This window comes from Dromiciops gliroides, chromosome 2, assembly GCF_019393635.1.
Source record: "Dromiciops gliroides isolate mDroGli1 chromosome 2, mDroGli1.pri, whole genome shotgun sequence".
Taxonomy (NCBI): Eukaryota; Metazoa; Chordata; class Mammalia; order Microbiotheria; family Microbiotheriidae; genus Dromiciops; species Dromiciops gliroides.
The window spans coordinates 621,828,054-621,900,142 of NC_057862.1; the positions used below are offsets into that span (position 1 = coordinate 621,828,054).

The window sequence follows — 72,089 nt, forward strand, 5'->3', positions numbered from 1 at the left end:
GAAACTGCTTTCTCAAAAATGACCAATGATTTCTTTTTGCCAAAACTATGACTCTTTCTTAATACTCATCCTTGACATATCCACAGCCTTTGATATTATCATTTACCCTCTTCTCCTTTATATTTTCTCATATATATATGCAGATGTATATTTCTTGTATATATCCTATATTTATTTATTTATATATTTACATATAAATATATAAAATATATTCACACACACATTGTTGTTGCTCCCTGTTGATTGATTGACTGCAAGATAGCATGTATCAAGGCAAAAGTTTTCCCATTTAACCTGGTTGCCAAAAGCTGGTGCTTTTGGGATGTCTTCAGTGGCTCAATACCAAGAGCTTTTCTTCCTGCTGACGAAATCCAGAAACCAGGGAAAGTCTCACCTTTGTATGTGAAGTCCTACACCTTACTCCTATTCCAGGCAATACTTCTAGGCTCTTTCCACCATTATGTAGCATCAGAGGACCTAACTCTTCTATGAGTTAGGATCACTGATTTAGAATTGGAAGGATCAGAGATTCAGAGTTGGAAAGGGCTCCAGAATCATCTGATCCAAACTTCTCATTTTGCAGATTAGAAAACTGAGGCTCAAAAAGGAAGTAACTTTTATGAGGTCACACAGATAGTAAAATAGCTTATAGGAGATAACCTCGATTCCTGGCCCTTTGTAACAGGATCTGTGGAGACCAAACCTGGGCTGCTCTGTCCAATGAAAATCATGCTTTGAAAGACAATAGAGGGGCAGCTAGGTGGTGCAGTGGATAAAGCACCGACCCTAGATTCAGGAGGACCTGAGTTCAAATCAGGCCTCAGCCACTTGACACTTACTAGCTGTGTGACCCTGGGCAAATCACTTAACCCTCATTGCCCCAGGAAAAAAAGAAAGAAAGACAACAGAGTATGAATAGTGTTCTTTCCCATGTTATAATACATGCCTTGAAGGATCTCAAAATGAGGACCTGGGAAGAGGTTGGGTTGAAGGTATCCCATAGGGATTATTTCAATTAAAGCATCAAGTAACATTTATTGAGGGTCATTCAGCAGGTGGAACTATAGAAAAATGAACATATAAAGCATACCCTAAAGCAGCATCATAATCATTTTGCCCTCAGATTGTCAGGCAAAGCAAGTTATAATTGTTTGTTAGTGCAGTGATTCAAAAACCCTTCTTTAAACCAGTTCAGCTAATGCTTCAGCTTGGATGGAAGGCCTGCTGAACCTTCAGCTGGGTCCACTGATTGCAGAGAAGAGAAGGGAGACTTCTATAGAGCAGTTCATTTACAGAGGGAAAAACAGAGAAATGGATAAGAAATCTATTATGAAACAAGTGGAAAAGTGCATTGCTGCTACACTACCCCCATGGAAGCTAAAATGTCAGGCTTTCCTAATAGGCAGTGCACAACTTACATACACTTGGATTTCGAAGGCTCAGTAGGTTCTTTCGAATTGTTCCTTTTGGCATTAATGGCAGGTGGTACCAAAATTAACTTAGACCTCCCAATTAATTCAGACCTTCTTCCTAGAGTCTTCTCATAGCTTGTATCAGAAATCCTCCTAAAGACATCTTCAAGCTACTGGCTCAAATGCACTACTAAGGGGTCTGACAGTAGAAAGACTTTTGATTTTGAGAACACATAATCAAAGTCAGAGTTTCAGCTTTCAGTAGAGCCTATCAATCAAATAATAAACATTTATTAAATACCTGCCATGTGCCAGGCACTGTGCTAACTGCCAGAGATACAAAAAGAGACAAAAGAAAGTCCCTATCTTCAAGGAGCTTACAATCTAATTGGGGAGACAAAATATATACAAAAAATATAATAGGAGAAGTAGGAAATAATTAACAGAGGGAAGACATTAGAATTAAGAGGAATTGGGAAAGGCTTCCTGTAGAAGAAGAGTTTAGTTGGGACTTAAAGGAAGCCCGGGATGTCAGTAGGTAGAGTTAAGAAGGGAGAGCATTCTAGGCATGAGGGACCGCCAGAGAAAATGCCCGGAGCCAAGAGATGGAATGTCTTGTTCATGGAACAGCTTGGAGGCCAGTGCCCCTGGATGGAAGAGTATATGTCAGGAAGTAAGGTTTAAGAAGATTGAAAGGTAGGAGGGGCTAGGTTATGAAGGGCTTTGATCCTGTATGCAATCGGGAGACATTGGAGTTTATTAAGGAGAGAGGTGACATGATCATATCTGTGTTTTAGGAAAATTGCTTTAGAAGTGGGGAGAAGGGGGCAGCTAGGTGGCGCAGTGGTTAAGCACCGGCCCTGGATTCAGGAGGACCTGAGTTCAAGTCCGGCCTCAGACACTTGACACTTACTAGCTGTGTGACCCTGGGCAAGTCACTTTACCCCCATTGCCTGCAAAAAAAAAAAAAGTGGTGAGAAGCTTGAGGTAGGCAAACCCACCAGCAGGCTATTGCAGTAATTTAGAGGTGAGGTGATGAAGGCCTACACCACAGTAGTGACGGTTGTCACTATTTGAGCTAATGATTTGTGGTTTTCTGATAGTGCAAAACTGCCTGCAAAAGCAGAAGAGACAGAGGAAGGAAATAGAAGTGAAAGAATTGGATTATCATAACTAGGTAGAAAAATGAGTCACATTTTCTTAGCTAACTGGAGGACTAGTTTTGAAGACAATCCTAATTGATGTTCCACAAGTATTCTAAGCAATGAATGACTGCATTAGTGGAATAAATGTATTCTGTCCAAGGTGACTATTTTAAAGGATTTCCTTCATTTCAATGTACAAAGTCTGTTCATGTTTGTTGCAAAACCAAGCTTTATAGTCTTCAGAAGAAGTAAGAAATGGGCCTGAGATTTTACTGGTTTAGGGACATCTGGGTGAGAAAATGCCCTTCAGCAGGGCAGTTTAGCACCTTCTTTGCAAATTAAAGTCTTAGAAAGTTATCTGGATGGATGCATTGAGGTGACCCTGGACAAGTCACTTAACACCAATTGCCTCGAAAAGGAAAGGAGAGGAGAGGAGGGGAGAGGAGAGGAGAGGAGAGGAGAGGAGAGGAGAGGAGAGGAGAGGAGAGGAGAGGAGAGGAGAGGAGAGGAGAGGAGAGGAGAGGAGAGGAGAGGAGAGGAGAGGAGAGGAGAGGAGAGGAGAGGAGAGGAGAGGAGAGGAGAGGAAAGGAAAGGAAAGGAAAGGAAAGGAAAGGAAAGGAAAGGAAAGGAAAGGAAAGGAAAGGAAAGGAAAGGAAAGGAAAGGAAAGGAAAGGAAAGGAAAGGAAAGGAAAGGAAAAAAGAAAGTTGCCTGGAGCACCAAGAAGTTACATGATTTACCCAGGATCATAAAGTTAGTACATCAAAGATAGGACTTGAACCCAGATATTCCTAGTTTCATTGACATGTTCTCTATCCACTATACTATACTGCCTTGCATAGTTCTTATGTTCACACCTTAATGATGGCTGGAAAAAGAGAGAAAACAGTGCTCTGATTGCAATACATGACTGAAAGGCAAAATATAGGAATTAACCTAAGTATACAATCTTTAAATTTTATAGATTTCGAATCAAACTCAAGGTTCTTGCCTCTGAATCTGGCCATTAATCAGGTCAATTGTTTGAGGGTTTTGGTATTATAAAATCACAACACAGAGATGGATCAAAGATTGAAAAGAATCAGTGCCAATAAGAATTAATATATTTTAAAGAGGTCTGTCCTGAAAAACATTAAGGTTTATATTTTCTAGTGAACCTGTGAAGGCTGGTGGTATGGCAACTCTAGAAAGCAGAAAACTCAACAACTTTGCTCTCTAATACTTATTCTTGCTAATAAAGGGAAATCTACAGTGAGACAATTGCAAGAAATTCAGAGCTGGTGACAAACTGTGACATCTTAACTCTGAAATATTTAATTAAACACTCAGTATAAAATACAAAGTTTTTATTTTATCCACATACAAAACATTATTCTCCACTATGAACTCTCTGATGTCTGACAAGGTCTGAACTGTACCTAAAGGCTTTCCCACACTGATTACATTCATAGGGTTTCTCTCCAGTATGAATTCTCTGATGTTTAGTAAGGGAAGATCTGTCACTAAAGGCTGTCCCACATTCTTGACATTCATAAGGCTTCTCTCCTGTATGTATTCTTTGATGTTTAGTAAGGGATGACCTGTTGCTGAAAGTTGTTCCACATTCATTACATTCATAAGGTTTTATACCAGTATGAATTCTCTGGTGTTGCGTAAGATCTGTATTCCGACGGAAGGCTTTCCCACATTCACTACATTCATAAGGTTTCTCTCCAGTATGGATTCTCTGATGTTTAGAAAGGGATGATCTGTCACTGAAGGCCATTCCACATTCATTACATTCATAGGGTTTTACTCCAGTATGGATTCTCTGATGTTGATTAAGGGATGAAATCCGACTAAAGGCTTTTCCACATTCACTGCATTCATATGGTTTCTCTCCAGTATGTATTCTTTGATGTTCAGTAAGGTAAGTGTTCCGACTAAAAGTTGTCCCACATTCTTTACATTCATAGGGTTTAACTCCAGTATGTATTCTCTGATGTCGAATAAGATGTGTACTCCACCAGAAGGCTTTCCCACATTCATTACATTCATAGGGTTTCTCTCCTGTGTGGATTATATGATGTTGAGCAAGGTTTGTGCTCCGATTGAAGATTTTCCCACATTCATTACATTCATAGGGTTCTTCTCCAGTATGAATTCTATGATGCTGTGTAAGTTCTGTACTCCATCTAAAAGTTTTTCCACAATCATTACATGTATAAGGTTTCTCCCCAGTATGAATTCGCCGATGTCGAGAAAGAGATGACTTGTCCCTGAAGGCTTTTCTGCATTCATTACATTCATAAGGTTTTTCTTCAGTATGAATTTTCCTATGTTGATTAAGGTGAGTCCTCCAACTGAAGGCTTTCCCACATTCAATACATTCAAAGGGTTTCTCTCCAGTATGAATTCTTTGATGTCGTGTAAGGGATGAAATCCAGCTGAATACTTTACCACATGTATTACATTCATAGGGGTTTTTGCTAGTATGAATTCTTTTATGCTTAATAAGGGATGATTTATCAATGGAGAATTTCCCATCATCATTACATTCATGGGGTTTCTTCCTTGCACAGATTCTCTGATGCTTAATTATGTCAAAATTATGGTCAAAGTTCTCACCACATGTATCACATTTATTGTGTCTCTGTCCTACAAGAACTCTATGTTGCATAACAAGGATTGAGCTCATATTAAAATTTATTCCAAATGCATTATATTCAGTATCTCTCTTCCCAATGAGATCCTTCTTATCTGTAACATTCACTTGTCTTAAATATCTCTCTTGGATTTCTAATTGCTTACATAATTGCCCATCATATTCCCAGGTTTGGTCTAATTTGGAATACCAGACATTACCGCTTATAAGTTTTTCCACTATCATCTCCTGTTCTGATTTTTCAGAAATGTCCTGTTGAGGAATTGACTCTCTAGTTTCAGGGTCAGCCTCCCGGTCTGAAAGAAATTGAAAATGCAAATGTCTTCTGTTCCACGTTCAGGGGAAAAGGAAATTCTATATTTGGAATAGTAGAACGAAACAGATAACAATGAGATCATGTTATAAGTGGCTTTGATAATTCTTAAATATAACCTTGCAATCTGAAGATATAATAGAAAAGGAGCAGAAGAGCAATAAGAAGGTCTCGTGAGTGGTTATAATGGGGAATGGGAACAGTATGCATAAAGAATAAGAAAAGCCTATTTCAGGAAAATTGGAAGATGAACAGGATAATTAGAAGAATAAGTTATAACAGAGGGCATACAGAAAAGGGGAAGATGAGTCATAATTTGGGGGCAATACTCTTCAACCAGAGTCTAGATACTTATCACTTCATGCCTGCCTTTTTGTAAGTGAACCTTGACTATTCTTGACTCTAGTCTCATAAGTTTAACCCCCAATCAAACTTAAACACCACCAAAGCAATTTTGAATAACAATTTCATTTCTCCAAGAACAACATTCCTCTCCCAAATACCTTCTCTAAAGCCTCATTATGGCATAGCAGTGGCCTTGGTTCTCAAAACTAATGCAGTTGAGGCACAAGCTCTGGGAAGTTTGTGTAGGCTACGTGTCTGTTACATAAGGACCAGTCTAGATAATGATGAAGAGGATCATCATTAAAGGGTTGGCCTTAAGGCGACCATTTTTATTTTTATTTGTGTGTGTATATATTTTTTAAACAGAGCAATTCAAGAAGGCAATCTAATAAAGCATGGTGGCATTATGAACTGTGTTAGTGAAAGAAGTACCCACACTAATGAAATCACAGTTTTGAAGCTGTAACCCTGGCTCTCCAATGTCCATTCCAATCACAATAAAAAACTATAAGCAATAAGGGGCAGCTAGGTGGCACAGTGGATAGAGCACCGGCCCTGGAGTCAGGAGTACCTGAGTTCAAATCCGGCTTCAGACACTTAACACTTACTAGCTGTGTGACCCTGAGCAAGTCACTTAACCCCAACTGCCTCACTAAAAAAAAAATTAAAAAAAAACCTACAAGCAATCACTGTTACTATTTAGATGTTTCTTACATATGCCTGGACTTTTCTTCCCTTATTTCGAATTACTGCCTCCTGCCTCTAAGCATGTAAAAGGCCTTGGAACCCACGCTTTTTTCCCCTTCACCTGTTAAAGTCCTTCTCTTCCTTCAAGGTTTAGCCTTGGTTGCCTTGAACTGTTCCAGCCTAACTGAAAGTGTTCTCTCCCTCCTCTACTTTTTCTGATTTCTCTACTTTCTTGTGTAACATTCTATCTTGTATTATACCTATCAGAGTATGTCAGATCCCCAATCAATCCTATACATTGCCAAAGTAATTGTTCATAAACAAGAGTTACGCAAATTTTCATCTTTATATTACTAGTGCCTAGCACTATCTGGAACATAGCAGGCACTCAATAAATGTTTACTTAATTGCTGAATATACTTGTAGGACCTGGTCTTCCCACAGTCAATAGGAAATAGTGAGAAGACATCCTCATCCCAAGATAAGGCTCAATCCTATAAGCTGATCCCTTGGGCTTTGAGCATCTTCTTCAAAACTTGTTTTAATTGTGGGTCCTCTACTTTCCTAAGCTAGTGAGATCCACTTTGTCTGACCCCTAATACAAGACCTTCTAAAAACTGCTTTGACTTCTTGGTTTCTAGCCACTTGGTAAACAAGGAGGCCTTAAACCCTGGGCCCCTGACCAGCTCTCTCCTATCTCTGACACTCATGTGACCATCACTTCCTGCTGCTAGCTATTCTCTGATGTTTCCATGCCATTTTCCTGTTGTAAACCCTTCAATGACCCCCTAGAGACTACAGGATGACATCTGGTTTTCTGTCTGGCAATCAAAGCCCTATACAATATGTCCCCAACCTACTTACATTCTATGACTCTCTCCAAATACCTGCCCTACTCTAGTTAGGCCAATTTCCTAACTGTTCCCCCATGCTCCTCTTAACTCAAAGCATTTATTCATGCTGCTCTCTCCAGTAGGAATATCCTTCAGCCATCTCTCCAATCATTCAATTGCTAAACATCTTTCAGGGACCAGATAAAACTAAATTGGAAGGGATCTCAGAGGCTATCTAATCCAACTCCCTTATTTACAGATGAAGAAACTGAGACTGAGGGATATTAAGTGATTCCCCCAAGGTCCTCCTAGGACCTTGTGCATTTTAGAGGCATTATCTTTTTTTGGGGGGGGGGGGTTGTTGTTTGTTTTTTTAGTGAGGCAATTGGGGTTAAGTGACTTGCCCAGGGTCACACAGCTAGTAAGTATTATGTGTCTGAGGCCAGATTTGAACTCAGGTACTCCTGACTCCAGGGCCGGTGTTCTATCCACTGCGCCACCTAGCTGCCCCTAGAGGCATTATCTTAACCTAGGTCCTGCTCCTGAATCAATGCTCTTTCTATTGCACCGTACTGCCTCCCTCAAAAGAAACATGCTTTAATTGCTACAGCCTTCATCTGTCTCCTCTTCCTATGAACTGTATTGGCCAAGATAAAACTTATGCCTTTAGTTTCCACCACAGGCCATTGTTATTTAGCCAATATTCCTATTATTTTATGTCTTCGTGACCATTTGTTTGGTTCCCACTCACTTACCTGGGCAGATACCCTTTGGGATTGTGCTTTCTACCCTCCAGGGTTCTTCTCCTTGCTCCAACTGGGAGATCATATGTGGTTTGGAAGCTTGCTGACCTGCTTATGGGGAAAGACACAGGGCCTGGGTTTTGTGTTTTGTATCAAGAGCCATACAGTCCCAGTCCCTTGATCTCCAGGATCTCTAAATAGAAGGCACAGCAGCATCACAGTCAACAAAATACAAACCTTTCTCTTGGGAAGAAGAATCAAAAACATGTCTTTGGGAACAAATGGGATGAAGAAACTCTCACCCCTGGACTCCCAGGACAAGCTTAGATGAAGCATCTGATAGGTGTCTGCAAAACAAGGTTTTTCCAGTAGTGAAAGTGATTCACACATAAAACCCTTACCCAATGAGATTAAGTTCCTATAGTTCTCCAACATCACATCCCTGTAAAGATTCCTCTGAGCAGGATCCAGTTGCTTCCATTCCTCCTGGGTGAAGTCCACAGCCACATCATTGAATGTCACTGATTCCTAAAACACAAAACACATTCCTCCTTAACTCAAGACCAACCCATGACCCTGTGAAGAGCTGAATGTGAACAGGATTCTAATAACATTCTGATAAAGCCTAGGGTTTTGAGTGTTCCAAATCAAATTACTCCTATGTGCCTAACACTATGATAAACCTTTTATAACATCATATTGTTCCAAGAAGCACTTTTTGTGGCAGCAAGGACCTGGAAAAAACTAGTTATTCATTAACTGAGGGATGGCTGAAAAATAGTAGCATTGCGCGTATAATGGAATGTTATTGTGCAATAGGAAATTTATTGTTTAGAGTTTTATAAGTCTTTCCAAGTTTTCCTTTACAATACCTAGTCATTGTGTAAATTGTTCTCCTGGTTATGTTCACTTAACTCTGAGTTAGTTTATATAATGCTTCCCAGGTTTCTCTGAATTTGTCCTGTTCATCATTTCTTATGGAATTAATGGAATATTCCATTAAATTTATATACCATAATTTGTTCAACCATTCCCCAATTCATAGACACCAACTTTGTTTAATTTTCTTTGCTAAAATCAAATATGTGGCTATACTTACTTTAACTAATATAGGTCCTTTCTCTCTTTGATTTCTAACACTTCAACTGATCCTATTATATTTAAGATGTTTTTAAAAATTACTTGGATAAAGACATAGAGAAGCATTTTTATGAAATTTTTAGAGAACACATAGCAAAGCTGGGGAAGACAGCCTGACAGGGTGCTTTTAAAATGCTTGTTGAATTGAATTGAATAGCTAACACAATAAATAAAAGAGTCAGGATCCAAAAAGCTTTTCCCAAGTTAGGATATTAGGCTAAACCTAATGAGAAGAAATTTAACAGGGATATATGTAAAGTCTTGGATTGGGGTTAAAAAAGTAAATTCACAAAATTTAAATAGGAGATGGTTAGATATCAGTTTGCCTAGAAAATCTAGGGACTACAAACTGAATATGAGTCAATATTATGATAGAACAATCCAAAAAAACTAATGTAAATTGAGGTTACATGAAGAGAAACATAGCTTCTAGGAACAAGGAGGTGACAGTTCCATTGTACTCAGTCAACATCTAGTATATTCAGTTCTACCCATCACAATTTCGGAAGGACTTTGATAAATTGATGAGTGTCTAGTGGAGAACAACCAGTATGATAAAAGACCTTAAGTTAATGCCACATGAAGATCCATTATGTTTAGCCTGAAAAAAAAAAAAGATCTCAAGGAGTCATAACTACTGTCTTTAAGAACTTGAAGGGCTCTCATGTGGAAGACGGATTGGATCTGTTTCACTTGACCCAAGAGGACAAATTGGCTGAAGTAGCAAAGTAGTATACTTATCTTGCTGTAAGGAAAAAAATCTTAACAATTACAGCTATCCAAAAGTGGAATGACCTGCCTTAGAAGGTCACTGGAGTTTTCTAGCAAAGGGTGGATGATTAATTATTAGGTATTATAGAGGAGGAGCCTTTTTCAAATATGTGTAGGAATAGATAATCTTTAAAGTTCCTTGAAACTTTGAAATTCTGATTCCTCTTATTCCTGTTTTTCCTACAAAATGTTCATATTCTATAATACTCAGTCCTCACCTTTTTGCTCTTCTCTAAATTCTCTCCTTTGGAGAGCTCAATCATTTCCACAGTTGAAACTCTTACCTGTTAAGCTAATTATTCCCAAATCTAGATTCTTAGGTCTGGATCCTTCACTCACCCTGAAGCCCCATATACCTGTCCTGGGCATCTCTGACAGGAATTCCTATTTTTACCTCAAATTTAGCATAATGCAATCCCTGCCCACTAACCCTCCACCTCATCACTACTTTAGATTACAAGGTACCAATTGGAGAATACGGTTAAAATGGCAGGGATTACAAAAGATAGTCCAAAAAAGGAAGGATGCTAAGCTTTATGGACATAGATGAAACCTTTCAAAGCATAAAATGGAAGATTTATGCCTATAACTAGAAGATAAATAAGTTAGGTAAGAATTAGGAGAAACTCACTACAATGACCCAGAGATAGCTGAAGAGTATCAGTAATAACTCCATAGAGTGAGTAAGAGGAGGGAAATTGAATTTCAGGGGCCAGGTGGGAGAGAACTAGGGAGTTAAGGGCAGTGAAAGGAAAGAGCTTGGAAGAGATGATGCCTGAATTCATCATAGGAAAAGGATGCTTAAGAAACATTTAAGCAGTCACTGAGGATGGTAGGGAAATGACCCATAAAGCTCTAAATCACAAAGAGTCAACCACTTCATAGTCTGTTGATGCCTCAATGTAGCATATGAGTAGAGTATTCTGTAGATCTACAGTGGTTTCTACTATGAAATACTGAATTTCTCTAAAGCCAGACTCTTCGAAGAGGAGGAAATATGATGAAAACTATGTTTTATATTATTGAACTTGCATTAATTAACATGACACATTGCAAAATACTGTTGTATTCAGAAATATTCTTATGAATAGAAGTATGAAGCCAACAAAAATGTAGAGAGCACCTCACACCTATTCATTCTGAAGATGCATTTAAAGATATGAGCTCTTTTAATCAAAAAAAAAAATTAATTCCCAAAAGCTGGGACATGTCCAAAACTTGGATTTGCCATTTCACAAAAACTTTTCCTTGAAGCATCCTATAATATATCTTACTAGATTGCCAGACAAAAAAGAGTCCCATACCATTGGAGGGATTTTAGCAGATACATGTACTGGAAATGGTCAAGTTAGCTGGTAAACTGCAATAGAGGAAAATACTGAAAGCAGTTTCATTGTCAAATGATGTGATACATTCTCAAACAATTGTTGTTTTGAAGCAGGTCACTGAGTAATTGGTAGCCTTTCCATTCTCCTTCAGTATGCAATTAGATGGAACTACATTCATCTCTCAATATAACCCAGGTTCTTATTTTTGTTCATTGTGTATTTGATGCCATCAAAAAGAATTTCTATTTTTTTAGTCCTTTGGGGAAACTTTTTGGAAATGGTAAAAGTTGTTTGGGCTTTAATTTGGGGGGGGGGGCGAAGACTTTGACTAGAAAGAAAAGCTCTGTACTCTTTGTACAGACGGTGCTCTTTTTTTTTTTTTTTTTTTTTTTTTTAGTGAGGCAATTGGGATTAAGTGACTTGCCCAGGGTCGCACAGCTAGTAAGTGTTAAGTGTCTGAGGCCCGATTTGAACTCAGGTACTCCTGACTCCAGGGCCGGTGCTCCATCCACTGCGCCACCTAGCTGCCCCAATGGTGCTCTTTCAATGCCTGGTAATCCATCTGGTTTTGCTACTTTAGTTTTAAAAAAAGGAAGCTCCTCACATTCTCATAACTTACTGCTTTTTACAGACATGCACTGACAATGATGACTCTTTCAACAACCCTGAAAGAAGTTTAGTCAACAGCCATAATAGTCATAAACTTTACTAGAAGCAGGTCTCTGAATCATCTCAGTAAGAAATTTTGTTAAATGAGAGCAGAATATGAAGTATTTCTCTATCACATGGGGAAATACATTGCCTTTCAAAAGCACAAGTCTTAAAGCACCTGTCTAAACCTCAGTTGTAGAAGTTTCACTTTTTCTGAAAGAAAAGAATTCACTCTTGGAACATTTTGAAAGAAAGAACTTTATCCTTTGCTTGTATTATGTAAAACCTTTCAATTCAAGGTTCTAAAGGGATCACTATGGATACTACTGAAAATGTATAAGCTTTCTAACATGGAGGAAGAGAGTAAAAGCCAACATCCTTACAAACTCTCAAATGCTGAAGGAAATGTTTTACCAAGATGAAACTGAAGTACAAAATTCTGTTAAAAGTGCTTTCTGTCTTTATGACATTAAAGCTAAACCAAGGATCCCCAATTATTTTCTGATATAAACTACCTGAAAGGTATGGACCTAACCAAAGATCCGTTGATCTTAGGATAAAAAATTTATTCCAAATGGAGTTTAATTCAAAAAGTCTTGGTAAAATTCTGATGTTTCTTGAGAAAAGTTTATCCTCTCTTTGTAAAGCAAGCTATGAAAGCTTTAATTACATTTGCAACAACATATCTTTGGAAACTAAAATCCAATACTTGTAACCATCAAAACAACAAAAAAAATTGCTTTGATGTCCCACATGATATGTTGCCTTGTCAAAGCCTATCCCACAATTTCTATGTTCTACAGCACTGTGATCAAGTTCTGACAGGTCTTATGAAGTTAGAAAGGCCTCAAGTATGGGCCAGGGAGAGTATATCCATTGTCTGAAGGTCCATTCTTGCTAAGTCATGAAGGATCATTATCAGGTTGGCTACAAGAAGATGACTTTTTTTTTTTTTACAATGCTCAAGAGCATCTTCTAAGTTATAAAGGGGCTGGGATGTGCATCAGTGAAGACAGTATCAACACTAATGAAATCATAGATCCTTTGAGTACTGAAGTATGGAGACAAAATTAATTTTTATTTGTTGAACAAATGGGAGGAATCATTCCAGACTAGTCCAGGGCTCAATAAACTTATTTGTAAAATGTAGGTGTTTGCTTAATCTCTAAGGTCCCTTCCAACCCTAGATTCTGCAATCCTATGAAATTATGACAGTAGTTTCTCAGACAGACCAGGTAAACAGCACTAACTCTATGTGTTCCCCCTTAAAATGTGGCATGCACTCCCTCCCATCACCTTAAACATAAAGGAGTGGACAAGTTCTTTGACCTACCCTAAAGGATACCACTTTTACTAACACTTGTGTTAGCCCTGTAGTTGAAAGAATATTGGATTCAGTTGACCAGTTCAAATCCCCACCTTTTTTCTACCCTGCCATATGACCTTGGACAAGTTAGTAAGCTATTCTGAGCCAAAGATGCCCCTTCCATAAAAGAGAGATCATGCTTGTATTACCTACTTCACAGGGTGGTCATGAAGAAAGTGCTGTGTAAATCCTTGTTGCTTTAGAGAAAGGAATTATTGTTACTATTCTGCCTCCATTTTAAGATCCTATTGCTTCCTTGCTGCTGATCTCAGCTACAGTATATGAACATGCCTCTTGCCTTTGAATAAGATCAGCCCATGTTATAAAGACTCACCTTTGCCTTTAACCCTCACCAAGCCCTACCATATGACAAGCCCTTAACCTGCAGCCCAAAGCATGTACCCTCCTGGCATATCCTTCTAGAGCCCAGATCCATCTCCATGCCACATAAAAAACCAACAAAAGTTGTTTAGAATGCAAACTTGCCCCTTTTAACAAGAATTTTTTTAAAGAGAAAAAAAAGCAATTCAACACAAGTAACAAATTCATCAACCAAGTATGGCAGTATAAACAATATTCCACACCTATAGTCCCTTACTTCTGCAATGAAGGGAAAAAGGTACATTTCTTACACTCTTCTCAGAGCCAAGCTTGGTCAGTGTTACACAAACTGCTATCCTACGGGGAGATACAAGATGTAAACAGATAAATAAATAGAAGGTAGTTTGAAAACAGAGAAAGAAAATAAGAAAAGGCTTCCCACAAGAGACAGGACCTGAGCTGAGACCTGAAGAAAGTCAAGGATCCTAAGAGAAGGAGGTGAGACAAGCATATTCAAAGTTTAATGGACAGAGGGAGGAGAGGGAGTAACACCTGCAAGGAGAGAATTTCAGCTGGAACACAAGACTGTATAATAATAGGAGACATTTATATAGCACCTACTATATGCCAAGCACCTTGTGAAGCACTTTACAATTATTATCTCGATCCTCACAACAACCCTGGGAGGGGATGCTTTTATTATCCCCATTTTATAGTGGAAGAAACAGAGGCAGTAAGAGGTTAAATGACTTGCCCAAGGTTACACAGCTAGGAAGCATCTGAGACCAGATTTAAATTCAGGTCTTCTGAACTCCATGTCCAACACCCTATCCACTACATATAAAGGAGTATAATATGCAATAAGTCCAGAAAAGTAAGCTAGAGCTAGTCTGTCATATAAGTGCCAGGCTAAGGAGATTGTATTCTATTCTGGAAGCAATAGGGAGCCACTGAAAAAATTTGATCAGGGAATTGACATGATCTAATAGATGGAATGGGGAGGAGACAAATACTAAGTAGGGAAATCAGTTATAAGGCTAGTACAATTGTCCAGTTGAGAGGTCATAAGGGCCTGAACTGGGATGAAAGGGAAGTGTACAGAGAAGGGGATGCTTACAAAAGTGGATGAAGGGGGCAGCTAGGTGGCGCCGTGGATAAAGCACTGGCCCTGGATTCAGGAGGACCTGAGTTCAAATCCGGCCTTAGACACTTGACACTTACTAGCTATATGACCCTGGGCAAGTCACTTAACCCTCATTGTCTCACCAAAAAAGAAAGAAAGAAAGAAAGAAAGAAAGAAAGAAAGAAAGAAAGAAAGAAAGAAAGGAAGAAAGAAAGAAAGAAAGAAAGAAAAAGAATGAATAAGTGAAAAGATTTGGTGAATCATTAGGTTTATAGAAAGTGAAGAAAAGGAAAAGTTAAAGATAACTCTAAAGTTACAAACCTTTGTAACAAGAGGGAGAGTGGTACCCTAAAACAGAAATAAGAAGTCAGGAGAAGGGAGTGAGTTAAACAGGGAAGACAATCAATTATTTTGGACCTGTTGAGTTAGGGATGCCTATAGGATAGTCAGATGAGCCAATGTGACTCTAGGTGACTCAAAAAAGAGTGTGTCCAGATAAGTAGATCTGAGAATCATCTGCACAGAGATGACATTTGAACCTAAGGAAGTAAATGAGATGACCAAGAGAAAGTGTAGAAAAAATGGAAGAAGACCTGGGCAAAGCCTTGCAGGACATCTAAGCTTAGAATGTGGGAAATGGATGAGGAACTTACAAAGAAAACTGAGAAGACGCAGGTAGGAGAAAAACCAGAGGACAGTGATGGCATGGGTGCTGAAAGAAGAGAAAGAATACAGGTAGATGGGATAGTCATCAATGTCAGAAGCTGCAGAGAAATCAAGGAGGATAAAGACTGTGGGGGGGGAACAAAACACTGAATCTAGCAGTTCAGAGATGTTGATAACCTTGGAGAAAGCAGTTTCAGGAGTAGTGAAGTCAGAAACCAGCTTGCAAAGAGATAAGGAGAGGGAGGTGACGAAGTAGAGTCGAAGAGTGTAGACAATTTTTGTTGGTAAGAGTTTAGCTGTGAAAGTGAGAAGAATTAGAGGACAGCAGGATCAAATGAAGGGATTTTAGGGATGGGAGAGATCTGGCCATTATTGGAAGCAGTAAGAAGGGGCCCAAAGTAGAGATTAAAAGATGAAAAAGAGCTAATAATGGATCACAGGGACAAGCTCCTGTGGGAGTACAAGAAGAAAGTCTAGTCTTGGCAAGAAAAAAAGGTCATCTTTTCTTCAGACTGAAGCAAGAAAGGAGAGAATGGGGGATTTTTATAGAGAGTTTTGGAGCTATGGAATAGAGGAGAAGGAACTCCCAGTGGATGCCCTCATTTTCTCAGTAAAGTAAGAATCTTCTGCTCAGACCAAAAAGGCATTAAAGAGAGAAGAGGTTTGGAACAGCTATAGAGGTAACTGTGAACGTCAACCAGGAAAGAGTAAAAGGATTGTCATGTAGTTGAAATCAGATAACATAAATTTGTACTTGAACTGGTTAGAAGCAGTAAGATTTGACTTCTATGGGCGTTCAGCTACACACCAAGTAGGACCAGAGAATATGGATGATGGGAGCAACCCTGGGTTGAGATTTGGTTAAAAAAGAAAGAAAGAAAGAAAGAAAGAAAGAAAGAAAGAAAGAAAGAAAGAAAGAAAGAAAGAAAGAAAGAAAGAAAGAAAGAAAGAAAGAAAGAAAGAAAGAAAGAAAGAAAGAAAGAAAGAAAGAAAGAAAGAAAAGGAAAGAAAAGAAAAGAAAAAAGAAAAGAAAAAAGAAAAGAAAAGGATAAAGAAAAGAAAGAAAGAAAGACGGGATAATGTAGCAAAAGATGCAAGGATAAAAGGCAATGGAGAGGGGCAGCTAGATGGCGCAGTGGATAGAGCACCGGCCCTGGATTCAGAAGTACCTGAGTTCAAATCCGGCCTCAGACACTTAACACTTACTAGCTGTGTGACCCTGGGCAAGTCACTTAACCCCAATTGCCCCTCAAAAAAAAAAAAAGGCAATGGAGAGTTCAATCTTGCTGGGCAAAGACGCTATAGGACAAGTTAATGAAATATTTTTACCCTCTAAAAACCAGCACTGGGAGAAAGAAAGAGGAAAGCCCCACTCACCTGAGACCAGGCTGTCATGAGCTCTGAGGCCATTATCTCCTGTTTTGTGCTTCCTTCTATAGGAAAATCCAAGTCCTGAGAAGGCAGAACTAGAGAAGAGAAAGAAGCCATAAGGGAGAACATACTTTGAAATCATGGGATTTTAGAGCTAGAAGAAGAACTTAAATCTATCCAATTCCATTTCATGCATGAGGAGGCTGGGTCCCAGAGGGGTTAAGAGACAAAGATGTATACTCTTCTGCACTGCAGTACAAAAAAGCACTAGATCTGGAGTCAGAGGACCTAATTTCAAATCTGTGCTCTGACACTTGCTATTTATGGAACCTACCTAAGGCACTAACACCTCTTGAAGACTCAGTTTCCTCAGCTACAATAGGAGAAGGTCAGAAGGAATTATCCTTATAGTCTCTTATGGCTCTAAATCCATGAGATCAGTGATTTGTCAAAGACCACATAGTAAGTGTCAGAGTAAGGATTTGAACCCAGATCTTTGTACTCTATGCTCATTGCCCTTTCCACTATACCACAAATTCTTCTTTAAAGACTTGACTTACCAAGCTAAGATTCCTTACGAACCAGCTGGATGTGAGAGAGGGAGATGGAAGAGAGCCCAGAGTCATGCCTGGCCTTTCCACAATCAGAGAGAAGGTTCATGAGGACCATTTCCTATTGAGAAAGGGGACCACCAAACAAAAAAAGGAAATACAGGAAAGCTAGGTGCCACCCTGGATATAGCATGAGCCCTGGAATCAAAGAGTATGAGTTCAAATCTGGCCTCAGACACTTATTAGCTATGTGACCCTGGGTAAGTCACTTAATCCTGACTGCCTCCAAAAATAAAAAGGGAAACATTAAGGTAGAATTTCCTAGGCAGTTCTAAGGTGAAGAAATAAAACCAACAACAGGTGTCACTGCATACTGAGCCAAGCATGAGGTTTCCTCCTAAAATATAACTAAGTTCATTTCCAGTCATAAAATTATACTTTGGAAACTCATCTATTCCTCTCCTTTTGACTCGAGGTTCCTTCTATTTTCTTCCTCTCCCACTTTCTTTAAGTTATTAAAAGATCCTTTTCAACCTTATTTTATACTCCTCACTTTTACATACTCTACAGTTCAACCAAAGGGGACTTCTAGATATTGCCCAGTTTTGTGCTCTCTCCCACCTTCCTACTTCAGAGCAGGAAGGAGCCACGGCCCTCCCCATCTGATTGCTGAAATGTTCTTCCTTCAAGGTCATCTCATGTACAAGCTGGTAGGGCTATAGGATTTAAGAGCTAGAAACAACCTTTGAGATCATCTAATCCAAATCCCTCTTTTTAGAGAGGAAGAAGCTAAGTCCCCAAGAGATTAAGTGAATTGTATAAAATCATTTAACTAGTGATAGCAGGCCTGAAAGTCCTCCCTAGATGCTAAACTAAATATCCAATATTCTTTCCACTATACCAGGTTCTTTCTTGATCCTGTCAAAGGCAATCACAACATCATGAGACTTATGTGAAAAACCAGGTTTATTACAAGAGAAATGAATATGGATTTGGAACCCAAAGGGTCCCAGTTTTTACAGAAGTTTCCATTTCTATAATAGTGGGACAAAGGGAGATAGGGTGCCCACAAGGAGCATGATATGGGAGGGGGAACAGATCAGCAAGGTGGGGGAATGAGACCATTCCCCACGGGAAGAAACAAAGTAATGGCAAAAGCCTCATTCTTTTCCCTTGGGAACTACCAGACTATCAATATAGGAAGGTCTGCTTATCTACAAAAGACCCCAGCTGCACAATCATTATCCCAGCCTGGTACAGACTGGCTGGAGAATGTCTTGCCTCCCAGGGACACACAGGGAGTCCGGCTTGGTATACAAACAACAAATTATGTTAGCCGCTGGGGCGGGGTGTCTTTTGCATTTCTTTGTATCCCAAGTGCCCACAGGAATGTCTGGCCATAGTAAGTGCATAATAAATGTTTACTGACTGAATCACTGACTAAATCTGATGCGTTTTTTCTCCTTTCTAATTCTTCTTGACATATCTGCTTCATCTGACTTCAATGACCACTCTCTGCTCCTGGATGCTCTCTCCTTTCTGGGTTTTCATAACACCATCCTCACCTGGTTCACCTCCTACCTGTCTGTCCTGCTCTTTCCTTAGTGTTTTTTTGCTGGCTCACCATTTATCTCAGTCCCTCTAACTGTGGGTATTAACCAAAGTTCTATTGAAGGGCCTTTTGTCTTCTCCCACTCTACTTTCTTAGTAACCTCATCAGCTCCCATTGGTTTAACTATCATCACATATCTCTACATCCAGTTCCCATCTGTACCCTGAGCATCAGTCATACATCATCAATTGCCTACTAGACAACTCAAAATGGACATCCTATAGAAATCTCAAACTCAAAGCAGAACTCATTATCTTTCCCACTACTCTTCCTAATCCAATTTCTGTCCAAGGTACCACCATGATTACAGTCTCTCAGGCTTGTAACTTGGGCATTACTTATAATGGATTCCTCACTCTTCCTCACTCCACATATCCAAATAGTTCTTAAATCCTAAATCCTGCTGTTTTTACCTTCACAATACTTCATATCTTTATTCACACAGTTACTATCTCAGTTCACATCCTCATCACTTCTTAACCACTGTTACAATAGCCTCTTAACTGGTTTCTGTACCACCCCCCAATTCCTTTTTCTTTTTCTTTTTTTTTTTTTTTTGCTGGGAAATGGGGGTTAAGTGACTTGCCCAGGGTCACACAGCTAGTAAGTCAAGTGTCTGAGGACGGATTTGAACTCAGGTCCTCCTGAATCCAGGGCCGGTGCTTTATCCACTGCGCCACCTAGCCGCCCCACACCCCCCAATTCCAATTCATCCTACATACTGCTGCAAAAGTGATTTTCCTAAAATACAGATCTGACCAAGTGACTCCCCTACTCAAATAATTCCAGTAGCTTTCTGTTTCCTCTAGGATACAATATAAACTCTTCCATTTAACTTTTGAAGGCCTACTCAACCTCATCCTAATCAGTCCCTAACTACAGATGTCCCACTGGGCTCTGTCCTGGGGGCCCTCTTCTCCCTCCATACTACTTCATTTGATGAGCTCATAAGTTCATACGGATTTAATTATTATCTCTAAGCTGATACTTTTTAAATTTACCTATCCTGCTCTAACTTCTTTGCTGACCTTCAGTCTCTCATTTCCAACTGCCTTTCAGACATCTCAAACTGGATGTACAGTAGACATCTTAAACTCAACATTTCTAAAACCGAACTCATTATCTTTCCCTTTAAACTTGCTTCACTCCAAACTTTCCTATTAGTGTAGGAGGTACCAACATCTTCCCAGTTCCCCCAGGCTTACAACCTAGGGGTCATCCTCAATGCCTCACTGTCTCTTAACACCACCACCCCTCCCTGTTGACTTCACCTTTGCAAAATCTCTCAAGTACAACCTCTTCTTTCCTCTGATACAGTCACCATTCTAGTGGAAACCCTTAGCACTTCACTCCTGGACTATTGAAATCGCCTTCTTGTGGGCCAGCTTGCCTTGTCTCTCCCCACTCCAATCCATCTTCCATTCAGCCACTAAAGTGATTTTCCTAAAGCGCAGGTCTGACCATGTCACCCTCTACTCAATAAACTCTAGTGATTCCCTATTGCCTCCAAGATAAGATACAGAATACTCTAGAAGGCACACAAAGCACTTCTTAACCTAGGCCTCTCCCACCTTTCCAGGCTTTATAGACCTTATTTTCTGTCCCACTCTTCACTTTCCTCCATACTCTTCAACCCAGTAATGCTGACTTCCTGAAAGTTCCATGAACAAAACACTCCATGTCTCATCTCCAGGCATTTTCTCTGGCTTTCTCCCATGCCTGAAAATCTCTTCTTCCTTATCTCTGACTACCAGTTTCCTTTAAGTCCTAAAGAAAATCCTCTTTTACTATAAGCCTTTCCCAGTCCCTCTTAATTCTAGTGTCTTTCCACTTTTAATGACTTCCTACTTGAGCTGTATATATCTTGTTTGTATGTATTTACTTATCAAAGTCTCTCTTAAAGGGCAAGGACTGTCTGCCTCTTTTTGTATTCCCATCACTTAGCATAGTGCCTGCCATACAGTAGGTATGACAGTAGGTATTCTTACTGTCTGACTGGTCATTCCAGCCTCAGTGGACATTCCCATACTTCTCTCACTCTTCAGCCAAACTGACCTTCTCTTCTGTTCCTCAGACAAAACATTCCATGTTCATCTTGGTGCCTTTCTATTGCCTATCCTCCATGCCTCTATTGCATTCCCTTCTTTCCTCCTTTTCTTCCTTTAAGATGCAACTAAAGCGGGGCGACTAGGTGGCGCAGTGGATAGAGCACCGGCCCTGGAGTCAGGAGTACCTGAGTTCAAATCTGGCCTCAGACACATAACACTTACTAGCTGTGTGACCCTGGGCAAGTCACTTAACCCCAATTGCCTCACTTAAAAAAAAATAATAAAATAAAAAATTTGAAAAAAAAAAGATGCAACTAAAGCACTACATGAAGCCTTTCCTAGTTCCCCAAATCTCAACCTTGTATTTAACAACTGTTTATATTTGCATTTATTCACTTTATTTTTTATATACTTGTTGTTCCCCCAGGAGAAGGTAAGTTCCTTGCCCATATGGAGAAGTATTCATCAGCTTTAGTGACTGATTGATGGTAAGATTCCTTATTATTCTGGTCATGTTCCTCTGGGTGGATGCTGCAGCTTCTTAAGTTGGAGTTCAGCACTCAATGCAAAACTCCAGATCTGTTCTATCCAGGGGTGAATATAATAGGACTTTCATAATAGGGCCATTCTTCTATTAATAAATAAAAATGTGTTGGCTTTTTTCCTTCAACCACATCATACTGATGACTCACATTGATGGAGCTTAAAGGCCAGTATAAAACCAATGTTGGTTTTTTTCACCTGAACTGATATCTAGCTTTATCTCTTCCATCCTGCTCATGTACAATTGGTTTTTTGAATCCAAGTCTGGGATTTTATGGGGAAGCTAGGTGGCACAGAGAACCAGGCCTGGAGTCAGGGAGACCTTAGTTTGAATCCAACCTCAGACATGTAGCTGTGTAACCCTGGGCAAGTAACTTTACCTTGTTTGCCTCAGTTTCCTCATCTATAAAATGGACTGGAGAAGCAAATGGCAAATCACTCCAGTATCTTTGCCAAGAAAATTCCAAATGGAGTCACAAAGAGCTGGACATGACTGATACAACTAAACAACAACTGGTACTTGACACTCTATTATCTCCATCTTAGTAGAGTTGGCCTGTATTTCCAGGTTGTTGAAATAATTTTAATTTTCAATTCTATCATGATATCTTAGTCAGTCAGTCAAGTATTTATTATGGGCCAGGCATGGAGCTAAGTGATGGTTGATCCCTGAATTAGTTTTTCTTACTACCTTTATGTCACCAAAAAAAATTAATAACATGCCATTTATGTCCTCATCCAAGTTTAGACTATTCTCTGATACTCAGAAGAGCCGGTATATAGGTATCCTGTATAACATACAAACAACAAGGTGGGGGTGGCTAGGTGGCTCAATGGATAATGCACCGGCCCTGGAGTCAGGAGTACCTGAGTTCAGATCCAGCCTCAGACACTTGAACACTTACTAGCTGTGTGACCCTGGGCAAGTCACTTAACCCCCACTGCCCCGCAAAAAAAACAAAACAAACAACAAGGTGCTTCTCTGGCACACACAAACTCAGACCTCCTGACAAACACACACATAGTCTCAGAGGGTTCCTCAGTGAAAAACAGAAATATTTATGTGGGGCTCTTCTCTAACACAGTGACATATACGGGGCATAAAGTGATATTCACGCATATCACTTAAATATTTAACTCAATATAGTCTTTCTCTCATTCAGTTATAAGAACAAAGGGCTTTTCTACGAGACATACATATTCTCTACAAAGAGCTCTCTTACATGCACAGACAAGAGGCTCTTTTCTGATACACTTGGCTTATTCTCAGATAGAAACATATACACAGAACTCTACTCTGACATAGAGACACATGATTGTGACCCAGACATATGAACAAAAGTCTCAAAGGTGTATAGGATTTAGAATTAGGTGGGAATTGGAAATCACTTAATCTAGTCTCATTATTTTACAGACAAGGAAACTAAAGCTCAGGGAGGTTAAGTGACGTAACCATGGTTACACGGTTATCAAATGTCAGAGCCAGGATATGAACTCTAAATCCAGCACTATCTCCACTGCATCCATCATGCAGTAATACTCCATGGTGGAGAAGCCTGGAAAAAGAGTCAGAGTATTTCTTTAAGAAAGAGTATCACTGGGGGCAGCTAGGTGGCACAGTGGATAGAGCACTGGCCCTGGAGTCAGGAGTACCTGAGTTCAAAAATGGCCTCAGACACATAACACTTACTAGCTGTGTGACCCTGGGCAAGTCACTTAACCCCAATTGCCTCACTAAAAAAAAAAAGAGTATCACTCCATTTAAAATTGTTCTTAAATATTCAATATAAATTTACAACTGAGGAAAGAATAAGATGATGTTTATTCAATACCATCCCCTTCCTACACCACCCCACCCCCAACTTAGAATCAAGAGAGGTGGAAGGAACTTCAAAGTTTATCAAGTCTGTCATTTTGGAGATGAGAAATAGAGGTGAAGAGAAGTTCGGTGGTTATACAGGGTTAGGATTCAAACTCTGGTCCTCTGACTTCAAATTCTGCAATTTTTCTACTGCAACATGCTATGTTACCCATTCTCTCACACACCAACAAGCTGCGCTTCTTTCTCACACACATAGATACAGTCTCTTCTGACATACATAAACAACACTAGAGAGCTTCCTACGGCCCCTTCTGGCTCTAAACTTACGATCCTACCCCCTCAGGGAAGCAAAGGCTTTCTCTGATGCCCTCAGACAAATGGAGAAAGTATGTCTCCGAAAGAAACGTACAAAACACAAGGTCTCTTCCCTGACTTCCCCAAGGACACAGACACAGACCTCTCCCTTGACACACAAGCACACTGATCCATAGGTCTCTTCTGATAGACACACAGAATCACTACTCACAGCTCTTCTTCAGTGGGACAGAAAAAGGCATGACACAAACAAGCACATCATTGAGGACTACACATAGTCACAGTGATATGGAATACGTTCGCGCGCGAGCGCGCGCGCACACACACACAGAGTCGGTCGAGCTTTGGTTCCTGTCTCCCTGGATCCCTCCACCCTCCCACTCACCGCTGCTTAGCGTCTCAGAACACACAACGCAAGCGGCCACCCAGAATACAGGGCTCCCCCGCCGAACTACGTCTCCCAGAAGACTCCAGGGTTACCTCGACTTCATTTCCCGACGGCCATTGCTAGCAATGGAGACGTTCCATTATCTTTTTTTTTTTTTTTTAAATCTTGCGGGCCTTCTGGGAAACTCCGGAGTCCTCAGTAGGGGGTCTTAGAGAAAAAGACCTCTGGGAAATGTAGTATAATTGCCTCCCTTCTGTGAGCGGAGCCTAAAGAGAAGGAATGGAACATTTTCAGCTCCTGGAAGTGGGGGTGTCTTGAATCTCTGACAGTTCTGAATTCTGAATTATTTGTTGTTGTTCAGTTATATTCCACTTGTGAGCCCATTGGAGATTTTCTTGGCAAAGATACTGGAATGGTTTGCCATTTCCTTCTCCAGCTCATTTTACAGATGAGGAAACTGAGGCAAACAAGGTTAAGTGACTTGCCCAGGGTCACACAGCTACTTAATGTCTGAGGTCAAATTTGAACTCACAAAGATGAATTATCCTTACTCCAGGTCTGAACCCTATCTAATGTGCCACCTAGCTGTTTGATACCATTACCCCCTGGCCCTCCTAAACACTCCATTTCCCCCAGGACTCCCTGAGTCTTCCCCCCTCCCCCATTTCTCTCCCTCACCCCCATACAAACACTCCTGCTGAGGCTCCCTAACCTTCCTGATTGTTCCCATGAGATACCACTCATCCACTGCACTTCCTGCCTCCCCATGCCCCTAGGTCATAAAATGGCCCTCATTCTGAATTCCTTGTTGCTTTAAGCATCACTAGTCCTCCAGAGCTCCAGGTTCCTGAAAATCCCAGGCACCTTTGAGTTCCTGACACATGTAGCCCTCTGGCTCTTACCTACCACAATGGCCCTGAATTCCTGGAACACTCACCCAAGGTTCTTGAATCAGGGTTATAGTGAAATAGTAATAATCCACAAACATGAAGTTAAGCATTTAATGTCAGAAGCACAGTGCTAGGTGCTAAGGAATACAGATGCAAAAAAGAAAAAAAGAAACAATTCCAACTCCCAAAGGGCTTATGAGTCAAGTTACTGGGTAACCCACCATCCAGTACCCTGTTTTCAAGTATTTAAAGACCATTTTTAGGAATATTAGACTTCTGCTATCAGTATATGTTTGAGGAGCAGCTAGCTAGGTAGCATGCTGGAAATGGAGTAAGGAAGACCTATTTCAAACGTGGATTCAGATGCTTATTAGCTGTGTGCCAGGCACTCATGCTAAGTTCTCTACTAATATTATCTCATTTTGTCCTCACAGACTTGTGAAGTAGGTTATATTATTATCTCCATTTTACAGATGAAGAAGCTGAGATACCAAGTGGTTAAATGACTTGCCCAGGGTCACACAGCTAGTGTCTTCCTGACCAAGTTCTGGAATTCACCATCTAGCTGTCTGGTCACACAATTGCTTCCTATTTATTTTTTATATCACTCATTTCTAGCTTCACTATCTCCTAAGATTATCATCTACACCAAGGCAGGTGATTTCTGACCATTTTTAGTCCTTTTCAATCTATTACACAGCTGCCAAAATAATCTTCGTTAGACACAAGTCTGACCATGCCCTCCCCCTATTGCCTCTAGGATAAAATGCAAGTCCCATTTTGTCTTGCTTTCTTCTGGACCTGTGATTTCATTGATGTAGGGAACTACAGATGATAAAACTTCCTCTACAAAAGCAGATCAATAATTCTGCAATTTAGTCTTAACCAGACTTAGTGCACCCAGAGGCAAACTACGTTGCCCAGGGTACCTCAGCCAGATGGTATCAGACGTAGGACTCAGAACTACATCTTCCCAACTCCTATGTTCCCTTTCACATTTCTTAGCTCACTCCGATTTGGTTCAGCTTATCTCTCTAGGCACTATCTGTCCTCTGGTTTAGTTTCTCAAGGAGAAGGTTCCTTGATGTGCCCCCAGAGAACTTCTGGGGTGCTCTGCACCCCATGACATAATCCTTGAGTTTGGTAGATATTTTCCTTTCATCACCACATTCTCAGGGTTCAAATCTCCATTGTGAAGTATATGGTTTCTTTTCTTTTTCTTTCTTTCTTTCTTTCTTTCCTTTTTTTTTTTGCAGGGCAATGAGGGTTAAGTGACTTGCCCAAGGTCACATGGCTAGTAAGATTCAAGTGTCTGAGTCCGGATTTGAACTCAGGTCCTCCTGAATCCAGGGCTGGTGCTTTATCCACTGTGCCACCTAGCTTCCCCAGAAATATATGTTTTCTAACAAAGTTTGAAGTAGAGCTGAAGACTTTCCCGTATTTCTCACATTATTCACTTTACTCCCATATGAAATCTCCATTGTTTAGTTAGAGATCTATGGCTAAAGGCTTTACTAAGTTCATTAAATTCTTAAGGTTTCATTCCAGTACAAACTCTGTAATGTTGAGTAAAATATGAAATCTGACCAGAAGCCTTCCCATATTCATGGCATACGTATGGCTTCTCTACAGTATGAATTGTGTGGTGTTGAATAAAGTATATTCCTTGGTTAAAGGATCTCCCACAGTCATTACATTTATAGGGGTCCTTTTTTCCCAGTATGAATTCTCTTATGTTTAGTAAGTTCTGTACAACACCTGAAGGATTTATCACTTTCATCACATTCATAGGATTTGGTGCCAATATGGATTCTCTGACATTGAATGAGATTCATATTCCAAGGCCTTTTCTCTCTGTTATGAATTCTCTGATGTTTAGTAAGGGATGGCCTTTCACTAAAGGCTATTTTACATTCATTACATTCATAAGGTTTTACTCTAGTTTTCACTCTTTGATGTTGAAAAAGAGATGAAATCCTACTTATGGCTTTTCCATATTCATTATATATGTATGTCTTTTTTTCAGTATGAATTCTCTGATGTTCAGTAAGGTTTCTGCTCTGAATAAAGGCTCTCCAACATTAATTACATTTGTAAAGTTTCTATCAAGGGTGGATTTTCTGATATTGAGTGATGTGTATACTCTGTTATTTTATTTTCTTTTTTTCTTTTTTCTTTTTTTTTTGCAGGGCAATGAGGATTAAGTAACTTGCCCAGAGTCACACAGCTAATAAGTGTCAAGTGTCTGAGGTCTCATTTGAACTAAGGTCCTCCTGAATCCAGGGCCAGTGCTTTATCCACTGCGCCACCCAGCTGCCCCCGATGTATATACTCTATCTGAAGGTTTTCCCACTTTGTTACATTCATGAGATTTTTCTTCCCCAGTATGAATTACTGGGGAAAATTAAAAGTTCTTCACCTGAAGGCTTTTCCATCTTCATTACATACATAAGGTTTTTCTCCAGGATGAATTCTCTGATATTAATCAAGGATAAAATCCAGCTAAAGGTTTTACCACAGTCATTACAGTCATTTGGGGTATATTGGTATAGCACTAAAGATTGGTACAACACTAAATAAGTAACATAACTTAAGTAGCATTATAATTATTATATTGCCTACCCATGAAGAAGTAATGTTTCTCCAATTATTTAGTTCTGTCTTTATTTCTGCAGTGTTTTTTGTTTTTTTTTTTTGGTGGGGCAATGGGGGTTAAGTCACTTGCCCAAGGTCACACAGCTAGTAAGTGTCAAGTGTCTGAGGCCGGATTTGAACTCAGGTACTCCTGAATCCAGGGCCAGCGCTTTATCCACTGCGCCACCTAGCCGCCCCCCTGCAGTGTTTTTAAAAATATTTTAATCATTAAAAGTATTTTATTATTTTCCAGTTACATGTAAAGATAGTTTTCAACATTTGTTTTTATAAGATTTCTAGTTCCAAATTTTTCTCCCTCTCTCCCTTCCCTCCCCCCACTGCAAGACAGAAAGCAATCTGATATAGGTTATATATGTACAATCATGTTAAACATATTTCTGCATTAGTCATCTGCAGTGTTTTATAGTTATATTCATATACTCCCTGGATGAATCTTGGTAGATATCTTCCCAAATATTTTAGAGCTTCTGTAGTTATTTTGAATAGAATTTCTTTCTATCTCTTCTTGTTGAGTTTTATTGGTTATATGTAGGCATGCTAATGATTTGTGTCTATCTTATATCTCACATCTTTGCTAATTTTGCTAAAAGACTTTTCTGCACCTATTTATATTATCATATTTTTTTCCTCATATTACTAGCATTGTGTCTTACAGTATATTTATGTCTTCCTTATGTTGAACCAACCCTGCATTCCTGGTATAAATCCAACTTGGGATGGCAGAGCCAAGATGGTGGAGGAAAGGCAGTGACTTGCCTGAGCTTTCCCCAAGACTCCTCCAAATACCTTCAAATAATGCCATAAGACAATTCCTAGAGCAGCAGAACCCACAAAAGGACAGGGTGAAATCATTTTCCAGTCAAAGACAGCTTAGAAGGTCAGCAGAAAAGGTCTGTTGTACCACAGTGAGAATAGAGTGCAGTCCCAGCTCCAGTGAACCAGGCCTCTGGAACCTTTGAATCATCAGCAGCAGAAATTGCTTCTGGAATTCAGCCCACAGATGGTAAGGAGTTGAATAATTTTCCAGAAGAAGATTACAGGGGTCTCTTTGCTGGCACTGGGGCAGAACTCTGTTGTTTTGCCCATACTTGGATCCACGTCACAGTCTCAGGTGGCAGTCCCAGGCAGAGGGAAGAGCATAAGCACATAAGAGCTTGCAGTCATAGTGGAGCAGGCTTCATAACTTCAGGGCAGAAAAGCAGCCTGTGGTTGCTTGAAGACCAGAGCACGGGGCAGGAGAGTAGTAAACATACCTCTCCTTGAATCATAACGCCTTGGAAGAACTAAGGACTTAAAATTCCTAGAAGTATCTCAGAGAACAGCTGCACAAACCCCCTGAAGCTTGGGACAGTATGCCCTCCACCCTGGAAGGAGTGCCCCACTTTAACAAAGAGTTCAAAGTCAAGAAATAGGCTGGGAGGGGCAGCTAGGTGGCGCAGTGGATAGGGCACTGGCCCTGGAGTCAGGAGTACCTGAGTTCAAATCCAGCCTCAGACACTTAACACTTACTAGCTGTGTGACCCTGGGCAAGTCACTTAACCCCAATTGCCTCACTAAAAAAAAAAAAAAAAAAAGAAGAAAGAAAAGAAAAGAAAAGAAATAGGCTGGGAATGAGCAAACAGAAAAAAATGATGACCCTAGAAAGTTTCTATGGTGTCAAGGAAGATTAAAATACACCCTCAGAAGAAGATTATAACAAAGTTAAAGCTCCTACATCCAAAGTTTCCAAGAAAAATATGAATTGGTCTCAGGCCATAGAAACACTCAAAAAGAACTTTGAAAATAAAGGAAGAGAGGTAAAGAAAAAAATGGAAAGAGAAATAAGAGTGATGCAAGAAAATAATGGAAAAAAGTCAATAGCTTGAAAAGCTAAATTAGCCAAATGGAAAAGGAGGTACAAAAGCTCTCTGAAGAAAATAACTCCTGAAAAATTAGAATTGAGCAAATGGAAGCTAATGACTTTATGAGAAATCAAGACACAATAAAGTAAAACCAAAAGAATGAAAAAATAGAAGGCAATGTGAAATATCTCCTTGGGAAAAAAAAAAACGGACCTAGAAAATAGATCCAGGAGAATAATTTGAAAATGATTGGGGGGCAGCTAGGTGGAGCAGTGGATAAAGCACCGGCCCTGGATTCAGGAGGACCTGAGTTCAAATCTGGCCTCAGACACTTGACACTTCCTAGCTGTGTGACCTTGGGCAAGTCACTTAAAACCTCATTGCCCCACAAAAAAAACAACAAAACAAAACAAAACAAACAAACAAACAAAAACATTTGGGAACAGCTAGGTGGCACAGTGAATAAAGCACCGGCCCTGGAGTCAGGAAGACCTGAGTTCAAATTTGACCTCAGACACTTGACACTTACTATCTGTGTGACCCTGGGCAAGTCACTTAACCCCAACTGCCTCACAAAAAAACCAAAAACAAAAACTGAACAGAAAATGATTGGACTAGGGGCAGCTAGGTGGCACAGTAGATAGAGCACCGGCCCTGAAGTCAGGAGTACCTGAGTTCAAATCCAGCCTCAGACACTTGATACTTACTAGCTGTGTGACCCTGGGCAAGTCACTTAACCCCAATTGCCTCACCAAAAAAACAAACAAAAAAGAAGAAGAAAGAAAATAATTGGACTACCTGAAAGCCATGATCAGAAAAAGAGCCTAGACATCATCTTCCAAGAAATTGTCAGGGAAAATTTCCCTGATATTCTAGAAGCAGGTAAAATAAAAACTGAAAACATCCACCAATCACCTCCTGAAAGAGACCCCAAAATGAAAACTTCCAGGAATATTATAGCCAAATTCAAGAGCTCCCAGGTTAAAGAGAAAATACTGCAGTCAGAAAGAAACAATTCAAGTATTGTGGAACCACAGTAAGGATAAAACAAGATCTAGCAGCTTCCACTTTAAAGGATTGTAAGGCTTGGAATTTATATTCTGGAGGGCAAAGGAACTGGGATTGCAGCCAAGAATCATCTACCCAGCAAAACTGATTATAATCCTTCAGGGTAAAAAATGGGAATTTAATAAAGAGAGGACTTTCAGGCATTCTTGATGAAAGGACCTAAGCTGAATAGAAAATTTGATTTTCAAATATAAGACCTTAGAGAAGCATAAAAAGGTAAACAGGAAAAAGAAATTATAAGGGATATAAAAGGTTAAACTGTTTACATTCCTACATGGTAATACTATACTTGTAAATCCCAAGACCTTTCTCATTATTAGGGCAGCTGGATGGAGTGTGTTTAGACAGAAGGAACAGGTGTGAGTTGAATTTGAAGGGATAATATCTTTAAAAAAATAAAATTAAGGAGTGAGAGGAATGCACTGGGAGAAAGGGAAAGGGAGAGGTGGAATGGGATGAACTACCTCCCATAAAAGAAACAAGAAAAAGCTTATACAGTGGAGGGAAAGATGAGGGAGGTGCTGGGGAGTGAGTGAACCTTACTCTCATCAGAATTGGCTCAAGGAGGGAAAAACATACTGTGATAAAACAATGGAATTTGGCAGATGCCCAGGGGTCCCACCTGATTGATCTAGCATTGTTTGAGAAACCAACTAAGTACCTACTTGGGATGATTAGATATGGACCACACCTGGCCTGCCCTGAGTGACATATACTGCTGATGTCAGCAGGGGAACCACTCTCTGACATCCAGCTTGAAGGACCTCCCTTTTAGGGGAGGGAGAGAAAAGGTAGAAAACGGAGCCCTCTTTCCTCTCAGTGAGCTTCTGAGAGCAGACTGGTGAGGGGCCGAACAGCTGTCTCCTATTGAAACTATGGACCCCAGGTGGTGAGTTAATAGAAACAGGGCCAGCTCTTTTAATTAGCTGAGCTGGAAGCAAGTTTGGGGATTGTGTCAGTCTTTGCTAGAGCCAGGGAGCTTATCCATTTTTCTCTTCATCTATTCCCTTGTCCTTGACTTTATTAATTTCACCTTTGTTATATATTTTATTCCCATGAATAAAACCTGATTTGTTTGTGGAAAAGAGGCTGTTAAGCTCCTTTCTTATTGGCCTGGGAGAAATAACTAAAAAAGGCAGTTTGAAAGGGAGGAAACTTTGGACCAAGAGGTCCCTCATTATTTTCTGAACCCCAATATTATGGTGAGCCACCCAATTAACTCTCCCCATATTAAATTTGGCCCCTACAATACACACTCAATTGGGTATAGTAATCTATCTTAGCCTGCAGGAAAGTAGTAAGGGAAGGGGATAAGGAGGGAGGATGTTTGATTGAAGGGAGGACAGATTGGGGAAGGAAGCAGTCAGAAGCAAAACACTTTTGAAGAGGGACAGGATGAAAGGAAATAGAAAATAGAGTAAATGTCACAGATGTAGAAAAATACAGTTAGCAATAGTAAATATGAAAAAAATTGAAGCAAGTTTGTCCGACAGACTTCATTTCTCAATTACATAGAAAACTGAATCAAATTTGTTAAAATAATAACCATTCCCTAATTGATAGATGTTCAAAAGATATGAAGTTTTCAGATGAAATAACAAAAGCTACCTATAGCCATGTGGAAAAAAATGCTCTCACTATTGATTGGAGAGATGCAGGTCAAAACAATTCATACCTATTGGATTGGATAATAGGACAGCAGAGGAAAATGACAAATGTTGCAGGGGATATGGGGGAAATGAGACATTAATACACTCTTGGTGAAGTTGCAAATTGATTCAAACATTCTGTAGAGCAATTTGGAACTACGGCCAAAGGGCTATAAAACCATGCATGGTCTCTGACCTAGTAATACCACTACTAGGTCGGTATCCAAAAAGAGATGAAAACAAAAAGGTTAATTTGAAATTGAGGAGGTGCCCATTGATTAGGGAATGGCTAAACAAATTGTGGGGTGAGATTATGATGGAACACTATTGAGCTATAAGAAATGATGAGCAGGATGCTCTCAGAAAAACCTGGAAAGACTTACTTGAGCAGATGCAAAGTGAAATGTACTATATACAAAGTAAGAGCAATATTGTAAGATGATCAGCTGTGAATGACTTAGCTGTTTTCATGATTCAAGACAACTCTGAAGGATTTATGAAAAATGAAATCTATCTCCAGAGAAAGAACTGATGGTATCTGAATACAGATTGAAGAACAATTTTTTTAGTTCCTTTTTCTTAAGTTTTTTTTTTGTCTGTTTTCTTTCCCAACCTGACTAATATGGAAATGTTTTGCATGACTACACATGTATAACTTATATTGAATTGCTTAAGTTCTTAAGGGGAGGTGGGGAGGGTAGAAAATTTGGAATACAAAGTTCTAACCAGGGCAACACCACCCTGAGGAGAAAGCATGTGACCAGCGTCTGGAAGTTACATCTATTCATAGAAGTGTCTGTAAGTCATGTCAATCAATGCTACCAGCAAATTAGCTTGGAGCTGTGTGTGGGGACCATGCCTGGGCAGATCCCCAGGGAGCTTCCCCTTGGTGAGTACAGGGCAGAAGGGGATCCTTCTTTCTGCTGGAGGTTGAAATAGGAGCAGCAGGTGCAGGGAGCTAGGCTCTTTCTTTCTCCGTGTTCTCTTTACTAACCCCTAATACACTTTAATAAATGCTTAATGCCCCAAAGACTGGTGCTATGAGTTTCTAATTTAAGGTGACCACACAGATTTTTAGACATCACAATTAGATTTTAAACATCACAATCAAGATCTTAATGAGAAAAGCTAAGTCCATCACAGTTGATCATCACACAATGTTGCTGTTACTGTGTACAATATTTTGGTTCTGCTCACTTCACTTTGTATCAGTTCATGTAAGTCTTTCCAGGTTTTTCTGAAAACTTCCTGCTCATCATTTCTTATTGCACAATAGTATCCCATCACATTCATATACCACAACTTGTTCAGCCATTCCCCAATTGATGGGCATCCCCTCAATTTCCAATTCTTTGCCACCACAGAGAGTTGCACCTATTCTCTAACCAGTCTTACCTGGGTAGAACAAAGAATTCCACCTAGATAAATTTCTCTTTACCCTTTAATCAGGATTAAGCTTTCCCAGTTGGGTGGGATCCTACCCAAGATTGAAGAGAATGTCTCATTGTCAGTCCTGTCTTTCACAAGAACTGGGTTTTGAAAATTGGTTACTAATGTAAGAAACTAAACATTTTTCTCATACCTAAGGAGTTCTGTCTTCATTTCATCACCAATGAGTGGCTCTGGGCAGAGCACTTTATTAGGCACAAGTTAATAGAAACAGAAAGACAAAAAACAATAGTCCTTAACTGGCTTTATCTCTCTTGAGAAATTATGCCTTCTATTTCAAAGGCTTTATTGACCTCAGACAGCATCATTATAATAGGGATGCCTAGAGGTCCTTTCCCCACAATTTCCAGCAACAGAGCTGGTAATAAAGACCTCTAACAAATTAAGTTGGTCAGCCTTCTTTGTAAGGGAGGAAGACTATGATTTAAATGTAGGTCAGAAACCCAGTCAGAGCACCTCTTAATTTTCTTGATTTCAAGCACTGTCTAAAAATCACTCAAGGCTTGTTCTGTGGCTTGAGGTGAGACCATGGTGCCCACTGTGACCAGGGGTCTTTAAGCTTACCACCCACAGACTGAGTGTGGAGGATAAAACCTAGACCTCAACAATTCCACAACAAGATTGGGGGAGGAGGGTAATGGAAGAAAGGAGGGCAATAAAAAATAAATTAAAAGAGTTCCTTGATTTCTTAGTGATAAGAGTGGGCAAACAGGCTTCTCCATTGGTCCCTGTCCAACATCCCTGAAAGCAAAAAATTTCACCCTATTAGCCATATTCTACCACTACCAACTGTCCAATGTCAACTTCATCTACTTGGGAATGAAATGTTCTATCTCTTAACTTGAGAATGGAAATATTTTCAAAGGTGTCACTCTTCTGAGGGATTTAAGAACCCCCCCCCAAAAAATACATGTCCTTTTATGCATATACTACAGATATACTGAAAAAATAAATGTTTAAAGCTGCAGAGGGGAGAATTCACACTCCCATGGAATAGTATGGGTGCCATTCAAACCTACTCTACTCTTTATATCCAGTTGCCCACTGAGCACTTGATCAATATCTCAAGCCCTGGCTATTGCATTTAAATCCCAGTCCATTGAATATAAATAAAAGGAAATTTCACTTTTTTATACATAGTAGCTTGATTTTTTAAATCCCTTATGCCTGAGAATTAATTTTGATGAGAACTAAACTGAGATCGAGAAAAATTTAGATAGATTAATTAATTCATATTCAATATTCAAATGGATCCATGATCTTATTTAAGTGGTTGTTCTAAGTGACGTAGATTGCAACCCATCTATTCTTGTCTGTCCTGTATGACTCCTGTCCACCTTCTCCCATAAGTTATTCACAGAGGGACTACCCAAAGAATTTGGGAGCCTATTTCACTTCCTCTTGACATCTTGAGGATATTAGGATTATTCAACTATTATCTCTCATTTTTGCTGTGTGACCAGCCCATGTTCTTTTTCAATCATATGTTTCTCTAATTATGGCCTTTATTCCAGTTCTTTGTCAAAGGCCCTCATTAATTATTTGTTGCTGCCTACTCACATGAATGATGCATTTCTCCATTTCTTTTGCTTAATAGTACTTTTTCATTTTTGAGACTGGTATTCCATGACTTCCAGCCAAACACAGAGAGAACTGTCTGGTCATAAATACTGTGTTCTCCAGCTATTTCAGTTGTTTTTCATTTCTTAAAAAGGGGCAGGGGGAGTGGTAGAATGAGCATTTATATAGAGTCTACTGCAGTGCCAGCACTGTGCTAAGCACTTTGAAGATATTATTTCATTTTATCCTCAAAACAACCCTAGGAGGTAGGTACTATTATTATCTTCTTTTCAAAGTTGAGGAAACAGGTTAAGTGACTTGCCCAGACAGACAGCTAGTAAGTGTCTGAGGTCAGATTTGAACTCAGGTCTTCTTGACTCCAGGCCCAAGCTTTTTCTATCGTGCCATCTAGACGCCCAGGTAGAAAAGTATTTTGTAATTAAATTCATGTGCAAACACACACACACACACACACACACACACACATACAATCTAAAACAGAATTGAGTTTGCTTTGGTAGATTGACTCCTTTTTTTTTTTTTTTTGGGCGGGGCAATGGGGGTTAAGTAACTTGGCCAGGGTCACACAGCTAGTAAGTGTCAAGTGTCTGAGGCTGGATTTGAACTCAGGTCCTCCTGGATCCATGGTTGGTGCTTTATCCACTGTGCCACCTAGTTGTCCTCAGTAGATTGACTCCCAAACATTTTATCCATTTTGTATTTATTTTGAATGAGATTTCCCTTTCTTTTATTTCCTCTTGAATTTTTGTTATCATTATAAAGAAATTATATTAGTTTTTTTTTATTTGTAACCTGCAACTTTGCTGAAGCTATTAAAAAATAACACCACTACCAAAGCTAATTAACATATTTGATCCTTTATGTATCAATCAAAGGGATGCTTTATTGAATTCAAAAAAATAGAAATAAATCTATTTGGAGGAACATGATAAATATTATCAAGGGAAATAATGGGAAATGGAGGGAAAGCCAGTCCTCAAACTATATTATAAAACAATAATTATCAAAATCATTTGGAATTGGCTAAAAATATAAAAGTAGATCAATTAAACAGACAACATGAGAATAAAAAAATAACAGTACTCAATGTCCCAGTGTTTGATAAACCCCAAAACATAAATTACTTAGGAAAGAAAATCCTATTTTATTAAAACTGCTGAGAAAACTAGAAAGAAATTTGAAAGAAATTAGGCCTTTAACCAACCTATTAAGTATATTACACAATAAATTCAAAATGAATACATGACTTTAATATTAAGGATCTTAGGATTTAAAAAAAATTAAAGCAGATATAGTTTGTTGTTGTTGTTTTTTTGCAGGGCAATGGGGGTTAAGTGACTTGCCCAGGGTCACACAGCTAGTAAGTGTCAAGTGTCTGAGGCCGGATTTGAACTAAGGTACTCCTGAATCCAGGGCCGGTGCTTTATCCACTGCGCCACCTAGCCGCCCCCGCAGATATAGTTTTTATACATATGAGTGAATGTATCCTAAAACAAAGGACATAGGCAATTAGAAATCTGTCAATCAACAAGCATTTATTAAATGCCTACTCTGTATCAGGCACTGTGAAAAGTTCTAGGGATACAAGGAAAGGTAAAAGACAGTCTCTGCTCTCAAGAAGCTTACATTCTAAATAGTGAGACAACATATACGCAACTATTTACAAAAAGAAATATGTAGGATTAATTGGAGATAATCAACAAAGGGAAGGCACTAGCATTAAGGGGTATCAGAAAAAGACATTTTGCAGAAGGAGGTATGTTAGCTTACACTTGATGGAGGCCTGAAAACAGATATGAGAGAGAATTCCAAGGATGAGGGACAGGAGGCAGTTTGAGATGTCAGACTGAAGATCAGGAGACAAGTTAGAGCTAAACAAGTAAATCTGGGAATGAGATGAATAATTGGAATCCTGGGAGGTGATGAAATCAACAAGTGGAATAATATAGAAGTCAAGAGGGTTCAGGACAGAGTCTTGGGAGATACCCAAGCTAAGTAGTTAGTGGGTATGACCTAGATGAAGATTCTACAAAGGAGACTAAGAAGAAATAATCAGACAAATAAGAGAATAACCAGGAGAAAATAATATCAGGAAAAAAGTAGTATCAAGGAAAAGAAGGTAATCAATAATTTCAAAGGAAAAAAGAGAAAATTTTCATAACATGAAATAGAAAAGTTCTGTCACAAACAAAATTAATGTATCTAGTTTAAGAAGAAAAGTAGCTGAATGGGAAAAAAATCTTTGTATCAAATTTATCTAAAAAGGGTTTGGTATCCAAGATAGAAAAACAACCTCTCTCTCTCTCTCTCTCTCTCTCTCTCTCTCTCTCTCTCACACACACACACACACACACACACACACACACACACACACACTTCCCAAAGTGCAGTTTAAACCTCTCTCTCACTCCATATATATGTATACATGTGTGTGTGTTTTGTTCAGTCACATTAAACCCCTCATGACCCCATGGACTATACAACACCAGGCCGTTTTTCCTTTACTATCTCCTATAGTCTGTCCAAGCTCATGGTTGTTGCTTCCATGACACTATCTATCCATCTCATCCACTATACAAATATACACTGAAAAATCTCCACCAATAGACAAGTGGTTAAAGGATAGGAATAGTTCTCAAAAGAAGAACATCGAACTATTAACATCCATATGAAAGAATGTTTCAAATCACTAATAATAGGGAAAATACAAATCAAAACAACTTTGATGTTTCACCTCATACCAAGCAACGCAGCAAAAGATGGGAATAGTCAATGTTGGAAGGGTTATGAAAAGATGGGCACATTAAGGCAGTGTTGGTAGAGCTGTGAATCAGTATAACCATTCAGGAAGGCAATTTAGAATTATGCAAACAAAGTGACTAAACTGTCCATACCCTTTGACCCAGAGATTTTACTATTAAACATACACCCCAAGAAGGTCATTAATAAGAAGAAAGTCCCCACATATATCAAAATATCTATAGCCACTTTTTGTGGCAACAAATCACTAAAAATAAAATAGATGCCAATTAACAGGGGAATATCTAAACAAATTATGGAACATAAATATAATGGAATATTACTATGCAGAGTGAAAAAGGACCAATAAAACATACATACAATGATTTTAACAATGAAAATGGAAAGAACAATCACAGAACACTGAAAATGGACATTGTAAAATTACAAAGAACAAACATGGCCCCAAAGAAGAGATGAGAATACAATCTCCTCTTACTCTTTGGAGGTATGTCAGATATATAACCCCTCTACCTATGCCACTTTACAATTCTTGCTCTGAGCAATAATCAAATCAGTCAGTTAATCAACAAGCATTTATTGAGTACCTACTGTGTGTCAAAAAAACTGTGCTAAGTGCTAGGGATACAAAGATACAAAGCACGGCGGGCCAGGCAAGACCCTGTTCTCAAGGAGCTCTCAGTATAACAGAGAAGACAATATGAAAACAACTATGTACAAACAAGATATAGGTGGGATTAATCGAAGATTGTCTCAAAGGAAAGGCACTAAAATTAAGGAGAACTGGAAGTGCTTCTTGCACCTGGAACTTTAGCTGACACTTGAAGGAAGCTAGGGAATACAAAAGGCAGTAATAAGGGAGAAAGTTCTAGGCATGTGGGACATCCAGTAAAAACATTTGGAGTTGGGAGACAGTGTCATCTCTGAGGATCAGCAAGGAGGCTAGTAACACCTGATTACAGAGTACATGGAGAGAAGTAAAATGCAAGAAGCCTCGAAAAGTCACAAGGAGCCAAAATTATGAAGTATTTTAAAAGCCAGAGAATTTTATAGTTGATCCTGGAGGTAATAGGGAGCCACTAGAGTTTACTGAATATACCCCTGAATATACTGAATAGTGCACACGTGTGTGTGTGTGTGTGTGTGTATGTGTGTGAGAGAGAGAGAGAGAGCGAGTGAGAGAGAAAAAAAGAGCGAGAGCGAGAAAGAAAGAAAGAAAGAGAGAAAGAAAGAAAGAAAGAGAGAGAGAGAGAGAGAAAGAAAGAAAGAAAGAAAGAAAGAAAGAAAGAAAGAAAGAAAGAAAGAAAGAAAGAAAGAAAGAAAGAAAGAAAGAAAGAAAGAAAGAAAGAAAGAAAGAAAGAAAGAAAGAAAGAAAGAAAGAAAGAAAGAAAGGAAAGAGAGAAAGAAATGTGACAGTTGAGTGGTGGATGGACTGGGGAGAATTGAGAGAGGGAGGCCAATTAGGCTCTTGTAATAATCCAGGTGATCTGATAATCGCCTGAACCTGGGTGGTAGCAGTCACAGGAGGCAGCTGGAGATTCAAGAGTGGAGGTAAAGAGCAAGGTTAGGGCTGGATAAGTAGATCTAAGACATCCAGGACAGAACCACTATGGTAAGTGGGCATGATCTAGATGAAGATTCAGTAAAGAAGACTTAGAAGAAGCCATCAGACAGGTAGGAGGGGGTTCAATACTACTATTTCTAATTCTGAAGAGGGAATGACAATTGACACCTTCCTCCTTTCACTTCCCCCTATAGTTCCATGCACCAACACCTATGACTACCTGGGCTGAAACACTGTATCTGGGCCACCAATCCTCCAAATGTTACCTCTGGCATTAGGAGGATGTAAGCTCCTTGAGGGTAGGAACCATCTTACTTTTTATAATTGTATCCTTGTATCCCCAGTGCTAAGCACAGTGCCTAGTCCTTAGCAAACACGTAATACATGCTTTTTCATTCATTCATTCATTCATTCATAACTCTTTCACAAATCAGTGCTTTGACATTATATAGACAGCTGATTCAGAGCAATTCACATTACTCACAAGTCATTTCCTATTCAATAATCAATTTCAATTTTTGTGATGTTAGACTATGCTCACCATGTCCAGGGCCTGAAGTTCTTTAGAAGAGTGTTCGTGTAACACAAGTAGAAGTTTCTATGTTATCTACAAGTCTTTGGCCACTTTCATTCCTTATTTTTAATCTATGTTTTATAATTCTCACCATCTTCACATTTTCCTACCTTTGCTTTAAAGTTACCAAGGACCAAATTGTTGATTTTATTGAGGTCTTTGTAATGTTTGGATACCTCTCCATCTTCTGAAAAGGACGTTGAAGCATGAACTGTAATTATTTTCATGAAAGTAATTTTATAAATACTTATCATGAGCATTGCTTTATGAGGTGGCCAAATAATCCATGAAATGTTTCTTGTTGCCTATGGGCAACAAAATAAAACCAACTCAATAAATTCCTTTATTTGCTTCTCCGAAGATAATATAGTTCTCCCTTTCCAATTAGTGATCAATTTCTTGTTTTCTGGTTTTGCTTATAGCGAGAATGTCAAGATTAACAGGATTCATTTTGTCTAGTAGTATGCTTATTTTGTGGTCCCTGGCAAGAAACTCCTATTTAGAGTACCTAAATAAATTCAATTCAGTAAACATTTATTAAGCACATACAGTGTACTAGAAACTGCTAAATGCTGGGAATACAAATAAGAAAAAGGTAGACAATCCCTGCCCTCAAGGAGTTTACAGTCTAATGGGGGAAGATGACACCCAAAAAATAAGTTGAGAGGGGTGAGGAAGGGGCAGAAACATGATGTTCTGCAGAGTCAAAACTAAGCACAGCTGCTGATAGAAAATGGAGAGTTACTTGGAAAGTTCTGAAAGTCTTGAGCCCTCCATAAAGGAAGGTTTGGGGAAGAGTTTGCTCCACCCTGTAGCCTTCTAATCATGAGGGAGAGGTAACTGAGGGAGTTGAGAAAGTATAAAGTATCAAAAACTGAGTCAATCTACACGGTGATGACACTTTAGAAAAGCTACATGGGAGTGAAGGCCATTTAAAATGTTTATTTTTCATGGGTTGTCAAAAAACTTACCACCAAGTGCCTATCTACTGGTTACTATATAGGCGAGTCCTTGGAAAGCAGACTTGTTCAGTGCCTGGGACTATATTCAAAAGCCTTTCCAGTGTTATAGAACCTTCCAGGGCTTGTGCTTTGCTAGCATAACCTTTGAGACACCGAGGTCACTTTCTTTCACAATAAGCAAAGTAGAACTTTGTGAAAGAATTGATCCATAAATGTTGATAATTATTATAATAGCATTTACATAGTGATAAGGGCCTAACTATGGTAATGGTCAGGTGAATGGAAAAGAGTATATGAGAGTGGTTCCCTAACCTCCAGGATCAAATATAAAATCCTCTATTTGGCAAAGCCCTTCACAACCTAGCCTCCTCTCCTCACCTTGCCAGTTGTTGCACCTTACAGTCTCCTCTCTCCCTTTGATCCATTGCTGCAAAACTCCTGGTTGTCTCTCACACAAAACACTCCATCTCTCATTTTCCCACATCTTGCCCCACCAATTTTGTGCTTAGATCCCAAATAGGATTTAGGTTACTCCACTGAATGATTCAAGAGTTAGGGAGGTATCCTGTCAATTTAGGGCTTATAGGAATCCCTAGTCATGGATTCCCCTATCAAGGAAGGAAAGATGTGCCTAGCCATAGCCAGAGAAACACCAGTGCATTTATGTCACAGCCTTTTCTAGCTTCAGTCCCACTCTGGAAGGAGCCCTAAAAGATCAGGGAATTTTCTTGATACACTAAGAGAATGGTAGTTGGGTTTGTATTTTGTTTTGTTTTGATGAAAGAACTAATTTAGGAGGCAAAGAACACTTTTCATAAAGTCAAAGTTCAATGGAACACCAGAATAAGAAATTTAAGTAGCCAATGATCCATTTATAGAATTTCTCTCCACTACCAATTCACTGATGTTCAATAAGGTGTATAATCCAAATGAAATCTCTTCCAACAGTCAATTCAATTCAATTCAGTATAAGCAATTTATTAAATAAATAGTGTGCAACATTGAGCCAAATCCTGGAAAAAATACAAAAGTTAGATAAGACACAGTATCCGCCCACATGGAGCTTACATTCTAATAAATGAAATATATACACAGATAACTATATTACAAAACAATACATTAGATGGTGCAGTGGATAGAGCACCGGCCCTGGAGTCAGGAGTACCTGAGCTCAAATCTGGCCTCAGACACTTAACACTTACTAGCTGTGTGACCCTAGGCAAGTCACTTAACCCCAATTGCCTCACTAAAAAAAAAAAAAACCAAACAGAAAAAACAATACATTAGTGCAAACATAGTGGTATGTAAGTTCTGCATGGGGAAAGGATCATTACGAACTAAAGTGATTAAAATAATTAACAAGGGAGATTTGAGTTTGGTCTTAAAGAACCTGTAAGGATACAAGTGAAATTGAGTGATGAAGCTATTTTAGACATAAGGAAACCCATGAGCAAAGACAAGAAGGTGAAAAATGACAGGATATGTATGGCAAAGTATGTCTAGTTTTGTTGAACTAGAGTGATGGGCACTAGATTTGAGAGAAATTTAAATGTCTGTCAAAGGGATATGAAAAGTATTCTGTAAGCAATAGGAATCCACAGGAGATTTTTGAACAGAGAAATAAGTATAGCTATATATAACTAAAAAAAGACTTGAATTAGTAGGTAGGATGAATTAGAGGTAGAAGGGGGAAGTATATGAAAGAGGCTGGCTACTGCAGAAGCCTCGAAAGATGATAATGGAAACTTGTACTACAATGGCAGCAGCAAGAATAAGGAGAGTGGACTGACATAAGAAATACTGTCCAAGTAGAATTAGTAAGACTTGGTAGCTTGAAACGAGATGTGATGGAAAGAATTAAAGATAACACCATGGTATACTACAGGCAGTTGGGAAATATTTGTCTGGAGCGGCAAGAACTACATATAATGGGTCAATTGCTTAGACATGTTAATTGAAGCCTTGAGTCATAAAGTTCCCCAAAGAACATATATAAAGAAAATAGATGGGCTGTGTGCTGGACCTAGAGTCAATGAAGAATGAAGATCAAATCTAGTGTTAAGATAACACACTAACTGTGTGACTCTGGACAAGTCACTTAACCTCTGCTTCCTCAGTTTCCTTACCTTAAAGAAGGGATAATAAAAGCACCTATCTCTCAGGGTTGTCGTGAGGATAAAATGGGCTATTTGTAAAACACTTTGCAAACCTTAAAGTGCTATATAAATGCAATTTATTATTAAGTATGAAATCTTGTTGAAAATCTACCTTAATGATAAAAACTGCAGGGAAAACTGGAAGATAGTATGGCAGAAACTAGCCATAGACCAACATCTTACATCTTATACTAAAATAAGGTAAAAATGGGTACATGATTTAGACATAATTATCTAATTTTAATTTACCATAGGTAAATTAGGAGAGGAAGGAATAGTTTACCTCTCAGATTTATGGAAAGGAGAACAGTTTATGACCAAACAAGAGATAGAGAATATTATGAAATGCAAAATGGATGATTTTGATTACATTAAATTAAAAAGGTGGTTTTGTACAAACAGAAGCAATGCATCCAAAATTAGAAGGGAGGCAGAAAGCTGGGAAACAATTTTTAAAGCCAATACTTCTGATAAAGGCCTCATTTCTCAAATATATCGAGAACTAAATCAAATTTATAAGAATCTGTCATTCCTTAATTGAGAAATGGTCAAAGGAAAGGAACTGGCAGTTTTCTGATGAAAAAAATCAAAGCTATCAATTGCCATATGAAAAAATGCTCTAAATCACAATTGATTAGACAAATGCAAATTAAAACAATTCTGAGGTACCACCTGACATCTATCAGATTGGCTAATAGGACAAAAAAAGAATATAATAAATGTTGAAGCTATGGAAATTGGATCACATTGTTGGTGGAGGTGTGAACTGATCCAACTATTCTGAAGAGCAGTTTGGAACTATGTCCAAAGGGCTATAAAGCTTTGCATACCCTTTGACCCAGCAATACCAATATTAGGTCTTTTTCCCAAAGAGACCATAAAAAAGGGAAAAGGACCATATGTACAAAAATATTTATAGCTGCTCTTTTTGTGGTGGCAAGGAATTGGAAATTGAAGGGATGCCCATCAATTGGGGAATGACTGAACAAGCTGTGGTATATGAATGTAATGGAATACTACTGTGCTGTATTAAATGATGATCAGGAAGATATCAGTGAAACCTGGCAGGACTTACACGAACTGATGCTGAGTGAGATGAGAACCAGAAAACATTGTACACAGTATCAACATTGGGTGTTGATCAACTGTGATAGATTTGACTCTTCTCAGCAATACAATGGTCCACGATAGTTCCAAAGGACTCATGATGGAAAATGCTCTCCAAATTCAAAAAAACCCCAAAACTATGGAATCTATATGCAGATTGAACCATACTATTTCTATTTTTTTTTGTTGTTTTTGTTTTTTGAGGTTTTTCCCTTTTGTTCTGATTCTTCTTTCACAGCATGACTAATGCAGAAATATGTTTAATGTGATTGTACATATATAACTTATATCAGATTGCTTGCTGTCCTGGGGAGAGGGGAGGGAGGGAGAAAAATTTGAAACTAGCAATCTTATAAAAACAAATGCTGAAAACTATCTCTACATGTAACTGGAAAACAACAAAATACTTTTATGGAAAAAAAAGAAGAAAATCTACCTTAAAAGGGTGGGGGAAAAGGTCTCTAGTTAATGAGAGCAAAGGAATAGTTAAAAGATGTAAGAGGAAGACATAGAATGTAGTGTTTTTAGAAACAAGATTAGGGTATAAAAAAGAAGGGGATCAACAGTGTTCAATATTTCACCTTTTATCTCTATAAACACTGAAAAAAAAAAGACACTAAATTTGAACATTAGGACAACACTGGTTACTCACGAGACTGCAGTTTTAAGAGTGGTTATTAGGACAGAAACCAGACTACAAGTTGTTGAGGGGGTTATGAATATTAAAGAATTAGAAACAGTAGGCACAAATTATGTTTCTGAGATAATGATGATGATGATCCTAGCTAGCATTTATACACTGTTTTAAGGTTTGTAAAGCACTTTAACAAATGTTATCTCATTTTAGCCTAACAGCAACCCTGGAAAGTAGGTACTATTATATTCTCATTTTATAGATGAAAAAATTGAGGCAGACAGAGATTAAGTGACTCACCTAGAATCATATAGTTGAATTTGAATTCAGGTCTTCTTTATTAATGGTCCAGTGTTCTACCCACTCATGGCACCACCTAGTCACTTTTATATAAATTCTGATAAATTTAATAAAGAGAAAAATGGCATAGTATAAGAATGAAGTAGTGTCAATAGGTTTTGTTTTTATTGGTTTGCTTTTGTTTTTTTGCCAGGGAGACTGGATGTTTGTATATAGTGGGGAAGGAACCAGCAGAAAGGGAAAAACTGAAGGTGCACAAGAGGACAACAGCTGAAGTAAGGCCTCAAAATAGGAAAGACTGAAAGTGCAGAAAAAGGAATTAGATATCACTTCTGGAAAGAAAGAGAAAAGAGTGGGAAATGATTTTGTGAGTTTTTGAGGAAAGAAGCTAAAGAAACTCCTGTGAGATTGTTATGCTTTCTATAAACCAGGAGGCTGGGAGCTGAAGGTGGCCAGGGAGTATAAAAGAGTAAGATGGATGGAACAGATACTATGGGGATTGGCTTAACTTTAACTTTAGAGCTTTTCTTTAGTATAAACTTTCCAATTTTAAGTAAGGTAAGTGCTCAGTTTGAAATCCTTAAATTAATTATATTCATAAGGATTTACCTTAAGGCTTCTCTCCAATATAAACTATCTAATGCTTAATGAATATGTTCCATTTAAACATCTTCCTAAATTCATTACATTTATGTGCTCTCATTCCAGTATGAATTCTATATCGGGAAAGATGAACTGTGAAGTTCTCTCTGATTCATTAATTTATGTTCACTCCAATATAAATTCTGATATTCAGCAATGTTATGTACAGCATCAGTCTGCCTTCCCATCTTATGTTCATGGAGTTTGTCATTAGTATGTATTCTCTGATTTTTAAGTAAAAGTGCATTTTCCCACATTTATCATAGTCACAGAAGTTTCTTTCCAGGATGAACCACTTGATGCAGAGTAAGCTATATTCTCTGATGGAAAACCAACCCCCATATATTACCTAAATGTGATTTCTTTATTAAGAACTGTCTGATGTTGAGTAAGCTGTGCTCTCTGGAAAAAAGCTTGTTCACATTCATTATGCTTAGATGTCTCTGCAATGTGAATTGTTTGATGTTGAGTAAGGTGTGTTTTCTCACAGAAGCCTTTTCCACATCCATAAGGCTTCTGTCCATTATGCATTGTCTGATGCCGAGTGCGTTGAGTACTCCACCGGAAGGCCTTCCCACATTCATTACATTCATAAGGCTTTTCTCCAGTATGACTTATATGATGTTGAGTAAGCTGTGTGCTTAGGCGGAAGGATTTACCACATTCATTACATTCGTAAGGCTTTTCTCCTGTATGAATTGTCTGATGGCGAGTAAGCTGTGTTCTTTGACGAAAGGCCTTCCCACACTTGTTACATTCATAAGGTTTTTCTCCATTATGAATCGTCTGATGTCGAGTACGCTGCGTGTTCCAGCGGAAGGCCTTGCCACATTCATTACATTCATAGGGTTTCTCTCCAGTATGAATTATTTGATGTTCAGTAAGGTGTGTGATCCGGCGGAAGGCCTTTCCGCATTCACTACATTCATAAGGTTTCTCTCCAGTATGAATTATCTGATGCCGACTAAGCTGTGTGCTCTGATGAAAAGCCTTCCCACATTCATTGCATTCAAAAGGTTTCTCTCCCATATGGATTGCCTGATGTCTACTGAGTTGTGTGCTTAAGCGGAAGCATTTCCCACATTCATTACATTCATAAGGTTTCTCTCCAGTATGAATTGTCTGATGTCGAGTAAGTTGTGTTCTCTGACGGAAGGCCTTCCCACATTGATTACATTCATAAGGCTTTTCTCCAGTATGAATTCTGTGATGGTAAGTAAGGGATGATCTATGACTGAAGACTTTCCCACATTCATTACATTCATGGGGTTTCTCTCCAGTATGAATTGTCTGATGTTCAGCAAGGTGTGCACTCCGACGGAAGGCCTTACCACATTTGATACATTCATACGGTTTCTCTCCAGTATGGATTGTCTGGTGTTGAGTAAGTTGTGTGCTCTGGCGGAAGGCCCTTCCACATTCAGTACATTTATAAGGTTTTGCTCCATTATGACTTATCTGATGTCTAGTTAACTGTGTACTCAGAGAGAAGGTTTTGCCACAGTCATTACATTTATGGGGTTTCCTTCCAGTAGAAATCCTTCGATGGCAAGTGGGTTGTGTATTTTGACCTAAGATTTCTCTGTATTCATTATAATTACAGGGTTTCTCTGCAGTATGAATTGTAGGATGGGAAATGATGGGTGAACTGTGACTGACGGCTCTCTCACATTCATTAGGTTTCTCTCCAATATATTTCCTAGAATATTGAATAAAACCTCAATTATAATGGAAAGATTTCTCATATTAATTAAAAACATGAAATACTTTTAAGCATATTCTATTGACTTAAGCTAAGTAATACCTGAGCCTCTTTCTGTTTATATCATATTTATAGAATCTTATAAGAACTCTTGGTTGTAGAAAAGGGAATGACCCTAAACAGAAGTTTCTATTATATTTATTACATTCATGGCTTCTCACTCTTGGGAGTTTTCCTACCTCAGTGGCTTCTCATTACCACTACAATCGAATACAAATTTCTGTTCGTCAATTAAAGCACTCCTCAATCTGGCTCCCACTTGCTTTTCTAGCCTTATTCCCTTTCATTACCCTCTTTCAAATACTCTGTAATCCAACTAAATTGGCTTTCTTGATGTTTCTTACACAACACTCCATCTTTCATCTCTCTGCCTTTGCACAAGCTGTTCCCCATGCCCAGAAGATATTCCCTCCTCACATCTATCTTTTAAACTCTCTAGTTTTCTTCAAAGTTCAGCTCAAGCTCTACTATCTACATGAAACATTTCCAGAGTCCCATTTCTCCCCTTCACAGTTGCTAGTTTTCTGCCACCAAAATTACCTTTTATTTTATAGATACTTACATGCATGTATACTGTTTCCCCAGATGACAGAAAAGTAAGTTCTTTGTGTTTAGGGACTATTTTTCTGGTATCCCCAGTAAACATTTAGTAAATATAACACACAGTAAACATTTAATAAATGTTTGGTGAATGTTTCCTCTGAAAGATTTTTACTTGCCTAGAATGTTTCTCTTCATTGTTCTGTTGTCTCTCTAACATGGCATTGCATTCCAAGACTTCTCCCAATTTGGAAACACTTGGATCATCCCTTCTAAGTCTTCCATGGAATGCTTTTTCTGTGGAAATAACCAGTTTTACAGCTGATTCCTTGGTTTCAGGTTTAGTCTCCCAATCTGAAAGAAATAAAAAATATTAATGTACAGTTTCCTCTGCTAGGAAAAAGGAAACAACTGTACACTTCTCACTTGTCTCCTTTATTGAGAAAAATTGTTGCCAAACACTGAAGTATAAAACAATAGGAATATTTCCACCTCACATATATGTAGTCAAATATAGTGTTCAAAAAGCTTTTCTTTTTTTTTTTCTCATTTGATCCTTACTACAACCTTTGGGAAGGTAGGTAGTAATAGAGTGCCAGACCGTAAGTCAGAAAGACTCATCTTCTTGAGTTCAAATTTGGCCTCAGACACTTACTAGCTGTGTGTTCCTATGCAAGTCACTTAATCCTCTTTGCCTCAATTCTTCATCTGTAAAATGAAATGGAGGAGCTGGCAAACCACTCTGATATCTTTGCCAGGAAAACCCCAAATGGGATCATGAAGAGTTAGAAAAAACTGAAACAACAGCAAGAACAATCTTTGAAGCAGGTGAGGAAGTTGTTATTTTTTTTAAAACTCAGGCTTTGGGGGCAGCTAGATGGAGCAGTGGATAGAGCACCGGCCCTGGAGTCAGGAGTACCTGAGTTCAAATGCGGCCTCAGACACTTAACACTTACTAGCTGTGTGACCCTGGGCAAGTCACTTAACCCCAATTGCCTCACTAAAAAAAACAAAAACAAAAAAACAAAAAAACTCAGGCTTTGAATTATTTAGTGACTTGTAAGAAATCACATCACTAATAAATATAAAAGATAGAAATCAAATGAAAGACTATTGTCTCCAAGTCCATTTCTCTTTTCCTTATACTTATTACCTCCCCACAAAAACATCAGCTCAGTGGCACAGTAGAGAGAGTGCTGGGCTTGGAGTCATGGAGACCTGAGTTCAAAGCCAGCATCAAACATTTTACTAGCTATGTGACCCTGGGTAGATCACTTAATTGCTGTCTGCCTCAGTTTCCTCATCTATAAACAGGGATGAGAGTAACAGTATCTACCTTCCAATATTTATGTTAGGATAAAAATGAGATGATGCTCATAAAGTATTTTGCAAAGTTGAAAGCACTATATAAATGCTAGTCATTAGTATTGCAAAAGCAAGTTACCTCAAAGATATCAATGATATAAGTCCTCATATATACTAAAATATTGCTAGCAGCAACTTTTTTTGATAGGTACTTCCTTTATTTCTAATTCTTTGCTATCAATTGAGGAATGGCTGAGCCAACTATGGTACATGAATAGAACAGAATGATATTACTGTAAATGAAATAATGACAAATATAAGGAATTTAGAAAAACATGTAAAGACATATATAAAATGATACAGAGAGAAGTAAGCAGAACAAGGAAAAAACATGCATAATGACTATAATAATGTAAATGCAAAGAACCCTAAAAAGGTAAATTCAGAATAATTTCAATGATCTGTCTTGGTCTTCAAAAAGAGATAAGAAATATATCCCAGTCCTCTTAGCTAACAGATAGGGAAATGATGAGGATGGAGTATCAGATATAGTCATTGGGAGGGAGAGGGATGGTCTGTATGTGGAAGTGAGTAAAAAAAAAGTATCAACGAAATTTATTTTAAAAGAAATATACTTAATTATGTATTATATACTGTAATCCTATATTGACTGTCAAAGATGTGCATATTATTAATATCTGGGCAATAAACATTCTTCATCCATTTGGTCCTTCTTGTGTATATGGATAGGCTAAATTCCTCTGAGTAATTAATTACAGATCTCATTCAAGAGGTTCTGCAATGTTTTATGTAATCAAAAAGTATCATTCTCAAAAAGGGCCTCCTGTAGCAATATTTAGGTAAGATATGAATGAAATCACATAGGATGGGCAGGAATCAATGGATTGCAATCTGCATTGTTGGAAGGAGCTAAAGAATCAAAAAGATTACAGATGCATTTAAGCAGAGTATGTGTAGTTCCAAATAGCAGAATTGGAAACAAAGGGTGAATAGTTCAAGGGAAGCCACTTTCAGCTAAACAAAAAAGTTTAACATTTTTACAATTAGAACTTTATAATACCAGATAGGCTACCTCACAGAAACATGTTGGGCTAGAAGAAATCTTAGAAATTCTCCAGCCCAACACCCTAACTTTTTTTTTAATATTTTATCACTCTTTCTTTACATCATCACTTCCCAATGACTTTCCCCACCTCCAAAGAACTCTCCCTTGTAATAAGTATTGCCATGTTTTATCATCAATCTTATAAAGTCATAATGACTGCATTAAGCAATGTTCTGAAATTTTTTTTTACATTATTAGAGATATCATATAACATGTGCTCCTGGGTCTGCTCATTTCACTTTGTATCATTTCCTACAAATCTTCCTAAATTTCTCTGAATTCTTCACATTCATCACTTCTCATGGAACAGTAATAGCGCATACATTCACATGCCACAATTTATTTTACCACTGCCCAATTGATGGCAAAGAACTGGAAACAAAAAGTGCTGCTATACATATGTGAATACATTTGGGACCTTTCCCTCTGTTTTTGATCTCCTTGGGGATATATCTAGTAGTAATATCACTGGATCAAAGTGTATGTATGAATTTAATTACTTGTTGGCCCTCATGCCAATTAATTAACTAAATGAGAAAAATCAGGCCAAAAGGCTCAATGATTCACTAAAAACCACACAAATAATTTGGATCAGAGCAGGATCTACAAATTTCAATTTTAATTCTCGGTTCATACTACACTGTGCTACATTCCCACAATGGAATTTATTCTAACTGAACATACAGAGACTGAAAGATCATCAGTCAATCACACTACAGAGAAGATTTCCTGTACTGAGAGGGACACAAAACTGAAACATCCTTAAGTTTTCATGTAACTCTAAGAATCTTTGATTCTATATCTTGTTAGTCATGAGTGTACTACCAATTGTTAGAACAATGGGACTGCCTGTGTCTTTTTTCTCCCCTAGGACTGCTGAATGTTTTCAGGTTTTTGAGCCTCCCTGTGTCCTACTCTCTGTAAAAAGTGTTTCTGGGTACTAAGGCACTCTCTATAAGGGAAGTAATGAAACAATGTCAGGCAGCTGACAAATCTAACAGAAGACACATTAAGAATCACTTATTTCCAAAAGGAATGGATGAGACTTAAGGAGAAGCAGGCTTTAAGTAAAGCGAATGAAATAAGTTTACTAAAAATAATACCTACAAAGAATGTGATTTTGATAGCTCTCAAAGCCTTGAGAATAGGGAAAAGATAAGGGGTAAGTATAGGCCCAAAGAATAAGTAAAGAAGGAATATAGAAAAAGTGACCAAGAGAATAGCTTAACAGTTGAAGGAAAAGGGATAAGAATAAATATCAGACAATGGATATTTTTATAGAGACACTTTGAGATTATAATCAAAGCTCTCCCCTTGTTATATCAGCAGTACCACAATAGAATCCAAATCGGCCTCCCTGCTTTCTTTTTCTCTCCACTTCCACTCCATTTCATCAATGGCTACCAGATTAATCATTTTATAACATCAACAACTTTCAATTTATAATTCACAAAGATGCATGTCAGCAGGAGGGGCAACAGAAAAGGGCACTTCACTTGGATTCAGTGATAACTGGGTGTAATTTTGTCAAGTTACTTAACTTCTTTTAGACTCAGTTTTCTAATCTGTAAAAGTCAGATAGGACCTATAGTACCTACATTAGAGAAGTGTTATATGGCTTAAAGTACACAAAGCACTTGTCAAATCTAAAATTGTTATATAAATGTTATTTCTACTTAATTATTATTTTGTCATTGCCCTTCAATGGTTCCTTACTATCTCTGGAATAGAATACAATCTCCTTAACCAAACATTTAAGGCATGCTACAACCAATTCAAACCCACCTTTTCAGGTTCGCTTTATTCCCTTCATATATATGTATATATGAAAATATATATGTATACATAAAAACAAGCAAATTATACAAATTCACAGAACTCAATGTTCCATTTCCTGGAGGACTCTATGAATGCTTACCAGTTCTTCACAAACCTGAAATATACTCATTCATTACCTACAACTGCAGAATTGTCTTCTAACAAGGTTCAATCTGTGGCCATTTCTGCTATGAAACCTTCCATAATCCCCCTCCCCCTATTATTAAGACTGACTCCCCACGAACTAAATCAAATTTATAAGAACCCAAGTCATTCCCCAATTGAGAAATGGTCAAAGGATATGAACAGGCAGTTTTCTGATGAAGAAACCAAAGCTATCTATTCCCATATGAAAAAATGCTCTAAATCTCTAATGATTAGAGAGATGCAAATAAAAACAACTCTGAGGTACCACCTGACACCTATCAGATTGGCTAAAATGACAAAAAAGGAAAATAATGAATGTTGGAGAAGCTGTGGGAAAATTGGAACACTAATCCATTGTTGGTGGAGCTGTGAACTGATCCAACCATTCTGGAGAGCAATTTGGAATTATGCCCAAAGGGCGATAAAGCTGTGCATACCCTTTGACCCAGCAATACCACTTTTGGGTATTTTTCCCAAAGAGATCATGGAAGGGGGAAAGGGACCCACATGTACAAAAATATTTATAGCTGCTCTTTACGTGGTGGCAAAGAATTGGAAGTTGAGGGGGTGCCCACCAATTGGAGAATGGCTGGACAAGTTGTGGTATATGAATACAATGAAATACTATTGTGCTATAAGAAATGATGAGCAGGAGGAGTTCAGAGAAACCTGGAGGGTCTTGCGTGGGCTGATGATGAGTGAGATGAGCAGAACTAGAAGAACATTGTACACAGTAACATCAACACTGAGTGTTGATCTACTGTGATGGACTATATTCTTCTCACCAATGCAATGGCACAGAAGAGTTCCAGGGAACTCGTGATGGAAGAGGATCTCCAAGTCCAGGAAAAAAAAAAAAAGAACTGCGGAATATAGATGCTAAATGAACCATACTATTTCTTTTGTTTTTGTTGCTGTTGTTTTTTTTCTATTTTGAGGTTTTACATCATTGCTCTGATTTTTTTCTCTTATAACATGACTAATGCAGAAATAGGATTAATGTTATTATGTGTGTGTGTGTGTGTGTGTGTGTATATATATATATATATATATATATATATATATATATATATATATAAAACCTCTATCAGATTACCTGCTGTCTAGGGGAGGGGGGAGGGAGGGTAGGGGAGGGAGAAATATCTGATATTGTAAAGCTTGTATAAACAAAGGTTGAGAACTATCTTTACATGTAACGGAAAAAAAATAAAATACTTTATTAATTTAAAAAAAAAAGACTGGCTCCCCACAATTCCTTTTCATTTATTCATTTGTGTAAGTGTTTTACATCACCCACTTCCCAACAGAATATATGCTCCCTGATAGAGACTGCTTTGGTTTCATCCTTCTATATCTGAAAGTTCCTAGCACAGTTCCCCAAACTTAGGTGCTTAAAGAATGCATGCTGAATTGCTTTGTTGAGGTAAGAAAATGATTTGATTATGAGATACTTTTTAAAAGAAGAAAAAGGATATGAGGATGAAGGTAAAGGAATTATTCCAATATGAAACTCCTTATCTTGAATGAAGGGGAGAAGATGATGAATTCTCACAATGCTTTTTATCATATTAATGAACTGGAAACAAAGTGAATACCCATCAGTTGGAAGATGGTTGAATAAATAATATATGAATGTAATGGAATTTTATTATACCATAAGAAATGATGAATAGAAAGTACTCAGAGAAGTATGAAAAGATTCACATAGAATGATAGAGAGTAAAGTGAGCAGAACTAGAGTTTGATTATAATAAAGGAAAACAACTTTGAAAGACTTAAGAACTCTAACGAATGACCAATCTTGACTTCAGAAGACCGATGATTAATGCTCACTACCTCTTGACAAGAAGGTGATAAACTAGAGGTATAGAATATCACGTACATTATCAGACATGGCCAATGTGTGGATTTTTTTTGCTTGGCTATGCTTTTGTTAAAAAGGAAAGCAGTGATAGTGAATGAGGGAAAAATAAAACAGAGAAAAAATTATCAACAAAACATTAGTAAAATACATAGATGAAATGATAACCAAGTTTTGAAGAAAACACCAGAAATAAAGTTGTTACTATCATGTTAAATCAATGATGTACTGAGCTGTTCAGTTTCACATACAATCCTCTTTTCTGTTCTCTAAATACTAAAATGCTTATGCTTAAGTTCACAATAAAGAAAATTTAAAATAAAATCAATAGCAAGTTTTGTCTTCAGAGCATCTCCCTAACACCTTTTATGCCTGTCTTTTCCCTTTTTTTCACTCAAATACCTACTACCCAAGATAAAGCTCTCATTATCTGGCACCTGGATTAACACCTGAATCTGTTGTCTACTGTCTCGAAACCATCTTTCACACAGCGGTCAAACTGATATTCTTAAAACAGATTTGACCATATCACTCCCCCACCCAAAAATCCTTACCACAAAGGATCCCTGTTGCCTCTAAGATAAAAAATTAAATCCTGAGCCTGGCATTTAAAGTCCTCAATGATATGGATCCTACCTACCTTTATATTCTTATTTCATATTATTCTACTTTATGTACATCTTTCCAGTAAAACTAAACTTCATACCTCTTTCTTTGCAAAGCCCCTCATTCTGAAACTTTCAGCTAGGTGACAAAGTGGATAGAGTACTGAAGCCAGAATTCAAAGAAGACCCGAGTTAAAATGTGGTCTCAGTACTTACTAGCTGTGGATAAGTCATTTAAGCCATTTGCCATTTCTTCAACTGAAAAATGGAGATAATAGCAGCACTTAACTTGCAGTTATTGTGAGGACCAAATGAGATATTTGTAAAGTGCTTAGCACACTGCCTGGCACATAGTAGGCTTATTTCCTTCCTCCTTCCCCTTTCAAAGTATTCTTTTTTTTTTTTTTCAGGGCAATGGGGGTTAAGTGACTTGCCCTGGGTCACACAGTTAGTAAGTGTCTAAGGCTGGGTTTGAACTCAGGTCCTCCTGAATCCAAGGCTGGTGCCTTATCCACTGTGCCACCTAGCTGCCCCTCAAAGTATTCTTAAAGGCCTGAACTTTCCTTAAACTACAGCCCCTACACTAAATTTTTCCTGATCCACTCCCATTAGAGGTCTGCACCACCTGAAATTTCTTTGCAGTTGTTTTTACATCCTTTGCATATATTCAATGTGCCCCCAGGAGAAGGTAAACTCCTAAACAGCAGGGACATTTGCTTTTTGTCTTTGTCTACCTATAGTCCAAAACCACAGTGCCCTGAAACAAGTAGGTGCTTAATAAATGTGTGCTGAACTTATCTGATGTAGTGAAAAAAGCAAATTCAGAACACACTAAGAAATACTATTTAAAAAAAAAAGTAGCAACATCATTCCAAAAAAAATGCACAGAAGAAAAAGATTCAAGAAGGTATGGAGTCAAATAGGATTTTTTTTATTTTGTTAAATATGCACTTTTTAAAATGGATGGTTATAGAAAGATAGGTGATAAAATGGCCACTAAGAGAAAAGTGAGAGGAAAGTCAACTCGAGACATCTCTTCTTCTGGGGCCAGAAGCAGATGAATGTGTAGACATGTCACAAAAAAATGATTTGCTAAAGTGAGGATGAGACTTAATGAAGACAGCTCATGTTAGATAGCCGAGACTTCCCTGTCCCTAAATGATGAGTTGAGCTGCTTGCTGCATGAAATGGCTCTCACCTTCTGGGTTTTTACTCACTCACCTGGACAGATGTTTCTTGGGACTTCTCCCTCTGACATCCATGGTGCATCCCCTTGTTCCAACTGGGAGATCACATCTGGTTTGGAAACTGCAAGTCCTGCTCATTGGAAATGGGAAAGTACTGGGGATAGAGAGCCACCTCAGAGTTCAATTCTAACCCTTCTCACCTCAAGGAAAAGAGGGCATGCTAGGAAGGTGGAAAGAATGGTACAAAGGATCTCTGATTTGTGTTACTGGGTAGTAGGGCCAGTGAGATTGACAGTGTAATGGAGTGGATTTAGGCTCAGGAAAAGGTTAGTTCATTTGATTCAATACCTCCCTAGAGGATGGGAAACTTTTCTTCAAGTATCTCCACTAGAACTTTAAGGGAGAATCTAAAGGAATAGAGAGTGGGAATATCCTCAGGTATAATACAAACTGCCAATTTCCAGTTTATGAACAGACAGAAGGAACCTCTCTCAGCTACAAAAGAATTAGGAAATCTCTAACTCTCTCAGTACACCAAATAACTGAATTATTAAAAGAATGTCATAGGATTTAGTAACAGAGGACATTTTTTTAAAAATCACTTCAATAGGCACATTCTGTATCAAAGAGGATAGTTGTCCATACCCAGGCATAGCAGGTTTCTATAGTTCTCCAACATTACATCCTTGTACAGCTCTTTCTGAAAGTGGTCCAAGTGTGTCCACTCCTCCAAGGTGAAATTCACAGCCACATCAGTGAATGTCACAGATTCCTGAAACACCAAATGTATTCCTGCTTATCTAAAGACCATCTTTGGAAGCAAGACAGGAATTGTCAAAAGTGGGTCTAACAAGTTCGTGCTTCTGAGTGTTACAAGTCAAAGGCTTATTGAATACCCATTGTATAGCTTATTTTGTATTAAATCCAACAACAATAATAGCAACTCATATTTTATTGCAATTTTTAAACATTTCCTTACAAATAATTATCCTCATATAGCCCCATATCCACAATACCTGACATATAAGCAAGCAAGTAATAAGTGTTTGCTGACTGACATTGTATTTGACAAATGTATTTGACTTTGTATTGTATTTGACAAATGAGAAATACAAATCAAAAGAAGGCTAAGTGAAATACTTGTGGTCACTGAGCTAGTAAAATATCAGAACTGGGATGAATGCAGGTTTTCTAACTTGGAATCCAGTGCTCTTTCCATGATATCATTCTGTCTCTTGTTCTATAGCTCTTACAAATCAAATGATTTGTCCTCAAGGAGTACAACTGAGTCATGCTGAAACTTCCAAATCATATTTTTTGTATCATCAACATACATGCAAGTAATAAAGGCCCAGTCCCCCACTATACTTCAAATACTAATTTCAAGGCATATAATATAATCTCTCTATTAATAATCAAAATATTATTTCCAAAGAATACTGAACCTTGCAATTTCTTCCTAATTGTGTAATTTCAGACCATTTCAAAATCCAAACTTGTTTATTACACCAACCCCAACATAGCATCTTCTCCTTTACACAAAAGATTTAATTGTAGCACATGTGTATTGTCAGTAACCATTCCCATCAGTCTCTAAGTAGTGTTTCTCTTAAAGTCATTGGTGTATCTATAAATTTGGGCAGAGCAATCGCTCTATTTGCATCAATGATAACCATCATAATGGTTAACATTTATATAAGGCCTAGCAGGTGCTAGACCCTGTGCTAAGAGCTTTACACATTATCATCTCTTTTGATCCTCACAACAACCTTGAGATTTAAGTGGTATTCTTATCCCGTTCTACAGATAAGGAAACAGAGGCAAACAGGTTAAGTGACAGCAGATCTGAGCTCCAGTCCAGCTCTCTATCCAGTGCACCACCTATCTACCCCTGAAAACTCACCTGCCCGGGCTGGGCCGGCAAGAACGCCGGGGCCATCCCCCTCCAATCTGCAGTGTCTTCCGAGGGCGGGGCTGGGGAAGAAAAAAGCACGATTAGAAGGGCGACCTGCCCTCAGCCCCCAAACATTGGTGATGGCAGAAACGGGGGGATGGGGGCCGCCGTCCGGGGCCTCGGTAGCCCCCCCCCCCCGGAGGAAGAGGGGCTTGAGGCACCTCGTTAGAAAACGAGAAGAGCAACTCACCGGGAACGATGCTCAGGCTTTGTCCTCCCTCCTCGCGCACTGGTCACCACGGGGGAGGCTCCAGCCCCAGCAGCAAGCAAAAAGCTCCTGAGAGGCTACTACGATCACCGCCTCTGTGACCTAGGGCGAGTCGCTTAACCGCCGGGGGCCTCGGCTTCCTCATCTGTAAAACAAAGGACCTGGACTCTCTCCCACAGAAATCTCTACCTGCCCTAAGCTTCGCCCGCAGGCACCTGCCGAGCCGGATGCGGAGGTACCAGGATCCGGAGGCGTCACGGGGCGGGGCAGCCTGGACGGAGGCCCGAGGGCTGCTGGGACGCAGGCGCGAATGCGGGTAGCTCCGGAACTAGCTCGCGACGTGTCGGGCAGGAGACTTGCCCTTTTTCAGCACTTCCGGGCCCCCGAAATCTCCACCCCTTACTTTCGGGAACATTTCCCATGCACACACACACCAAAAAAAAATTAAAAACATTCTTTAAGATCTTAGGCAGCTTTCGGGGGCTGTAGTTTCGGGCCTAAGGGGATTTCTGCGCATGCTCATGAGCTGTGGGGCAGAAGCGGACTGGTGTTGTGGGTACTAAGATACCGTCTTGGATCCGATAGGTATGCGCACAGACCTACTTTTTTTTTCTGAACTACGTTCCAGAGCTTCGAGCTCCAGTGGAGCTCTGGAGGGTTTCTCATGGTTAGCGCTCTTGAGGCCGCCAGAAGTGGAGAGTGACCGGAATTTGCCTTCGTGGGGACTGGGGCAGAATCTGGCGGGAAGGACGGAAGGTCTCTAGCGTCACTTCCGTTTCTTCCTTCACTTTGGTTCTTCGTGGTTTCTTGCTTGGGCTATATCATTGGCCTTCTCCGATATTGTAGCAATAGAGCCCAGGGGCCCAGACCCACCCGGCTTCCCACGTGCAGTGTCAGGTAACTCATTTATGAAGTCCCCAGTCCAGGCAAGGCCACTTCCCACGTGAAATGAAAGTTGGCCTCCAAATCTGCAAGGCTGTGTGACTCTGGGCTAGTCACTTAGCCTCTCGGTCGCCTAGGCAATTAATTCTCTCAGAGTAATAGGGGCAGAGAGGTGTGCACCTGTGTTGGTAGATGGAAGCTCTTCATCCAGCATCCTGTGCCTAGCTCCACCTGCTAATTACAGAGGTTTTACTGAGGGAGGCATTTAAGAAAGGGCAGTATATGCCATAGGTACGCAGGTAAGTAAATACAGGATCGTCTGAGGAGAGAATAAATCAGTCAGACGTTCATAACTCTATGCTAGGTACTCTGCTTGCTAATAACTGTAGGAACCACGGATTACAGTTCCCTATAAAACATCATATCTATTATCTCATTCGATTCCCACAAGGAGATGCTACTTCTATCCAAATATTTTCATAAAAAGAAATAGGTTCAAAAAAAAAAAAGAAATAGGTTCAGAGGAGTTGTCATTTACCCAGTGTCACACTAATAATAAGACTCAGAAGTTCTATTCAAACATTGAGGTTTTTTGTTGTTGGGTTTTGTTGTTTTTTTTTTACTCTATATCTAATACTCTGCCACTAAGGTAAACAAGGAGAGGTGTAGGAAGACTGCATTCTAGACTGGACTACATCTTGTGGAATGCTGGATTTGGGGAAAAGCAAGTGGTCCAATTTGACTGGAATATAGAGTTTGAGGAGAGCAATATGAAATAATTTTGGAAAAGTAGGCTAGGAGCAGAATGTGGAGGGCTTTAACTGCTAAGCTGGAAGTATTTTATCCTAAATATAATAGTTCCATTGAAGACCCTTAAGCAAGGAAGTAAAATAGTGAGACCAGTGCTTTAAGAAGATTATTTTGGTAGCTATGGGGAGGAATGGTTGAGAAGGGGAAAAACTGGAACCAGGAAGGTCGATTTGAAGAGTAGTGTGCTAGGCCTGGTAAGAGGAGGTGAGGACCTTAATTATAGTTCTAGCTATATTAGAGAGTAGGGATTAACTGTAAAAGATATTGTGGAGAGAGAACTGTCAAGACATAGCAATTGATTGAAAACAGAACAATGGGGGACAGCTAGGTGGCACAATGGATAAAAGCACTAGCCCTGGATTCAGGAGAACCTGAGTTCAAATCTGGCCTCACACACTTGACATTTGCTTAGCTGCGTGACCCTGGGTAAGTTACTTAACCCTCATTGCCCCACAAAAAAAAAATAAAAAAACCAAAAGAATCAGGACAATGGAGAGTTAAGATTAAAGAATAATTTTGAAGTTTTGAACATAGTTCACTGAAAAGATGGTGGTACCCTCAACAATACTGGTATAAAAGAGGAAGATGATTTGGGATGGGGGGAAAAGGTTGAGATATCTGTGATGTCTATGTGATGATGTCCAGCTGGAAGTACATGATATGACTAGAAATACAGAAAGTAGTATATCCTAGATGTATAAATTTATAATATACATAGTGATAATAATTGAAGATCAAAGAACATGAGCACCTTTCTCTTCCAGAAACTTGCCCCAATTGATCATTTCTTTTTTCTTTAATTTCTCCTGGTTCCTTCTTAGCAGAAATATGCTCAGAGCTTTCATCATCAGAGATAATACTCTAGTACATTTCACCTTATATGTTCCTAATCCTTTCCCAAGTTTTCTGTCAGAGAACACTATTCCTAGATTGGAAGATACTGCTCAGCTCTATTGGTTTTTCCAAATAAGTATATGAGTTCTCAGCCTGTAGTTGAGAGCCACTTAGAGTGTGAGAAAGTTATTTCTCCAAAACTTGAGAATAGCACTAGCTGTTCTCAAAGAACAGTAATTTCCTAATCAAGAGTAAACTTAGGGGCAGCTATGTGGCACAGTGGATAAAGCACCGGCCTTGGATTCAGGAGTACCTGAGTTCAAATATGACCTCAGACGCTTGACACTTACTAGCTGTGTGACCCTGGGCAAGTCACTTAACCCTCATTGCCCCACAAAAATAAGAATAAGAATTTTGCAAAGGGCTCCTTTTCATTAAACCTCATTATTGATCATTATTAATAACAAAGAAAAAAAAGAGTAAACTTGAAGCATAGAAACTGTTTCCTGAATGCAAATATAAATGAAAATGAAAATGTAAAAGAAAAACAAAATATAATAATAGAAAACCTAACCACCAAGCATGAGGGTGTCTTTTTGTTTGTTTGTTTTTTACTCATTCTTCTAGACTTCCTGAGCTCTGTGAGGGCTAAAATTTGATATATACGGAGCATTATTTGGGTGACTCGCCTTAATATTGGGGTCCCGGAAATATGAGGGACCTTTTAGGTTCTCCCTCCACTCTGAACTGCCCTTTTTAGAGATTTCTCCCAGGCCAATAAGAAAGGAGCCTCAGGGCAGCTAGGTGGCGAACCGGCCCTGGAGTCAGGAGGACCTGAGTTCAAATCCGACCTCAGACACTTCACAACTTACTAGCTGTGTGACCCTGGCAAGTCACTTAACTCCAATTGCCTCACCAAAAAAAAAAAAAGAAAGGAAGGAAGAAAGAAAGAAAGGAGGCTCTAAGCTTTACTTCACAAAAGGATCAGATTTTATTACTTGGGAATTAAACAACAAAGGTGAAACTAGTAAGAATCAAAGATAAGGAAATAGGAAAATAGAAATACAGAGAGATATTCTCTTTTTTTTTTTTTAGTGAGGCAATTGGGGTTAAGTGACTTGCCCAGGGTCACACAGCTAGTAAGTGTCAAGTGTCTGAGGCCGGACTTGAACTCAGGTACTCCTGACTCCAGGGCCGGTGCTCTATCCACTGTGCCATCTAGCTGCCCCAGAGAGATATTCTTAACTCTAAGCTTAACCTATTCACTGCCCAGACCATTCCCAATTAAGCAAGTTCAAAGGAATTTAGGGTTTTCATAATTAGCTCACCAAACCTGAAAGTCTACAGTTGCTCGCGCCACCAGAACAGCCAACACGCCACCACAAGGGGAGTCACCAGACAGAGAGTGAACACGCCATCAATGCAAGGGCATTGACCGAAAAGACCGAGTTCAGGAAGACGCTTAGTGTTCCGGAAGCAGCCTGCCTCCCCCCTTCAGGGAGGCATTCAATCCTCCCCCAAAAAGGGAGGTCCTTTAAAAGCTGCCTTTCTGAGCTCAGTAGTATATGTAACCTCGGGGTGGGCCAGGTGTGGCCCCTCCCAAATGATTCAGCTAAAACTGAGATATTAATCTTTACCACAAATAATTTTTACCACAGCTCAGACTCTATTTAATGGTCAGGCACTGTGTACTGCCAGAGGAAAAGTGAGCCTTGATTTGTCCTATTTTGTATTCTTTTGGGTCCTGCTACTGCTTTTTCCAGGTATTAAGTGCTGTATTCTTCAAGTATCTTAGGGTTGGCTCATCGGAAACCAACAAACTATCAATGCAACTAGTGCTATCTAATCCAAAGCAAAGTATGATTACTAGTCCCCTGATCTGAGTTTTGCCATTTCTTGACCCAGGTTTGTATCTGAACAACATCACAACTATGGACTTGCTCAGTTGGAACTCCTGTAGACTTCCGCTGATCCCAGCCACAGTGAGCTAACTAGAAGGCTCTGCAAGTTCAGAGAAACTTGCAAGAGAGCTACCAGTTGGCCATTTCTATTTCCCTGCACAGCATCAGGCCCATCCATGTTGGATCTTTTCTTGCCCTAGTGTACAGCCATAAGTCCAAGTTTGCTTTCTCCGTGCTGGAACATTGTGCACAGTACATTCCTGTTTAGACCCTACCCTGCACCTCCAGTGTCTGCACACCTCTGTCTTTCTATGCTAACCTGGGCTGAAGAAAGAACTCGTGATTTTCCCTTGGATTTTCTGATTGGGACTCAATCTGGTGCTTTTTTAGGTCTTTGTTGAATTGTTTCAGAGAGCTGGACTGAATTGCTTCATCTAACATTGACCTCTTGCCTAGTCTACTCTGAAACATCATTTCTATCCTCTCCCAATCCTACAAAAATCAGCAAACATAAATTCAACCAAGTTAGAGAAGGAAATGAGGAAAACTGATGGAAGAAATGGAACAGGGGCCCAACATCTAGGACTGTGCCAGGCCTGAAGGAAAGGGGACTGAAACCCAGTTGAAGCCAACCCTATTCCCATAAAGCCTGCTGTAAGCAGGCATCAAGGTTGGCAAAACCTAAATTCCACAGTGTGGGAAGAGGGTATAGCATCTTAACAGTCCAGCTGTCATCATATACTCACCAACAGAGAGGGGGTGAATCAGAAATGAGTGACCGGAGAATTTAAGAAAAAAACAAGGTAGAAGCACCACAAATTTTCAGAGGAAGAAAACTTAAAAATACAGAGTATAAGCAAATAAGTAAACAGAGAGGATCCTAAAACTAGATGGAAGGAGGAGTACTGAACCTTAAAAAACATTACAGAGCTCTCTGAACAAATTCTAAGACAGAAAATAATGAACCAAAGCTTGATGAATCATGTGGAATCTCAAGAGAGGATGAATCAACAAATTCAAAAAAGAAGTGAAATCTCAAAAAGGAGAAGTTATAATAATCATACATTTAAAGCTGGAAAAGTCCTGAGAATCTATAGAATACAAACCCTCTCATTTTACAGACAAAAATACTGAGGCACAGAGAAGTTCAGGGTCACACAGCCAATAAGTATTTGAAGTGAGATTTGAATTTAGGTATTCCTGACTCCAACTCCAGTGCTCAATCCACAACTCCATGCTGTTTCTATATCAGAATTTATAGCTCTGAACACATAAGTTTTTAAAACTCAATAAGCAGATGGAGTCAGGGTAGGAAGGAATGAATCTGTAGTGGAGAGTTTTTTCCAAAGAATTAAAAAAATATGAACAGAGAGGGAATAAAAATAGTAACGTAGAAGAAAATCTGGCAGGAGAAAAACAAAAGACAATGGCATTAAAAGAAACATATAATTATTAAGCAAACCAAAATAAATTATTTTAAAGATATGATACTCAGAAAGAACTTAAGGATCATAATTCTCCCAGGAAGACCTAACAAACAAAAAAGCTTGAACCCATATGCAGGAAGTAATATGAAAAAGGCAGCTAGGTGGCTCAGTGGATAGAGTGTTAGGCCTGGAGTCAGAAAGACCTGAGTTCCAATCTGGCCTAAGATACCCACTAGCTATGTGACCCTGGGCAAGTCACTTAACCTCTATTTTCCTTAATCTACTAGAGAAGGAAATAGTAAACCACTCCAAAATCTTTGCCAAGAAAATCCCATACAGGTCATGAAGAATTGAACGACTGAACAACAAATATAAGAAAACTAACTACCCAGAAATTCTGAATTCAAAAAAACAAAAACTTAATCAAAAGAATCCATATATCATCTCCGGAAAAAATTTTTTTTAAAAAAACCTTGCACTTCAGACTTCAAGATACATAGTGTTAGAAACACAGCTAACCGCTCTTCGTGTTGCTCAGCTCTAGTGTTAGCAGCTCTAGTGTTGGCAGCTCTAGGGTTGCTAGCAGGTCGCTGTTCAAAAATCCCAAGCAGGCAGCAGTTGGTGAGTGAAGGCTTTATTCATCTTCGAGAAGATGGGCACTCTTCTGAATGTGCCAGAGAGTGCACTGAAGTGAGGTCCCTCACCTCTATTTATACCCCTCAAGGGGTCCCCTCTGACCAATCACATTAAGGCCTTTTGATACCCCTCATTTACATTTCAGTTATTACAGTTACTACAGTTGCTATTTATACAGAATAACAGTAACAGCTTAAGAACCCATCAGGTGGTACCAGTTAACCAATCAGATTTTACAGAGTGTCGCCGCCCCCCCACCCCTTCAGAACAATACAGTGTTAACATACATAACTCTTCAAGAAAGAAAACCCGGTCTTGGAGTTTGACCAATAAGATTGCTCTGTTTACCCACCAACCAATCAGATTGCGGCCTTAGGCCCCAACCCTATGCTGAAGTAAAAATGTACCCATTCCCCACTAAACAGTGCTTGTGTAAACATAACTTTTCAAAACAAAACTCAAGTCAGGGCTTGAACTCTGAGTCATGTGGGGATCACCTTAGACACCTCAAGGTGAATTCCCAGCCCAGCCCAACTCCTACAAAACCCAGGCCCTTATCAGGCTTAAGGCCCAGGAGCCTCAGCTCGAAGCTTCATGTGCCCATCCGCCCCCTGTTGGGAGGTTTGGGACCATAAAGCTGTTGGCCTGAAACCAGACTCACTCTCTGCCTTTAGGGCTCTGAGAAGAGTCCAAATATAATCTTTTCTCTCAATAGTGATTAAATTTAATGATTCCAACGACAAACAATAAAATCTACAAAAAGCCAAGGGAAGAGTTCTTCATATATAATGGAAAAGAAATTTTAGTAACACAGGATTATTCCATACCTACTAGAAAACACAAAAGGGAGTGGAATACTTCTGAAAAGCAAAGGACCTCAAGCAGCAACCCAAAGTATCATGCTGTGCAAACCTGAGCCTAATGATTATTGAAAAAGATGCATCATCAACAAAAGTGAAGCATTTGATATATTCCTAAACATAGAAAACCAAATTAGATTTGTAAATATCCCAAACAACAGAATCATGAGAAATGTAAAGAAGAAAAGAATCCTCCAGACACTTTTAAAAAAATTTATTTTTTGTTGGGGGGTGGCAGTGAGGGTTAAATGACTTGCCCAGGGTCACATAGCTAGTAAGTGTCAAGTGTCTGCGGCCCGGTTTGAACTCAGGTCCTCCTGACTCCAGGGCTGGTGCTCTATCCACTGTACCACCTAGCTGCCACCAGACACTTTTAAAAATTGTTCTCTCAAAGAGGAATTGGGTTGTTTTGGTTTGGGTTTTTTTGATGGTTGTTGTTTGCTTGTTTGGTTTTTTTTTGTGATGTGGGGAGGGGACACAGTGGGAAAATGTAGGTGATATAAAAACAGAGTTATTATGGTATAGAGTAAGTGTATCAAACTTGTGCCCTCTTCAGATCAGCAAAACTCCCCAAAAAGATTAAAACGTAATTGCAATGTGTTTAACAAAATAACATTGAAATAAAACATGAATAATGTTAATTTGTGATTTTCTAAGTCAGTATGCCGTGGCAGGGATCCATTTCTATTCCTGGTTCAGTTCATTTCAATTTGCATCAATTCATACAGGTCTTTCCAGTTTTTTTCTGAAATCTGCCTGCTCATCATTTTTTATTGCACAATAGTATTCCATTATATTCATATACCACAGCTTGTTTAGTCATTCCCCAATTGATGGGTATCCCCTCAATTTTCAATTTTTTTGCCACCAGAAAAAGAGCTGGTGTAAATATTTTTATACATGGACATCCTTTTCCCTTTTTAATGATCTCTTTGGGATACAAGCCTAATAGTGGCATTGCTGGATCAAAGGGTATATACTGTTTGGTTGCCCTTTGGCCATAGTTCCAAATTGCTCTCCAGAATGGTTGGATCACTTCACAATTCTACCAACAATGCATCAGTGTCCCAAATTTTCCACATCCTCTCCAACATTAATCATTTTCCTTTTTTTGTTATATTAGCCAATATGATAGGGGTGAGGCAGTACCTCAGAGTTGGTTTAATTTGCATTTATCTAATCAGAAGTGATTTAGCACTTCATATAACTATAGATAGCTTTGATTTCTTCATCTGAAAACTGCTTGTTCATATCTTTTGGCCATTTCTTAATTAAATATTAAGGTGTTTTTTTTGTTGTTGTTGTTGTTTTTACAAATTGAAGGTATGTGACAACCCTATGTTGAGCAAATTTATTTCTGCCTCATTTTGCAGATGAGGAAACTAAGAGGCAAACAGGGTTAAGTTACTTGCCCCAGGTCACATAGCTAGTAAGTGTCTGAAACTGGATTTGAACTCAGGAAGATGGGTCTTCCTGACTTCAGGGCCAACACTTTATTCATTCTGTCACCTAGCTGTGCAAATACCACATAGGCCATGTATTACAACACATCTCATTCCCTAATCTATCATCTGCCAAGATGAGGGAGAAATGTTTCATTGTTAGTTTTCTGAAGTCAAAATTGGGCTTTGTAATAATAGAGTTTTAATGTATTTCAATAGTCTTTCTTTATAATATTGTGGTTATTATGCAAATTTTTCTGAGATTTCCAAGAGAAAAAGTATAGAAAAATGGAATTCAAGGACAAAACTGTAATGGTGGGAAATGGGGTATGGGTTCTGGTAGGGGTTGGGGTTGGGGTTCTTAGGAATTCCTCTTTAAAGAATTACACCCTCTTGCACACAAAACATAGTTAGAATAAGGTGATAGTTTATTTAGGAGCAAGGGAAGGGAAGGGTGGGGGGAGGGAAACTTAAATTAGGAGCTGTTCCATTATTTCTTTTGTCAAAGGTTGATTTACATTAATTAGCTATATGTCACTCTGGAGCAATCTTTTGGTTCCCTTTTGTTCTGTTTTATTCAGTTACCCCATTAAAAACCCTGTCCTGGGAGCAGCCAGATGGTGCAGTGGTTAAAGAGGCCCTGGATTCAGGAGTACCTGAGTTCAAATCTGACCTCAGACACTTGACACTTACTAGTTGTGTGACCCTGGGCAAGTCACTTAACCCTCATTGCCTGCAAACAAACCCCAAAAAAGCAAAAACCCCTGTCCTCTATTCCCTTCTTTGGGTATTCCTAGCCTCCACGAGCTATAGTTCCTCTGCCCCGATTAAAGACCTTATTTCTCCTATATTGATTGTTTCCTTAATTTCCAGGTTAACATTACTTACAAGCATGTTTAGCTTTTTCTTATGCTCAAAACAGCCTAGCTTTCACCTCTACTGTATTCATCCCATTTCTTTTCTCTCCTTCACTTCCAAATAAATTGGTAGTGAGGAATTTCAAAGCATTCCAAAGCTTCTATTTCCTCAGTACCCATAATCTCAATTGATTACTAGTTGGCTTTTTCTCTCTATCCTCCTTTTGAAGCTATTTTCTTGAGTTACTAGTGATCTTCTAATTACCAAGCATAATTACCTTTTTTTTCAGTCTTCACCTGTCTTTCCCACAGTTAAGTATTTGACAAGGTTAACCACCCTTTCCTTTTGATTATTCTTTGTCCTCACCATACTTTTTGTCTGTCTTTATATCTTTATATGTACAATCTCTGTCTTTTCCTGGTTTCTGTACTTTCTCTAATGCTTTGTTTTCAATATTCCCCAAGGTTTTGTCATGGGGTGCAGAGCACCCCAGAAGTTCTCTGGGGCACACCAAGGAATCTTCTCCTTGAGAAACTAAACCAGAGGACAGATAACGCCTAGAGAGATAAGCTGAACCAAATTGGACTGAACGTTCTGAAGAGGGATCTGTAGCCACTCCTCACCCAATTCCTTTAGTCACTACCAGTGGGGGATGGTTCTCCACTCCTCACCCAACTCCCCCAGCTACTACCAGTGGGGGATGGTCCTCTCTCACTAAAGGAACTTTTCACGGGCAGATGGTCCACCCCCATCAGTCCTGTATAAAAGTACCTTCCAGTCTCCTGTTCGAGGAGATTTGGTACCTCTGAGCCATGTGCTTTATGCCAAATCTCCCCATGAAAAGTCCAAGGATTTCTTTCATGGTTTTGGAGATGTTTGGTTTAAGATGTCTACTGATCATACAGTTTGAGATGTCTGAAAGGCAGTTGGAGATGTGAAATTGGAGGTAAGTAGAGAGATTGGGGCAAGATGGGTAGTTTTAAGAATCATCAGTACCATCAGAGATGGTAATTAAATCCATGGGAGTTGATGAGATTACAAAGTGAAGTAGCATAGAGGGGAGATGAGAAGAAGGTCCAGGACAGAACCCTGAGAGACACCTGTGGTTAGAGGATATGAAGTAAAGAAAGTAGAGAGGGCTGAAGACTAAAAAACAAAACAAAACAAAACAAACAAACAAAAAAACCCTCTACTGAATATGGTGATCAGTTAGTCATTGGTAACTTAAGAGAACTATTTCAGTACTATAGTTTGGCCAGAAAACAGATTGCAAGGAATTGAGGAAATGGAGACATTCAGTTCAAAATTCTCTTTTCTAAGAAATCTGGTAGGGAAGGAGTGAAAATATAATGATAACTGGATAGAGCAGTGAATCAGAGGTAAGCTTTTGTTTGGGAAAGGGAATTGTCCTGGAGAGATCTGAGAATTTTGTAGGCAGTTGGGGAGTAGTAAATGGAATAGGATAGACTAAAGGTGCAGGAAAAACAGATGGTTGCTTTTTAAGTTCCTGGAGTAGGCAAATGGGATCAAAGTTGCAGGTAGAAGAATTAGCCCTAACAAAAAATAGGGATACGTTTTTGCCTGAACCTGGAGGGAAAAGAGAAATGATTTTGAGATTTTCTAAGAAGTAGAATTAAAGGAACTCCTGTAATACTTCCATATTTTCCCCAGTAAAATAGTGGGGAAAGGGCTGTCAGTTGTTTTAAGTGTGGAAGTTGAAGGAGAGAAACCCACATAAATCACCAGCATTTCTATACATGACCAACAAAGTCCAGCAGCAAGAGATAGAAAGAGAAATTCCATTTAAAATAACTGTAGACGATATAAAATACTTGGGAGTCTACATGCCAAGACAAACCCAGGAGCCTCTATTAACACAATTACAAAGCACTTTTCACACAAATAAAATCAGATCTAAATAGTTGGAAAAATATCAACTCCTCATGGATAGGCCAACCTAATAGAATAAAAATGACAATTCTACCTAAATTAATTTACTTATTCAGTGCCATACCAATCAGACTACCTAAAAATTATTTTGTAGAGCTAGAAAAAATAATAACAAAATTCATCTGGAAGAACAAAAGGTCAAGAATATCAAGGGAACCAATGAAAAAAATGCACAGGAAGGTGGGCTAGCTGTACCAAATCTGAAGCTATACTATAAAGTGGCAGTCATCAAAACTGTTTGGTACTGGCTAAGAAATAGAATGGTGGATCAATGGAATAGGTTAGGCACAGAAGACACAGTAGTAAATGACTATAGTAATCTACTGTTTGATAAATCCAAAGACTCCAGCTTCTGGAATAGGAACTCCGTATTTGACAAAAACTACTGGGAAAACTGGAAGATGGTATGGCAGAAACTAGGCATAGACCAACATCTTATACCATATGCCAAAATAAGGTCAAAATGGGTACATGATTTAGACATAAAGGATGATACCATAGGTAAATTAGGAGAAGAAGGAATAGTTTATCTCTCAGATCTATGGAGAGAACAATTTATAACCAAACAAGAGATAGAGAATATTATGAAATGCAAAATGGATGATTTTGATTACATTAAATTTAAAAAGCTGCTGTACAAACAGAAGTAATGCAGCCAAAATTAGAAGGGAAGCAGAAAACTAGGAAACAATTTTCATAACCACTGTTTCTGATAAAGGCCTCCTTTCTAAAATTACAGGGAACTAAATAAAATTTATAAGAATGCAAGTCATTTCCCAATTGAGAAATGGTCAAAGGATAAGAACAGGCAGTTTTCAGATAAGGAAATCAAAGCTATCTATTTCCATATGAAGGAGTGCTCTAAATCACTATTGATTAGAGAAATGCAAATTAAAACAACTCTGAGGTACTACCTCACACCTATCAGATTGGCAAGTATGACAAAGGGGGAGGATAATGAATGTTGGAGAGGCTGTAGTAAAGTTGAAACACTGGTGCACTGTTGATGGAGTTGTGGGCAGATACAACCATTCTGAAGAGTGGTTTGGGGTTATGCCCGGGGGAATATGGGCATATGGACTATGGTACCACTGCTGGGTCTATATCCCAGGGAGATTGTGGAGAGGGGAAAGGGACCCACATGTACAAAGGTATTTGTGGCAGCTCTCTTTGTGGTGGCAGAGAGTTGAAGGTCAAGGGAGTGCCCATCAGTTGGGGAGTGGTTGAACAAGTTGTGATGTGTGAATATGGTGGAATACTGTTGTGCTGTGGGAGGTGATGAGCCGGCAGATATCAGAAAGACCTGAAAAGACTTGGGTGGACTAATGCTGAGTGAGGTGAGCTGAACCAGGAAAACATTGTACATAGTAAAGGCAACATTGTGTGAAAGTCATCTGTGTTGTACTTGGCTCTTCTCAGCGGTGCAATGGGCCATAACAATTCCAAAGAACTCATGATAGAAATTGTTCTCCACATCCAGAAAGAGGTATTGTGGATTCTGGATGTGGATTGAACTATATTGTTTCTACTTTTTGGCTATTTTTTTTTCTTTTTTAAGGTTTTCCCCTTGTGTTCTGAATCTTCTTTCACAATATGACTAATGCAGAACTGTGTTTAGTGTGATTATGCATATACAGGCTTTATCGGATTGCTTTCTGTCTCAGGGAGTGGGGAGGAAAAAAAATTTGGAACTGGAAATCTTATGAAGACAAGTGTTGAGAAAAAAAATAGAATTACACTCGCACACATAGTCCAGTTAGAATTAAATGGTCTTTTATTTGGGCACTAGAGAAAGTGACCTACAGTAAGTCGAAGACTTTACCCCAGGGAGGAAGGCTCAAACCTTTTCCTCCCAGAACAGAAGGAAGGCAAAAGCTTTTATAGAGGATAGATGGGGTGAGCACCTGAAAATGGAAAGTTCCTTTTTGGGGGTGGGGTGGGGAAAGCTTATATCCTTGTCATTCCTGAGAGTTGAGGGGGATTATCAATTCATACAGGTCTTTCCAGT

The 72,089-nt window shown here is 38.9% G+C and overlaps 2 protein-coding genes and 1 non-coding gene across 8 annotated transcripts; 1 reads left to right on the forward strand and 2 right to left on the reverse strand.

The window, feature by feature from the left end:
* Positions 1 to 3,915: 3,915 nt before the first annotated feature.
* Positions 3,916 to 24,186, reverse strand: LOC122741598 (zinc finger protein 883-like). 5 transcript variants are annotated; one of them, XM_043985234.1, is made up of 6 exons: positions 23,960 to 24,091; positions 17,418 to 17,529; positions 16,864 to 16,952; positions 8,522 to 8,648; positions 8,133 to 8,231; positions 3,916 to 5,495 (listed from the first exon to the last, which is right to left on the reverse strand). In XM_043985234.1, exons 3-6 carry the CDS (start codon positions 16,894 to 16,896, stop codon positions 3,925 to 3,927), a joined length of 1,830 nt encoding a protein of 609 aa, XP_043841169.1. In that variant the 5' UTR covers positions 16,897 to 16,952; positions 17,418 to 17,529; positions 23,960 to 24,091; the 3' UTR covers positions 3,916 to 3,924. The 5 variants fall into 5 exon arrangements, with proteins under 5 accessions (XP_043841169.1, XP_043841170.1, XP_043841171.1 ...); XM_043985235.1 differs by lacking the exons at positions 17,418 to 17,529; positions 23,960 to 24,091 and adding an exon at positions 24,134 to 24,186; XM_043985236.1 differs by lacking the exons at positions 8,133 to 8,231; positions 17,418 to 17,529 and having other exon boundaries at positions 23,960 to 24,095.
* Positions 24,187 to 34,168: 9,982 nt separating this feature from the next.
* On the forward strand, positions 34,169 to 34,298 carry LOC122745166. Its single transcript, XR_006355439.1, has one exon. It is a non-coding gene; the product is annotated as a small nucleolar RNA ACA64 (small nucleolar RNA).
* Positions 34,299 to 45,313: 11,015 nt separating this feature from the next.
* On the reverse strand, positions 45,314 to 58,724 carry LOC122740398 (zinc finger protein OZF-like). Of its 2 annotated transcripts, XM_043982528.1 has the most exons (6): positions 58,464 to 58,724; positions 58,223 to 58,293; positions 56,965 to 57,091; positions 56,354 to 56,449; positions 48,450 to 48,624; positions 45,314 to 47,667 (listed from the first exon to the last, which is right to left on the reverse strand). In XM_043982528.1, exons 2-6 carry the CDS (start codon positions 58,256 to 58,258, stop codon positions 46,314 to 46,316), a joined length of 1,788 nt encoding a protein of 595 aa, XP_043838463.1. In that variant the 5' UTR covers positions 58,259 to 58,293; positions 58,464 to 58,724; the 3' UTR covers positions 45,314 to 46,313. The 2 variants fall into 2 exon arrangements, with proteins under 2 accessions (XP_043838463.1, XP_043838465.1); XM_043982530.1 differs by lacking the exon at positions 56,354 to 56,449.
* Positions 58,725 to 72,089: the final 13,365 nt, after the last annotated feature.

Bases quoted from the DNA above. Each gene is read 5' to 3' on its own strand.
- LOC122741598 (XM_043985235.1), bottom strand. From the start codon at position 16,896: ATGGCCTCAGAGCTCATGACAGCCTGGTCTCAG. The intron at 8,232-8,521 runs GTAAGGGTTTTA...TTTCCCCATAAG, and splicing joins TAGGAACTTAATCTCATTGG to CAGGTCAGCAAGCTTCCAAA. The intron at 5,496-8,132 runs GTAAGTGAGTGG...AATTTCTTTCAG, and splicing joins CCCAAAGGGTATCTGCCCAG to ACCGGGAGGCTGACCCTGAA.
- LOC122740398 (XM_043982528.1), bottom strand. From the start codon at position 58,258: ATGGCCCCGGCGTTCTTGCCGGCCCAGCCCGGGCAG. The intron at 56,450-56,964 runs GTATGGACAACT...TCCAATGAGCAG, and splicing joins TAGAAACCTGCTATGCCTGG to GACTTGCAGTTTCCAAACCA. The intron at 48,625-56,353 runs GTGAGTGAGTAA...TATTTCTTTCAG, and splicing joins CCCAAGAAACATCTGTCCAG to ATTGGGAGACTAAACCTGAA.